Below are 72089 nucleotides of genomic sequence, written 5' to 3'. Positions count from 1 at the left end.
TGTAGGACTTGATATAATAAAATACCATAAATATAATAATAAAAAGAAATTGAGTAGTTGTACTCTAAATATAATGGTCCATATGTAATTAGCTAATGTGGAGCTTCTTGGTGAAGGTAGAAGGTGGATTTTTTGGAACCAAATTATTAACCAGAGACTAGTAGTAAGTTATCTTTAATAAAGAAAAATTGAAGTTATCATAACAAACATATTTGTTCCTATGTAAAAAACACTTGATCTGCTAAAAATTCTTTCAAGATTGTATTCATACCTTTTCAAAAGACATTCTCTGCTGTAAGTTAGGGGTTTTGTACTTTCAAACCTTTCAGACTGTGTCCATCTTCAACATTAGTTTACCCTGAAATAAGCATGATAATTTCAGTTATTACTAAATATATTCTGTGGGGAGATGACTAAGTAGAACCAGACAGTAAAACTGCTGGAGACTTTCTCCTTGCAAGAAGTTTGTCTCCTAGCAGTGGGATTTTTGGACCCATAAATTCTGGTCTGTGTTCTTGATCTCTGGTGCCAGCTTAGTTATAGAGGACCCATTAAAGAATAGGATGAGATGCCCCTGTCCAAACCAACTGTGTATTCTTCAGGTCAAAACAGGTGACTTCTCTGTATAAGATAAGCAGGGCTTCTGGATTCCTAGGGAGTAAGTAGGCAAACTCTTTAATTCCCAGGGAGTGTTCATAGTCAGATGCACATCCTACTAAGAAAGCTTGAGCGAATTAGACTATGTTTCCCCTGTGAAATATATCTGTATATACTGATGACTACCATATTTATTTCTCTTTCCCTGTCTTCTATTTAATGCTTCAGAGAGAAATATTTTTGCTTGTTGACTCTCAAGCACAAATTATCTGAAACTAAACTAATTATATCCTTATACCTCCAACTTGCTCCCCTCCAATGTTCCATACCTCAATAAGGAGCACCAACATTCAATCAACATATTGATTGATTCAGAAACCTGAATTGATTTCTTTTTTTCACCTTCAAACACCTACATTTAACTGTCCAGTCTTTATACTCTGAGTCCTAGATTTTTCTATTTCTCTTTACTTTCACTGTCAGCAGTTCTATTTCCAGCAATCAATTTATATATTTTACAATAATACTCCTGAGATAGCTAATTTTATATGTTAATTTGAGTGACCAGTTGTTTGGTCAAACACCAGTCCAGATGTTGCCATGAAGGTATTTGTATATATGGTTAATATTTATATCAGTAGACTTGAGTAAAGTAGATTATCATCCATTATATGGATGCCCTTTGTTTAATCAGTTGAAGGCCTTAAGAGGGAAAAAACTGAGCTCTCTCGGAAAAGAGGGATTCTGTTTTCAGTCTGCCTTTGGCTTCAAGACTATGCCTTCGACTCTTACCAGAATTTCCAGTCTGTTGGACTGACTGCCTGTTGATTTTGGAATTGACAGTTCCCACAATCATGTAAGCCAACTCCTTAAAATAAATTGTTTTTATCTATCTGTCTACCTATCTATCATCTATCTACTAAAGGCAAAAAAAAAAAAAATCTTGAATGTGGCCCATTTTATTTTTCTTTCTTATTACTCTTCTCTCATTCCTCAAACACTCAAACCCTGGAAATAAATAAATTGGTCTTTTAAGTCTTTAAGCAAGTCCATATTCTTTTCTGCCTCAGAACCCTCTCGCATGCAGTAACTCTACTTGAATGAATTTTTTCCCCTCATCAGAGTAATACCCACTTAAACCATAGGTACCAACCTAATTGTTTTTCTCATCCTTTTTGGAAATCTTGAGACTTCAGACCAAATAAGTACACCTATTATCTCCCCATAGAAACCTGCATATTTTCTTCAGAATGCTCAGTGCACTTGCAGTTATAGATTAAGTATATCTTTTCTCCCCAAATATTGGAAGTTGTACATAGACATTCCAATGCCTTTCTCCTTTCCCCATGCATCTAATTTCCGCACTATTCTTGGAACATAGCAAACATAAATGCACATTCCAAATGAAAAAATAAAAATGAACAGATGGTTGAATAAAGCTTTTGCAACCACTGACTATGTTGCCTTTTAATCTGTTGAATGTCAGCCCAATTCAAGTGACTGAATGCTTGTGTCTGATTCTGTTAAAACTCTGACAGGTTTTTACACAACCCCTTGCTCACCACAATCCTGTCACTGCCTTGACAATGTTTAACTCATTTTGGCAACTAGAATTCCAGGCTAGTTTGGTGAAATTTTTGTAGTCAACCTCTGCTGAATAATGTCTCCCTTATGTATCCTTATGGTAGTAGAGTTAGAAAATGTAGAAGTCAAATGTTAGCAATAGTATCAGTGGCAAGTGTGTTAGCAAAGGAACTAACAGTATGAGACTATTCACTAACTTCCAGTTACTGTTCCCAGTGATTTACAAGCTTTGACCCAATTAAACCTCAGAATAACAAACTTTTTTCCCCAATGTGTATTTTACAGAGGATGTTACTGATGCATATAAAGATTAAGCAAAAGCTCAAGGTCATGAATATCCTCTTGTTAATCTGATTTCTCTTAAGGTACATACTCTCTCTGGAGGGGCAGAATGAGGGGCTCTTTGAGAATATTTCACCATTAGAGGACTCTCATTTGACTCTGACACATTTCATTCTAGCCAACTCTCTGTTCAAAGTAAGTGTGCAAGCTTCTGTAGCTGGATATGTCAAGCTAACTTGTATTAGACCAAATTTCTGGCACAAATTAAGAAGGTATATATGGCTGCACCATGCAGCATGTGGGACCTTAGCCCCCCACTCAGGGATTGAATACATGCTCCCTGCATTGGAAGCATGGACTCTTAACCACTGGACTGTTAGGAAAGTCCCAGAAGGTGGATAAATATCGATAAATGTTTGAAGGCATAGGCTTCTGGTTCCGTTGAAGATGAAGCTCTATTCCCCTTAGGTCCTCCCTCTTATTGCTAAAAATAATCCTGGATGCAACTCAACAAACAAGCATAGAGAGACTCTAAAAAGGACAAAGAAGGAAGACTCTAGGACTTTGAGACTTGAGGAACAACACAGTTTGAGTTCCTGTGTTTCCCATATTTCTTCTGTATACCCTGAAGGGGGTGCTGCCTCCCCAAACTGCCAAGAGACACAGATGAAAGAAGCTCCAAGAAAATCCTATTCCTTTTAGTTAGAGAACAAGGAGAATAGTGGCCTTAAGAGAACAGAAAACCTTCTGGTATTACTGCCCACTCTAGATAAACACTGATGGAAAATTCATACCTGCCTCCCTACCCTCAGTGTTGGGGGGGCCAAGAAGGGAACTTGCCTTTATCCTACCCACTGTCTGATTCCCTTGCCAGGGCATGGTCAGTGGGGCACAGGGGAGAAATGAGCCTCCCCTGTCATTTGGCAGCAATGAGACTTAGGGAGGGAGTGTGAGGTGGAGCTAATGGTCCTCTGCTCACCTATATCCAATCCTACTTGTAAGTGGGAACCCAGTGAGGGGATGGGCTTCTATCCTGCTGCAACTACAAAGCAGTGTGAACCAGCTCTCCACTTCCCTGGGGACAATAGGGCTCAACAAGGTGCTGGCCTTACTTAGATAGTCAGCATCAGATCACTACTGGGGAAAAGACAGCAGGGCAGTGGGAGGAGCTGAGCCTTCACCTCACTCATATGCAAGGAGGCAGGGGAAGTCAGCACTCCATTTTTGCCAGAGCTGTGTCAGTAGTGCTTAGCAGGAAGCTGAACACACACACATACCCCTAGTAGTTGCAGTGACACCTCAACAGGGGGACTTCCTCCTAAAAAGGATTGAATATGATCCAGAGTCTAATAATACAATATCCTAAATGTTTATGATACAATAAAAAAAAAATCCTTGTTATGCCAGATGTTTAATTTCTGAATACAGGATATATTAAGTCACTGATTATGTCAAAAACGGTGAATAGCTACACACTACTTGTGGAGGAAGTTCAAGCACCCCAACAGGATATTTGATGCTCATCACAAACAGATCCCTAGACATTGCTCCTGGCTCTGTTTCCACCACAGACAATAACCCTCTCTTTCTCCAAACACATGGTGATCCTTCATGCAGCTGTGCCTTTGCAAGTGGTGTTTCCTCTGTAGCCCCTCCTCTTACTCTATTAGACTTTTATTCAGTTTTCAGGCCCTAGCTTGAATGACTTGATTCCTCATCCTCTCTTGTCACCCACATTTTCTAGATTTCAGAATTCTAACTAAATTGTCTCCTGCATTCTATTCTGTTATGTATTTGGATTTTTGCCACTACCTCTTACAGACCTGTCCTTCACATCCTACCACTTTTTGTATATCAAATTTATAATCAAGCTACATCTTTTCATTTTCAAGATGCTTTAGCTAGCCTTTGCTTATACACTAGATAATTCTAATAGCTTCTAAAACTCATTGCATGCCTCAGTTATACCATCTCTTATATCCTCATGGCTATCCTAAGAGATAAGTGCTATTTTTCAAAGAGCAAATTTAATCAGACAAGTAAGAAAATGCAGAAACAAAAGAGTCAAGGAGGACAAAATAATAATAGTTTAGCCATAAGGCAGAGTCAAGGACTTTTAGTTCCTCCTCAGGAGCTACAGATATTATTCTGAGCTTCATCCTCGAGTTGTTTTGCAAATACTAAAGCTTCCACCAGAGGGAAGAAGTTAACTGCATACTAAGAAGCAGCACATAGACACAGGTAGGTTGGAATCAGAAGGCTGATTAAACATCACCTTATTACCTCACCACCTCCAATCAGAAGGTTGTACACAAGCTGATCATACACTCTGTGATCCTCTCTCTTGCCTTGTCTTCAAAGAGCCTTCCCGGAAAAAAACTCAGAGAGTTCAGATCTTTTGAACATGAGCTGCCCATTCTTATTCCTTGACCCCACACTGGGCACTTTGCAATCAACACCATACTTTTCTTCACCTGGTGTCAGTAGGTTGGCTTTACTGCTGGCAGACTTGGAGACCCAAGTTCAGTAACACTAATCTCTCATATATTGGGAACATTCCCCATTTCCCAAACATCATGCATCCTTCATAGTTTCTACTTTCCACAAATTATTTTCTCTCATCTGCAATGCCCTTCCTTTTTTGTCAGCTAAAAGTCTACCATTTTAATGAATCATTAAATGGCACTTTCCTACTAACCCTAACCCTTCCTCACCCAAAAAAAGGAAAAACTTTGGAATACTTCCCACAGAAGTCTACCTAAATTCCCTAACTTGGTTAGTGATTTCTCCCAAAGTCACATTCCATTTTATTGAGACAAGGTTCTCCTAATTTTCTTCTTCTCCTTCTTCTGTTTCCTTTTTTAAAGTTTAACTCATATACTAGACAGGTGGAGACCAGTTTCAAAATTTTGCATCCCCCATTATGCAGCCTAAGTTTAGTGAATGTAGGCTTTTGAGTAAGGTTATTTCAGTCACTGTAGGAAAAAATGGAATTCCTTCTTCACCAGAAAGCCTCTCATGTTTATTATTTGGAGGCATTTACTAATTCCTCCATAATTTATTTTTGGTTTATTTAAAATTTATTGTATTTATACTAAAGTAATCGGCTGCTCTCTAAATAGGTTTTAAGAATCTTGTCACCTAGCAATATGAATGCTATATGAAAGTTTTTACATACTCTAATTGAAATAAGGATGGTGAAAAATTCAACAAATGTTTGAAAATGCCAGCAGATAAGAGTCTAAGAGGATGAGACTAGCATATTCTCATGTTAGACAATTTACTGTAGAATCAAATCACACTTGAACTACAAGAGTGATCACCTATTAAGAGGCATATTAGACTCTCTAGGGGAGCTGTGTCAAAAAAACAGTACATCTCTATCTATACCTACAACAAGTTCTTGGCAGATCTCTCCAAAAAGGGAAACCTCCAGCATATGAGGGTACATGTACTCTGCATAGTTTTTCTCATTAATTTTTGTTGAGAACTTTTGACTTGTATGATAATTTTCATGCATTTTGATGTGAAGTTCTGGTCTTTAAAAAAATACTATTCTAGTAGTACAGTAATGATGGAAGATGATGTCAAGATAACATTTTCTGAATTCTTCTTGATCACCCTTGCAGGCACTGGAGATAAGATGCCTATGCCATCTTTTCAGCCCTTTGTTTTTTGCAAGCATTACTCTCTTTACTGTGATGGCTTCTGCCTTGAGTTTGCCATCCTAGTCTCTGTTTGAAGTTCTCAAAGCTTCCCCAATACTGTTTTCCAGGTTCCAGCTCTACCAGGAATAGGAAACTTTTAATTCCTAGATTATCTGTGCTTGTATTTTCTTTAATATTTCCCAACATGTTATTTACATCTACAGGTATGTGATCATTAAAACACAGAATATTACTTTGTATAGAGGAATAAAACTAAAATTCCCACATTCTACAGAAGGAAAATCATTTTCTAGTCTCATAAATCATACCAATGTTTTCTTAGGTCAGTCTCCCAACGCAATAGCTATAAAAGCAAAAATAAACAAATGGGACCTAGTTAAATTCAAAAACTTTTGCACAGCAAAGGGAACCATAAGCAAAATGAAAAGACAACCCCTAGAATGGGAGAAAATATTTGGAAATGATGCAATCAACAAGGGCTTAATTTCCAAAATATACAAACAGCCAATACATTTCAATAACAAAAAATAAAAACCTAATTAAAAATGGATAGAAAACCTAAATAGATATTTCTCCAAAGAAGAAATACAGATGACCTATACATGAAAATATGCTCACCATTACTAATTACTCAAGAAATGAAAATCAAGACTATAATGAGGTACCACATCACACCAGTCGGAATGGCTATCATTAAAAAGTCTACAAATAACAAATGCTGGAGAGGTTGTGGAGAAAGGGGCACCCTCCTTCAGTGTTGGTGGGAATGTAAATTGGTGCTGCTACTATGGAAAATAGTGTGGAGGTTCCTCAAAAACTAAAAATAGAGTTGTCCTGTGATCCAGCAATCCCATTCCTGGGCATATACCCAGACAGAACTACAATATGAAAAGATACTTGCATGCTTATATTCATAGCAGAACTATTTACAATAGCCAAAACATGGAAATAATCTAAATGTCCGCTAACAGATGAATGGATAAAGAAGATGTGTATACACACACACACACAATGAAATATAACTGAGCCATAAAAAAGAATGAAATAATGCCATTTGCAGCAACATGGATGAATCTAGAGATTATCACACTAAGCAAAGTAAGTCAGAGAGAGAGAGAGACAAACACCATATGATATCACTCACTTGTGGAATCTAAAATATGATGCAAATGAATATATCTATGGAACAGAAACAAACTCACAGACATAGAGAACAAACTTGTAGTTGTCAAGGGGGAAGGATCTGGAGGAGGGAAGAACTGGTGGTTTGAGATTAGCAGATGCAAACTAGTATATACAGAATACATAAACAACAAGGTCCTACTGTACAGCACAGGGAATTATATCCAATATCCAAGGATAAACCATAATGGAAAAGAGTATGCATATGTAGAACTGAATCACTTTGCTATATAGCAGAAATTAGCACAATATTGCAAATCAACTACAATAAAATTTTAAAAAATCACTTTCTAGTCTCTTAAATTCATGAGGTATTAAGCTGGAGGAAGAATAGTCTGTATTAGTGTCTTACAACTCAGGTGTGGCTTTCTGCACTACTTCCTGTGATTTCATATATCTCATAATTCAGGAATAAATTTTAAAGCAGTTTTTCTGTTTGAATGCCTATGATGAGTCCCTCTGACATTAGTCTCCTTAAAGTAAACGGTTGTGTCTTCCCCACTCCTTAAGGATGGAGCTCAGTACCATAAAGATTTTAATGAGAGTCCTCTGGCCACAGGAGACCATTATCTTGAGACTACTGCATTAGATACCAGGAGTCTTTCTGTGAATCTAACACCCAATGCAGTGTTCTCAAAAATGGTTTTAAATCCTGACCTACCATAGGAAAGTTTTGGTGATGGTAGCACTTATAATTCTGAATAACAACTGAAGTAATGGGAAACAATTAATTAAAAATAAATCTTGCGACTGTGTTTCATATTATGGTAAAGATATGAAAATGTATGTCTTTCAGAGTCATCCACCACCTGTACTACCTTCCACCTAACATGCTACCATGTCTTTTCCCTAACATCTGCTTTCAGAACCTCAACACCTGATGTAAACCAGTCAAAACCCTACCTTCTGATTAATATCTACACCTTCTTCATTATATACATTATTCTATCGGTCTGAAAATTCCTTATCCTGACTTAACTCATCCAAACTCTTCCCCATTTTTTAAATGTTCAGCATAAATCCTATCTCATCCAAGAAGTCCTTAATTAAATAATGCATATGGACATAGAACCTCAAGGCTAGCAGATGTGGTGTATCAGTTTAGGTAATTGTACAGAAAATAAATTGGGGTTTCTTGGGTAGATAATTTGTGCCTTTCCTCAGTCTCCCTTATCAGACCAGTGAACATTTCATCAACTTGAGACCCAGCTGCTAATGTATTCTTTCAAGAACCACTCTTTAATAAAAGGAATGTAACTGACTGCAAATGTCTGGGAGTATATATTCCCAGGGCATCCCATAGCCAACAACTTAATGATACGGTACTAAAAAATAATGGACAAAAACACCCTATTGTCACATGGTAGGGGAACTCTGCAATGCTGTTCATGCTCCACTTCTCCTGGTGGTTTCAGACTAAAGCTACATTTCAGGAGAACCTACATGTTTGTCTGGCTTCTCCTCACGGCTGTCTTGCTTCTCTCTCTCCTTACAGTTTTTCCCTAAGATCACTCCTCACTAAATCACTCACATATGAATTACAGTTTAAGGTCCAGCTCTTGGAGAATTTGTGATAAGACAAGTCTCAAAGCATACACAGGAATGAGGACTATATATACTTAAATAAGCACACTTGAAGTAAAAAAAATTTTATAGGTAACAACATCAGTTTCTGATTGTTGACTCAGAGTCCTCCTCGCTGAGGAACTATTATAGTTATAACCCTTCAACATCATTGACAGTCATCTAGTCATACAGACTGAATTTCTGTCTCTAGATCTTATTGCACTTTCACCTTCTAGTGCTGGGACTTCTGCTTCCCCCTAAATAGCTCTGATTACTAGAGACTGATTTTTTTTTTCTTATGCATCTATTCAGAGGACAGTTAGTGAATTCTAAGTTCATCCTATTGATTTTCTATGGATGCCTACAATACAGTCTGCCAAAGACAGATGGGACTGCTTGATGCTGCTGCTCTGTGTCTCTCTACCCTGAATCATCAGTCTATCTTTCCTATTATCTCATCTACTATACTTTCAAATGCAGCATAAGTCAGCTACAGAAATGGTAATAGGAATCACAGTGTCATTTCCTGCTTGAAAGCAAAGTTACAGATACCACCACCACCCCCTACTCCTCAAATTTGAAAAAGCATTTGCATGTTACATTTTCTTTATACTATTAACAATCTTTCTAGGGATACTAATGTAGAGCATTAATTGTTTCATCCATTCTTTGATTCAAAATTTATATTGACTGCCTCATATTTCAGGCATTGTCCAAGACTAAAGGAAATACAAGTAACAATCAATCAAAGATGTCTGCCCTCATGGAATTTATTGTCCTTCATCTCCAAGGCAGAAAGAGAAAAAACTGTGGCCTAGCATTAAGCAAATATGCCAAAAAATTAAAATAGGAAAGAATAATTCTATAACCCTTTCAAGCAGAGTAGTCACCAATTAACCTCAAATCTTTTAAACATCCTATACTAGCTTCTAAAAAGGAGCAGAGCGAGAAAGATCAATAGTGAACATGTAGAAAGAGAAAGCAGAGATCTAGCATATGTAAATATGGTCAGAGTGAGAATTACTTCTTTGGCCATAAAACCCATATTCTTGGATGCAGAAATATTCTAAATGGATCATGAAATTGTCCCAGAATAGAAAAAAATTATTTGATAGTAATATTCTATGCTATTCATTTCAATAACTAGTTTTGAAAGCTAGAACACTTTCATGACCTTATAAAGATTTCTTATGTCTGTGTGCAGTCCTTGCTTCCCTTTGCCCTTGGCTCCAGGTATTTGTTGATCAGCTTTTAAAAATTTATTTACTTTTAATTGGAAGATAATTGCTATAAAAGTTTGTATTGGTTTCTTCTATACATCAACATAAATCAGCCATAGTTATACATATGTTCCCTCCTTCTTGAACCTCCTTCCCACTTCCCACCATATCCCAACCCTCTAGGTTGTCACAGAACCCTGGATTTGAGCTCCCTGTGTCACATAGCAAATTCCCACTGGCTATCCATTTTTATATATGTTAGTGTATATGTTTCCATGCTACTCTCTCAATTCATCCCACCCTCTTCTTCCCCTGCTGTGTCCACAGTCTGTTCTCTATGTTTGTGTCTCTATTCCTGCCCTGCAAATAGGTTCATCAGTACCATTTTTCTAGATTCCATATAAAGGTATTAATATACAATATTTGTTGTTCTCTTTCTGACTTCACTCTCGGTTCCTCCACTTCACCAGGACTCAAATTTGTTTTTTTTTTTTTTTTATGGCTGAGTAATATTTCATTGTATATATGTACCACAACTTCTTTATCTATTCATCTGTCAGTGGACATCTAGATTGCTTCCTTGTCTTGGCTATTGTAAATAGTGCTGCAATGAACACTGAGGTACATGTGTTTTTTTTCCATTGTGGTTTCCTCAGAGTATATGCCCAGCAGTGGGATTGTTGAGTGATATGGTAGTTTTATTTCTAGTTTTTTAAGGAATCTCCATATAGTCTTCTATAGTGGCTGTATCAATTTACCAACAGAACAACAAGGTTTCCTTTTCTCCACACCCTCTGTAGCATTTACTGTTTGTAGATTTCTTGATGATGGCCACTCTGACTGGTGTGTGATGACATTTCACTGTAGTTTTGATTTTTATTTCTCTAATAATGAGTGATGTTGAGCTTCTTTTCAAGTGTTTATTAGCCATCTGTATGTCTTCTTTGGAGAAATGTCTGTTTAGGTCTTCTGCCCACGTTTTGATTGCATGGTGTGTTTTCCTGGTATTGAGTTGCATGAACTGCTTGTATATTTTGGAAATTAATCCTTTGTCAGTTGTTTCATTTGCTATTATTTTCTCCCATTCTGAGGGCTGCATTTCACCTTGTTTGTAGTCTCCTTTGTTGTGCAAAAGCTTTTAAGTTAAATTAGGTCCCACCTAATTATTTTTGTTTTTTCTCTCCATTACTCTAGGAGGTGGGTCATAGAGAACCTTGTGTGATTTATGTCATATTGAGTTTTGCTATGTTTTTCTCTAAGAGTTTTCCAGTTTCTGGTCTTACATTTAGCTCTCTAACCCATTTTGAGTTTATCTTTGTATATGTTGTTAGGAAGAATTCTAATTTCATTCCTTTACAGTATCTGTCCAGGTTTCCCAGCACCACTTATTGAAGAGACTATCTTTTTTTCCATTGTATATTTTTGCCTCGTTTGTCAAAAATAAGGTGCACATAGGTGCTTATCTGAAATTTACCCATTTTTACTTTGTAGTTCTCTACATGATTTTCAGTTAAAAGCTGATCAACAAGTAAGATTGCAGGCTCTTACTTTCTTAGTCTTCATATGATTGTTGTTGTTCAGTCACTCAGTCGTGTCCAACTGTGCAACCTCATGGACTGCAGCATGCCAGGCTTCCCTGTCCTTCACCATCTCCCAGAGCTTGATCAAACTCATGTCCATTGAGTCAGTGATGCCACTCAACCATCTCATTCTCTGTCATCCCCTTCTACTCTTGCCTTCTATCTTTCCCAGCATCAGGGTCTTTTCAATTGAGTCAGCTATTCACATCAGGTGGCCAGAGCTTCAGCCTCAGCATCAGTCCCTCCAATGAATATTTCAGGATTGATTTCCTTTAGGATTGACTGGCTTGATCTCCTTGCAGTCCAAGGGACTCTCAAGAGTCTTTTCCAATGCCACAGTTCAAAAGCATCAATTCTTTGGTGCTCAGCTTTCTTTATGGATTGGAGGTCCAAGTCTCACATCCATACATGACCACTGGAAAAACCATAGCTTTGACTATATGGACCTTTGTCAGCAAAGTAATGTCTCTGCTTTTTAATGTGCTGTCTGTACTGTGCTTAGTCACTCAGTCATGTCCAACTCTTTATGACCCCATGGACTACATGTAGCCCGCCAGGCTCCGCTTTCCATGGGGATTCTCCAGGTAAGAATACTGGAGTGGATTGCCATGCCCTCCTTCAGGGCACCTTCCCAACCCAGGGATTTAACCCAGGTCTCCCACATTGCAGGCAGATTCTTTACTGACTGAGTCACCTGAGAAGCCCAAGAATACTGGAGTGGGTAGCCTGTCTCTTCTCCAGGGGATCTTCCCGATCCAGAAATCAAACTGGGTCTCCTGCATTACAGATGGATTTTTTACCAGCTCAGCTACAAGGGAAGCCCCTTGTAGCCGTCTAGGTTTGCCACAGTTTTTCTCCTAAGGAGTAAGCGTCTTTTAATTTCATGACTGCAGTCACCATCTGCAGTGATTTTGGAGCCCAAGAAAATAGAGCCTGTCACTGTTTCCTTTGCTTCCCCATCTATTTGCTGTGAAGCTATGGGACCAGATGGCATGACCTAAGTTTTTTGAATGTTGAGTTTTAAGCCAGTTTTTTCACTCTCTTCTTTCACTTTCATCAAGAGGCTCTTTAATTCCTCTTCGTATTCTGCCATAACAGTGGTGTCATCTGCACATCTGAGGTTATTGATATTTCTCCAGCAATCCTGATTCCAGCTTGTGATTCATCCAGCCCAGTATTTCACATGATGTACTCTCCATATAAGATAAATGAACAGGCTGACAATATATAGCCTTGACACACTCCTTTCCCAATTGGGAAACAGTCCATTATTCCATGTCTGGTTCTAACTGTTGCTTCTTGACCTGCATACAGGTTTTGCAGGAGGCAGGTAAGGTGGTCTGGTATTTCCACATCTTTAAGAATTTTCCACAGTTTGTTGTGATCCACACAGCCAAAGGCTTTGGCGTAGTCAGTGAAGCAGAAGGAGGTGTTTTTTTGGACTTCTCTTGCTTTTTCTATGATGCAACAGATGTTGGTAATTTGATCTCTGGTACCTCTGCCTTTTCTAAATCCAGCTTGAACATCTGGAAGTTCTCAGTTTATGTACTGTTGAAGCCTCAGTTGGAGAATTTTGAGCATTACTTTGCTAGCGTGTGAGACGAGTGCAATTGTGCGGTAATTTGAACATTCTTTGGCATCGCCCTTCTTTGCAGTTGGAGTGAAATCTGACCTTTTCCAGTCTTGTGGCCATTGCTGAGTTTTCCAAATTTGCTGACATATTGAGTGCAGCACTTTAACAACACCATCTTTAGGATTTGAAATAGCTCAGCTGGAATTCCATCATCACCACTAGCTTTGTTCATAGTGATGCTTCCCAAGGCCCACTTGACTATTTTAAATTCAACTTTATATCAACTTTCACCACATATTCCCCCAAAGTAGTTAATAGCATATCTTATAGATACACAAAATACTTACCAAAAACACATATTGAGGGCTTCCCTGGTGACTCAGTGCTGAAGAATCTGCCTGTCAATGCAGGAGACACACAGTTTTGATCCCTGATCCTGAAAGCTCCCACATGCAGCAGAACAACTAAGCCCATGTGCCACAACCACTGAGCCTGTGCACTAGAGCCTGGGAGCTGCAACTATTGAGCCTATATTCTGCAACTACTGAAGCCTGCCCACCCCAGAGCCCATGCTCTGCAATAAGAGAAGCCACTGCAATGAGGCCTGTACACCACAACTAGACAGTAGCTCCCACTAACCACAACTAGAGAAAAGCCTGCAACAGTGAGACCCAGCACAGCCAATAAATAAATAAATATTTTTTGGGGAAAAAGCACATATTGAATGGATAAATCTTTTTTTTTTTAAACCTCAAGTTTAGTATCAAGTATTTCTTAATCAGAAATGTCAAAGAAAACTTGAAACCAATATTATCTCTAGGAAAAGCTGTTATACTTTCTGATAGAAGGCTATAGAAAAGTGTATAATCACCTAAACAGAAGCAAAAGAATAAATTAATCACTTGAGAATTGACAACACTTAAAAGATTAGCTCTCTTTGTGTGTGAATTGAGATGTTCAATATCCGCTATAGAACATAATGATGTTCCACATGCTTTTAAATTCACATTTGAATCTCTAGAATCTCCAGAGATTTATCCCCAAAGGCAAGCAAAAATTAAAGACAGCTTTATAACCACAACTACGATTTGTTACAAATGAAAGAGCTCTTATTCTAAGAGGTAAGATTTTGGCTTTTGTTAATGAATCTGATATATTTATTTTCATTAATCATTTGAGAACATTCTGCTTGTATGCTAAGTCACTATGGTCATGTCTGACTCCGCGACCCTGTGGACTATTGCCAACCAGGCTTCTGTGTCCATGGGATTCTCCAGACAACAGTATTGGAGTGGGTTGCCATTTTCTTCTCCATGAGACTATTCTACTCCTTGGTTATTAATATTAATATACTCACAAGTTTGGTTGAGGAACAGGGCAGATATAATCAAGCAATTATTAATGGCAAGAAACTTTGGCTGAATTGCTGTTTCCACCATCAATTTTATGTGAATTAACAGGCATAGTCCAAGACAAGGATCCCTTGTTTATCAATCCGTAAGATGCAAAGTGATATGGTCTTTCAACATTCACCAAATTCAGCACTCCAACATAATGCTAATATATTTATTACCAGAGATGTTTCAGCATTTATTCATGTTTAAAGACTTAAATTTAAGGTTTAAATTTGGAAAGATACTATGAATATCTCTGATGCTTTAGTCTCAAGATTATCACATCGTGGGTAAGATGAAGGGTCTTTCATTCAAGATACAAGTCAGAAAATTTGGACATGAGGATCATTATCTGGGTGATAATTCTCAAGTTTTCAAACACTTTATTTATCTTCATATTATGTTGAAAATAATATTTCTTTCTACAAAAGTCCAAATACTGTTATAGAGGAAGTGATTTGATCTGTTTGAATAAATATATCTGAATAAATTATGTGCTAAATAGCAATCATGATTTTTGCATAGTGATTACATTGAAACTTCAAGCTAGTTGTTAAAACAATATTATTTTTAATTTAAAAATACCCAATAAATTTACAGTAGTAACTTTATTCAAATTTGAAGTTTGTTTCTGTTACAGTGTCAAGAACACTTCTATTTCTCCTTTCAAAAAAATTTAAGTGATATATATCATAAAATATATAACCAACTAGGTATGTCTTTTACAAATAACTGCCAAAAGGCTTAAAGGATAATCTGTTGCCCACTCATTGTCAGGTGTATTGGACTTTATGATCAGTAATTATTTACTGCATAGTTACTAAATGAATCACTGCAGATGGTGACTGCAGCCAGGAAATTAAAACTCTTATTCCTTGAAAGAAAAGCAATGATAAACCTAGACAGCATATTAAAAAGCAAAAACATCACTTTGCCAACAAAGGTCTGTATAGTCAGAGGTATGGTTTTTCCAATACTCATGTACAGATGTGAGAGCTGGACCATAAAGAAGACTGAGTGCCAAAAAAGTGATGCCTTTGAATTGTGGTGCTGGAGAAGACTCTTGAGAGTCCCTTGGACAGCAAAGAGATCAAACCAGTCAATCCTAAAAGAAATCAGCTCTGAATATTAATTAGAAGGACTGATACTGAAGCTGAAACTCCAATATCTTGGCCACCTGATGTGAAGAGCTGACTCATTGGAAAGGTTCCTGATGCTGGGAAAGATTGAGGGCAGGAGGAGATGCGGGCAACAGAGGATGAGATGGTTGGATAGCATTACCGACTCATTGAACAGGAGTTTGAGCAAACTCCAGGAGATAGTGAAGGGCAGGGAAGCCTGGCATGTTGCAATCCATGGGGTCACAAAGAGTTGGACATGACTTAGTGACTAAGCAACAACAACTAAAGGAATGGGTAGTCAGGCATTCCTGGGCTTCATAGTCTGACTTTACCTATTAAACAACATAGTGCAACTTATACAGCCTTCTCAGACTCAATTTTCTCATAAAATAATGAAAGTCATTAATAACATTTTGTGAAAACATAGACTATATATTGGGCTTCCCAGGTGGCTCAGAATCCATCTGCACGAGATACTAGAGATATGAGTTCTATCCCTAGGTCGGGAAGATCCTCTGGAGAAGGAAATGGTTACCCACTCCAGTATTCTTGTCCTGGAAATCCCATGGACAGAGGAGCCTGGCAGGCTATGGTCCATGGGCCTCAAAGAGTTGAACACTACATAGTGACTAAACAACAAACAATAACAGACTATATCACACACTAAATATGTATATACACTAATTACACTATAAATATAGACTAAAATAAAAGCATAGGCTATATATGATAAATGATAAACATATAAATATAAAAAATTTAACCCTATCTTACACTTTAGTAAGCATGTAACAATTGTTAGCTTTTAAATTACTCGTCTTTATTATAAACCTTACACATTTTTTTCCTATTTTATGTAACACTCACTGATCTGTTTTGCTATTTCCATCTATCATATATTATTTGTTCTTTGACTCAAAGTTTACTTTAAGTACATTTTTGGAAAAATATAATACAAAAGGTAAAAGCCATTATTTAAAGGAAGCTTTTGGGAACTTCTGCTGAAAACAATTTTAAAAATAAAGTAGACTCATGATTGCATGTAAATATGCTTTGATTCTTGAATATCTTTATTTGTAATCAATTTCCATATATGTATTATATTAATAGAAAATGAAATAATCAAATTTATAGCTTCTTTAATGTATTATTCCATCACAGGTTCATTTTTGTAGCAGCTACATTACCTGATGTATTCCCTGATGCATAGGAACCACACTGCAGAGACAGAGTTCATTTTATTGGGTTTAACAAATGATCCAGTCCTTCGATTCATCCTCTTCATAATCATCCTCTTTATCTACCTGGTGACCATATGTGGGAATCTCGGCACAAATCTTCTTATCAGAATCTCATCTCAGCTCCATCATCCTATGTATTTTTTCCTGAGCCACTTAGCCATTGTTGATGTGGGCTATTCATCTTCTGTTACACCCAATATGCTTGCAAACTTCCTAGTGGAAAGAAATACCATCTCCTATCCTGGATGTGCCATCCAGCTGGGTTCAGCTGTTTTCTTTGGGTCAACTGAGTGCTTCCTTCTGGCTGCCATGGCATATGATCGCTTCATAGCAATCTGCAACCCACTGCTTTATTCCACCAAAATGTCCACACGAGTCTGTATTCAGTTACTCATAATGTCTTACACTGGTGGTTTTCTCAATGCTTGCTCTTTTACTATTTGCTTCTATTCTTTACACTTCTGTGGACCAAATCAAGTCAATCATTTTTTCTGTGATTTTGCTCCTTTGGTTGAACTCTCCTGTTCTGACATCAGTATCCCTGCAGTTGTCCCCTCATTTACGGCTGGCTCCATCATTGTGGTTACAGTGTCTGTCATAGTTGTATCCTACACCTACATCCTCATCACCATTCTCAGGATGCACTCCACCAAGGGGCGCCACAAGGCCTTCTCCACCTGCACGTCCCACCTCACAGCAGTCACTCTGTTCTATGGGACCATCACATTCATTTACATGATGCCCAAGTCCAGCTACTCAACTGACCAGAACAAGGTGGTGTCTGTATTCTACATAGTGGTGATCCCCATGTTGAATCCCCTCATCTACAGCCTCAGGAACAATGAGATTAAGGGGGGTCTAAGAGAGCTTGGCAGAAAAATACTTTCTTAGTGAAGCCTGTTATTTTATAGGATTTGATATGATAATATGCCATGAAAATAATAAGAAGAGGAAATTGAGTGTCTGTGGTTTAAATATGTCCATTCCATGTCATTAGCCAGGGAGCAGTTTTTTAGTAAAGGTAGGGAATAAATTTTCAGATATCTAATTTTAAGTCAGAGACCTATAGTGAGTTACCTTTAGTGAAATAAAATTAAATTTTAATTACAAAAAACACATCATTGAATCTATAGATTGCTTTGGGTAGAATAGCCATTTTGACAATATTGATTCTTCCAATCCATGAACACGGTATGTTTCTCCATCTGTTTGTGTCCTCTTTGATTTCTTTCATCAGTGTTTTATAGTTTTCTATGTATAGGTCTTTTGTTTCTTTAGGTAGATATACTCCTAAGTATTTTATTCTTTTTGTTGCAATGGTGAATGGTATTGTTTCCTTAATTTCTCTTTCTGATTTTTCATTGTTAGTATATCGGAATGCAAGGGATTTCTGTGTGTTAATTTTATATCCTGCAACTTTACTATATTCATTGATTAGCTCTAGTAATTTTCTGGTAGAGTCTTTAGGGTTTTCTATGTAGAGGATCATGTCATCTGCAAACAGTGAGAGTTTCACTTCTTCTTTTCCTATCTGGATTCCTTTTACTTCTTTTTCTGCTCTGATTGCTGTGGCCAGAACTTCCAACACTATGTTGAATAGTAGTGGTGAGAGTGGGCACCCTTGTCTTGTTCCTGACTTCAGGGGAAATGCTTTCAACTTTTCACCATTGAGGGTGATGCTTGCTGTGGGTTTGTCATATATAGCTTTTATTATGTTGAGGTATGTTCCTTCTATTCCTGCTTTTTGGAGAGTTTCAATGCATCGCTATCAAGCTACCAACAGTATTTTTCACAGAACTATACCAAAGAATTTCACAATTTGTATGGAAATACAAAAAATCTCGAATAGCCAAAGTAATCTTGAGAAAGAAGAATGGAACTGGAGGAATCAACCTGCCTGACTTCAGACTCTACTACAAAGCCACAGTCATCAAGACAGTATGGTACTGGCACAAAGACAGAAATATAGATCAATGGAACAGAATAGAAAGCCCAGAGATAAATCCATGAACCTATGGACACCTTATCTTTGACAAAGGAGGCAAGGATATACAATGGAAAAAAGACAACCTCTTTAACAAGTGGTGCTGGGAAAACTGGTCAACCACTTGTAAAAGAATGAAACTAGAACACTTGCTAACACCATACACAAAAATAAACTCAAAATGGATTAAAGATCTAAATGTAAGACCAGAAACTATAAAACTCCTAGAGGAGAACATAGGCAAAACACTCTCCGACATAAATCACAGCAAATCCTCTATGACCCACCCCCCAGAATATTGGAAATAAAAGCAAAACTAAACAAATGGGACCTAATGAAACTTAAAAGCTTTTGCACTACAAAGGAAACTATAAGTAAGGTGAAAAGACAGCCCTCAGATTGGGAGAAAATAATAGCAAATGAAGAAACAGACAAAGGATTAATCTCAAAAATATACAAGCAACTCCTGAAGCTCAATTCCAGAAAAATAAATGACCCAATCAAAAACTGGGCCAAAGAACTAAACAGACATTTCTCCAAAGAAGACATATAGATGGCTAACAAACACATGAAAAGATGCTCAACATAACTCATTATTAGAGAAATGCAAATCAAAACCACAATGAGGTACCATTACACGCCAGTCAGGATGGCTGCTATCCAAAAGTCTACAAGCAATAAATGCTGGAGAGGGTGTGGAGAAAAGGGAACCCTCTTACACTGTTGGTGGGAATGCAAACTAATATAGCCACTATGGAAAACAGTGTGGAGATTTCTTTAAAAACTGGAAATAGAACTGCCATATGACCCAGCAATCCCACTTCTGGGCATATACACTGAGGAAACCAGATCTGAAAGAGACACGTGCACCCCAATGTTCATCGCAGCACTGTTTATAATAGCCAGGACATGGAAGCAACCTAGATGCCTATCAGCAGACGAATGGATAAGGAAGCTGTGGTACATATACACCATGGAATATTACTCAGCCGTTAAAAAGAATTCATTTGAATCAGTCCTAATGAGATGGATGAAACTGGAGCCCCTTATACAGAGTGAAGTAAGCCAGAAAGATAAAGACCATTACAGTATACTAACACATATATATGGAATTTAGAAAGATGGAAACGATAACCCTATATGCAAAACAGAAAAAGAGACACAGAAATACAGAACAGACTTTTGAACTCTGTGGGAGAAGGTGAGGGTGGGATGTTTTGAAAGAACAGCATGTATATTATCTATGGTGAAACAGATCATCAGCCCAGGCTGGATGCATGAGACAAGTGCTCGGGCCTGGTGCACTGGGAAGACCCAGAGGAATCGGGTGGAGAGGGAGGTGGGAGGGGGGATCGGGATGGGGAATACGTGTAAATCTATGGCTGATTCATATCAATGTATGACAAAACCCACTGAAATGTTGTGAAGTAATTAGCCTCCAACTAATAAAAATAAATAAATAAATAAAAAAGAAAGAAAGAAAACAGGAAAAAAAAAAACACATCAGTCCCATGAAAAAATACTTCATCTTCTGAAAATAGTTTTAAAATGTTATCCATATAATTTTTCCAAAGTTGTACCTCCAAACCTTTAAGCCTGTGTCCATTTGCAACTGCAGTTTATTCTGTAATGAGTGAGATCAGTATACTTTTGCCTGTGTACATTCTGAGAGGAAATGACAAAGTGGAGTCAGAAAGCTTTTGGAGATGTTCTCGTGGGAAGGTTATGTGATAAGGATGGACTTTATGGATGTATAAATTCTGGCCTATGTTCCTAGTCTCTGGCTCCAGTCACCATATAGAAGGTCCCCAAGGAAGGACATGAGAAGTCCCTGACTGACTTGTGAATTCAGTCAGGTTCAAAGATGACTTCTTTCTGGGAACAAGTAGGGTCTCTAAACTCTTCAAGGACTGAGTGGAACAAATTGTTGGAGTGACTTTTTCATTGCTAGGTTTACATCCTACTCAGTAAGCAGGAAGGAACTGGATTGTCTCTCCCTTGATTTTGTAACTGTCCCTTCAGTTCAGTTCAGTTCAGTTCAGTTCAATCAGTCGTGTCCGACTCTTTGTGACCCCATGAATCGCAGCACGCCAGGCCTCCCTGTCCATCGCCAACTCCCGGAGTTTACTCAAACTCATGCCCATCGAGTTGGTGATGCCATCCAGCCATCTCATCCTCTGTCGTCCCCTTCTCCTCCTGCCCCCAATCCCTCCCAGCATCAGGGTCTTTTCCAATGAGTCAACTCTTCGCATGAGGTGGCCAAAGTACTGGAGTTTCAGCTTCAGCATCAGTCCTTCCAATGGACACCCTCGGAAAGGTTTAATTGACCTCCATATGCTCTTGAATGAGCCTCTTGATGAAAGTGAAAGAGAGTGAAAAAGTTGGCTTAAAACTCAACATTCAAAAAACTAAGATCATGGCATCCGGTTCCATCACTTCATGGCAAATAGATGAGGAAACAATGCAAACAGTGAGAGACTTTATTTTGTTGGGCTCCAAAATCACTGCAGATGGTGACTGCACCACGAAATTAAAAGACGCTTGCTCCTTGGAAGAAAAGCTATGACAAACCTAGACAGGGTATTAAAAAGCAGAGACATTACTGACAAAGCTATGTTTGTTTGTTTTTCCCTAGTCAAAGCTATGGTTTTTCCAGTAGTCATGTATGGATGTGAGAGTTGGACCATAAAGAAACCTGAGCACCAAAGAACTGATGCTTTTGAATTGTGTTGGAGAAGACTCAAGAGTCCCTTGGACTGCAAGGAGACCAAACTAGTCAATTCTAAAGGAAATCAGTCCTTAATATTCATTGAAAGGACTCATGCTGAAGCTCCAATACTTTGGCCACCTGATGTGAAGAACTGACTCATTGGAAAAGACCCTGATGCTGGGAAAGATTGAAGGCAGGAGGAGAAGGGGATGGCAGAGGATGAGATGGTTGGATGGCATCACCGACCAATGGACATGAGTTTGAGCAAGCTCTAGGAGTTGGTGATGGATAGGGAAGCCTGGTGTGCTGCAGTCCATGGGGTCACAAAGAGTCAGACACAACTGAGCAACTGAACTGCACAGAACTGATATGCTGACAACAACTGCATTTGTTGATCTTTCCTGTCTCTTCTTTCATGTTTTAGACACAGATTCTATATATTTGCTAACAGACTCATGGGGCATTTGTCATCTCTTTCAGTTATTTATTCTTTCATACATTCAAAAATTATTCTGAATTATTCTTCTATTCTAGAGATAGTCATGGCCTATTGGAAATATAAGTGACAAGCATCTAATATATTTGCCCTAATAGAATGTATCTTATAGCATGAGAGACAATAAAACTAACAAGTTAGTGATTCAGACTATTTGAAGTCTGTGCTGTGAAGAAAGAAAAAGCAGACATAGTAAGGGAGCTTAACATGCCAGGGCACGAAGTGTCAGTGCAGATCTCATTGGGAAGATAACATCTGAGCAAGGTTGAGGACATTCACTGCCTGTTTTATAGTGTTACCTGTGTACATTTGTGCAAGTCTAATCATCCACTCACATGCATATAATTTACTTTGGGGGCTTCTGTTCCAATTATGGCAGGGTCAGTAATTTGAATCAATCCCATGATGAGCATAACCAAAACAAAGGATAGGGTGTTTAAGATATCTTAAATATCACAGTAGAAGTTACAGGATAAGAAGGAATTTCTTCCCCGGGAACTGTGAGAACCCAGAGAAGTAAACCTAACACTCACATATGCTTCAGTAGTTGAAGAGTTTGACAGGTCAGAAGGAAGTGCAAACCAATCCAGGTTTGCATTTAGTGATGTTTTGGGATGGGGGGAACATACATCAATGCCTAGGACAAAACCAGATGAGAATTATGATTACAACCTCCCATATATCCTCAGGATGAACAGAAATGCTCAGAGACCAGGTTTTACACAGATCTCTAAGATCTCTGGAGATCTAGAAAGCCTCAAGCCTTGAACTTGGATATAAGTGATCAAGGACAGGTGGTACCTCAGGGTGAATTGAATAAGCAAACAAACAATTTGAGCCTCAATTATTTCTACCAAACATTAAAATACAGTAACCAGTGCACATTGAAGCATAATGACCATCACAAAGGAAACAAGATACCAAACATATAGTAGGAGCCAGTGGAAACAGCCAACAATAGAAGCAGAACCATTAAGTGTTAAGACAAGAGAATTGATAGGCACATATTATATTATTATTTTATTTAAAAAGATAAAAGACTGTTTGAAAACATATAATCACAGAACTGAAAGTAATGACTTAGCATTATACAGAACAACCACATGGAACACTATAAGTGAAAAATTCACCATGCCAGCATATATGTACCTGGTGTTTCTCTCTGATGAGCATAATCCTCACAGGTGTTCACAGAAGATCCCAAGAGAGCCCTGGCAGAGGAGCCATCTTCCTTGAAAAGCCTCGTGATCATAATTAAGGCCATTATATCTCATAATGCTTCCAGATATAGTTTCAGGGTCCCTACATGCACTGGGTCAAGTTATCAGAATCACTCCACTCAGAGAAGCAAAAAAGCATAATGACTATGTTTCATTTATTGTCCTCCCAGTCCAGATGCATTTTACAATTAAAGAATCTTTTTAAAAAAAAAACATTGTTGCATGTATGGCATGCACAGATGGCACTGAATTTTTCTCTCAAGATTTATGTGGAAAACAGTATGGAGTTTCCTGAAAAACCTAAAAATAGAAATACAATATGATCTAGTAATTCCACTGCTAAGTATATATACAAGGAAAACAAAAATACTACTTTGAAAAGATACAGACACACCAATGTTCATAGAAGCATTATTTACAATAGCAAAGATATGGAAGCAACCTAAGTTCTCATGAAAAAATGAAAAAAGAAGATGTGGGATAGGTATACACATCAGAATATTACTCATCCATAAAAAGGAATGAAATTTTGCCACTTGCAGCAATGTAGATGGACAGAGAGAATATTATATTTAGTGAAATAAGTCAAACAGAGAAAGACCTATACTCTATGTTATCACTTATATGTGAAACAAATTAAGTGAAAGTATATAGCAAAACAGGAACACACAGATAGAGATAATGAACTGGTGGTTATCAGTGGGGAGAAGGGAGGGAGGAGTGGATAGAGAGGGGTATGGAAAAAGACACACACTATTATGTATAAAATGAATAAGCAATAATAATATAATGTACAGGCTTCCCTGGTGGCTCAGATGGTAAAGAATCTGCCTGCAATACAGAAGACCCAGGTTTGATCCCTGGCTCAGGAAGATCCCCTGGAAAGGGAATGGCTACCCACTCCAGTATTTTTGCCGGGAGAATTTCATGGACAGAGGAGCCTGGTGAGCTACCGTCCATGGGAGGGAGGAGTGGAGAGATAGGGGTATGGAATTAAGAGACACAAACTACTATGTATAAAATGAATAAGCATCAAGAATATATTGTACTGAACAGAGAAATATAGCCATTGTTTTGCAATAACTTTAACTGGAGTATGAGTTATAAAAATACTGAATGCCTCAAATGAATATAATACGCTAAATCAACTAAACTCTAATTAATAAATTAATTTTAAAAACTGAAAATCCCAAGTCCTCCCCATGACAAATGGAAAAGTGAAATGAGATCAAACCCACAAAGAGATATTATCTCACATCTGTTAGGGTGGCTGTCAAGAAGATAAGAGATAATAAGTGTTGTAGGAATATAGAGATAAGGAAATATTTGTACACTGTTGTGGCAATGTAAACCAGTTTAGCCACTATGGGCAAAAGTATGGCGATTTTTCAAAAAATCAATAATAGAACTACTATGTAATCCATTAATTCCACCTCTGGTTATACATATCTAAAGGAGAGAAAAACAGGACTTCAAAGAAATACCTACATTCCCATTCTTATTGCAATATTATTCTATAGTAGAAAAGATATGAAAACAAAGTGCCAGTCAACAGATGAATGGATAAAGAAGTTGTGATAAATCTATATACCACAATGGAGTATCATTCAGCCTTGAGAAAGAAAAAAATCCTGCCATTTGTAACAACATGAATACAACTTGAGGGCATTATGCTAAGTGAAATAAGTCAGACAGGAAAAGAACGAAACTATACAGACTATGGCACAGTGGTAAAGAATCCACTTGCCAATATAGTAGATGCAGAAAATGTGGGTCTGATCCCTGGGTGGGGAAGATCCTCTAGAGTAGGAAATGACAACCCTCTCTAATATCATACAGACTATGCTATCACTTATATGTGGAATCTAAAAAAGCCAAACTGATAAAAACAGACTAGAATGGTAATAACCAAAGACTAGGAAATAGGGTAACTGGAGATATGTTGTTCAAAGATACAGATTAAAACAGGTAGATAGTACTAAGTCCTGCAGAGCTAATGCACAGTACAATATTGATTGTTAACAATTCTGCACTACAAACTTCAAAGTTGCTAAGACTCTAGATCTTAGGTTTTCTCACCACAGAAAATAAATGATAATTATGTGAGGTGATAGAGGTTTTAGCTATGCTTGGGTAGAAATCACATTGCAATATGTAAATGCAGTAAATCAATGCATTGCACACCTAGAATATATGGCCTTATATGCCAATTATATTACAACAAAAATAAAGTAAATAATAAAATTGCAAAAAGACCTAAAAGATTTAAGGGAAGAAATAAGTCTTCATTTGCAAATGACCCTAGAAAAAATTTTAAATATTTAACAAAGCAGCAGTATTTAAAAGGTCAATATACAAAAATCAACAGTCTAGTAGGACTAAAAAAGTTAAAAATTAAGGTAAATTAAAATTTAAAATTAGTGTTGTTTACAATAACATCAAATATTAAGATGTCATTTCTCCCTTAAAATGATCTATAGATTCATTGCACAGGCAATAAAAATGTTAATTTCTTTGCAAAAATTGATAAACATTATAAAATTTAATTGGAAAAGAAATGGACTTGGAGTTGTCAAAGTATATTGGAAAAGGAAAACGAATTTGGATGCAAAGTAACAGCTTAGGCTTGATTACCTTGCTCAGGTCTTCTAGATCAGTAACAGTGCTCAAGTCTTTGGACTGATTGTGGCTTATAGTGTAGGTCAAGTGCATGGAGCACTCAAATCCATATGTCTCCAGAACAAACTATTGGATCTCTCTAACATTCAACATTCTCATCTGTAAACTGAAGTATTTATAATACCAGCATCATGAGATTGCTATGAAAATCAAATGCGAAGCATTGTGGGTTTGGACCCAGACTTTCTACAATCAAAGACTAGTCCCACAACTTCCTAGCTGCATGACTTGGGACATTCTACTCTGTACATGATTCATTTGTAAAATAAAAGTAGTAACTACTACTTCATATGATTTTTATGAGGAACAAACCAGCTAATATACATAATATGCTTAGAACAGGGTTGGCACATATAAAGTGCAAGTTATTATTGTTTGCTACAAAAATTAAAGGTGCAAAGACATCTACGGGTGTTAATAACAGTGATAAATATTGCTGTCATTGTTGTTGACTTCAAGGCATCTCCCATTTGGTGTACAAATATATAAAAGTGAGAGAAGAAGTATGACTTTAACTGAAACAATCAGTTAAGCTATATTTGGGAGGTCCTAAGTGTGATATTGGTAAACAAAAATTTTTATAGGTCACCTGAAATGTTAAGAATGGATCCTAAGAATATATTCTGGCCACTGCCTTTCTCAGGGCCTCCTTTACATCTCTGTTCCTCAGACTGTAGATGAGTGGGTTCAACATGGGGATCAACACTGTGTAGAACACAGACACCACTCTGTTCTGTTCAGTTGAGTAGCTGGATTTGGGCATCACATAAATGAAGGTAATCGTTCCATAGTAGAGAGTGACTGCGGTGAGGTGAGAGGTGCAGGTGGAGAAGGCCTTGTGTCTCCCTTCAGTGGAGCGCATCTTCAGGATGGTGTTGAGGATGCAGATGTAAGAGAGAGCTATGACAGACACTGTTAATGCAAGGATAGATCCAGAGGAGATGGAAGGGATAATTTCAATAGTGGAGACATCTGAGCAGGAAAGTTTCAACAGAGGGGAGAAATCACAGAAAAAGTGATCTATCTGATTTGGTCCACAGAAAGACAGAGTCAATAAACAACTACCAAATGTCCAAGCATTGACACACCCACCCACATAGGAAACTCCCACCAAGAGGACACAGACTCTGGGGGACATACGGGTGGAATAGAAAAGAGGCAAGCAGATGGCCACATAACGATCATAGGCCATGACAGCCAGCAGGAAGCAATCAGCTGACCCAAATATTACCATAGAACAGAGCTGGGCTTCACAGACAGCAACTGAGAGGGCTAGTCTATGTCTAAGAAATCCTATAATCATCACAGGTGTGACAGACGTAGAACAACCGATGTCAACAAAAGCCAAATGGCCAAGGAAAAGGTACATAGGGGAGTGAAGTTGGGAACAACTTGCTATTAAAATAATTATGGTGATATTGCCCACTAAAATGACAACAGATATGCCTAGAAATAGCACAAAGAAGATGACACAAAGTGTTAACCCCAAAAGGATGAACTTCGTCACGCTGGTGCGGTTTCCAACTTCCATGTCCTCTGGGAATTGTTCCTGTTGAGGGAAATGTGAATATTCATTTTTTTATGCACTCATTCTACACATTATCAGTTTTGTTTGCTTATTCCACAGACTCATTTACAGTGATTTCCTCTTCTGCACTGCCTGTAAATATAGTGCTTTACAGGATTTGTGTGTGTGTGTTTCCTCTTTGCATAAAAGGAGAAGGGTTCAACCTCACTTTCCAGGATCTCAATTATGTTCTCTTTTTTATTAATTATTTTAAAACACCTCTCCAACCTTGACTTCTACAAGGATCTCTCTCCCAAATTCCAGATCTATAGTTTCAGTTGTTCTTTAGAAGTCTCCAGTTGGAAATCCAATTAATACCTGAAACTCAGCCTCCTCCAAACCAAACTCATCCTTCCTTGGACCACTCTTCCTATGTTTTACGTCTGTAGAATGACACCATAATCTACCCAATCTTTCATTCTGTCTCTCTTTTTACCACATCTAATAAAATTCTATTGATTCTATCTACAATTTAGTCCCCAATTTTATTTACTCATCTTCACAATTTCACTGCTAGTCTCCCTACTTTAGTTGAGACCCTGAAATGTGAACAGTTGCCATTATTTATACTAGATTGTGACTTTTGTTGTTGTTTGCATGTTCAAATTTCACTATCCCCAGTATACACATTCTCCTCATCAACAGTGTGTGTTTTATCTCAGTATCACAAGTAACCAGTGCTTGGGAACAAAATGTCCTGAAGAAAGACTTGTTAAATAAATGGATGTATGATTAGTATAGTGAATGTGCTCTAGGACACCAGAGAAGAATAAAGTTTCCCTGTCCAGAGAAACCAGGTCTTGTGGATAAGGTCTTATAGAGATAACAGTGAAGATATTGCTTGTACACTGAAAGTCTGTAATAATGGTGTAAGCCAAGTAATGGCCTGTGTGTTTCTAAACAAAAATTATGTAACCATGTAGGTGAAAAAAACTTGAAAATTCAAAAGAAATGGAGCTTTCAAATATAGCTACTGTCACACAAGTCAATTATTATAAATTTGGTAATTTATTTCCAGGCATTTTCCCCTTTCAATGAATTTTAATTGAGCTTTTATAACATTGTAGATAAAAGTTTAATACTCCTATTTTTACTTGGCATTTCAATATAAAATCTGATCACATTATTATTCCTCAAACATAATTTTTGAGATGATAGTGCATTAAGTAACTAGACCTTAATTTAATTAATAATCCACTAAATTTGGACATTTAGCTGTTTGCAAATTTTTTACTATCAGAACTAGTAATCTTACAAATTAGATATAGAATTGGGAGGACAGCATTACAAACTATGATAAAATTTTAAAAATAATCCCATTCCTAGACATTTTTCTTAATCCATAATTCAAAGGAAATATACACTGTCTGTTAAGATAAGTGCATCCCCATGATTTGTAATAAACCAATGTCCTAAATTGTGTTCACTGTTTTGTTGAGTATTTGGCTGCATTTTCATTTAAGAGCTTAGTACCCTGTTCATGTTTTGCTGTTATATTGTGACAAAGGCTAAGTTCCTATGTCTTAAAGCAGTCCTGAGAAAGAGGAGTTAATGATAAATTAAAAGGGAAGATGGAGAAATACTGCAATCCAAGGCAATAGTTTCAGGGCATACTAAAGATTCAGTGAAAGTTGGAAAAGAAAGTTATATTTATCAGAATGGGAAATAGTATATATTTAAAGTATTACAAAATTTTAAAAGTTACTTGAAATTCACTTTAGTGATCTGAACATTTCATTTATGCACATCTTTTCTTCAGCAAAGTGTCAATCTCTTTTGGTAATTTCTAGTTTTATAAATTTTTTTGCTTTCATTTTCTTTTAATTTTTTAATACAATTAGCTAACTGTAGAAAGACTCACCTACAAATCCTTAATTCTAACTGTGCCTCACAATCCATTTTGATTTAATTTTGTAGCATTTGCCAGTAGTATTTACATATTTGTAATCATATTATATATTACATTTTATAGTTTACATTTTGGGGTTTCTCTGGTGGTTCAGTGGTCAAGAATCCACCTGCCAATGTAGGAGGCATGAGTTCAGTCCCTGAGTTGGGAAGATCCCTGGATAAGGAAATGGCAATCCACTTCAATAGTCTTGCCTGGGAAATCCCATGGTCAGAGGAGCCTGGTGGGTTTCAATCCATGGGGCTGAGAAAGAGTCAGACATGACCTACTGACTAAACAACAGCAATTTACATTTTTACTTAGCATTATCAATAATATATTTCTTGATTTCCCAACTACTATTCATAATTTAAATACTGGATATACTATATTTCAAACTGTTTAATATGGTATTCATGGAGCTTTATAACCTATTTCTAATCACTTTTCTAAATGTGTCTTTCTATGTATGTGTCTTGCTTTTAATAGTCATGCTAACATGACACTGAAATTTTCCACTATTTTTGGTTCTAATTTTCAAAGAAGGACAATTTTCTGTTAATGACATTATTTCAGATCTTAAGGTTTGGAATATTTGACACAAATAATAATATATGCACCAAAATATCTTTGAATGTCTTATCTTAAAAATTTTAAATATCTTACTTTAGAATGAGAAAGCATTTAGTCTTTACAATATTGGGACTTAGTTCTTTGACAGAATGAATTGTGAAATATAATGAATCAATGGTTGAGAACCTATAGCTCATTCAAGAATGTGTTTTGAATAGCCTTCATTAAGTGCATCTAAATTACTCTATGACAGGAAAGCTTATCACCACAAGTGTTAGCTCTATTGTGAAAAATATATTTATAATCTTATTATTTAATCCCCCATGACTTTAACATATAAACAATCTCCTTTCTATATCAAAGCATTGAAATATTTGAACACAGCCAGCATGCTCCTTTTCGAAAATGAAGCATCCATAGATCCTTCACTATTCCCTGTGGCGTGCTTTTCAGATCCCTCACAATTCTCCTTGTCACCCTCTGAACATACTCTGGTCTAAGGAATGAGGCAAAGCCCTAAGTAGGATTTGTGCTCCGCCTTCTGACTCAAGCAGAGTTCATGGGGCCAACCCTACATTTACTGTGCACAGTGCGAGCTTCAAAATGTGTGCTGACAGTAGTCATGAAGACTGGGAACAAAAAAACTTAGATCCCTAGCCTCCCAGTGGTCAGATGTTTTAACTTACACTTGACACTTAAATCTCTTGGACTCCCAGTTTTTTTTTGTTTGTTTTTTTAATGGAAATAATTGTCCCTGTAATGCAACTTTGTTGTGAAATTAAAAGAAATGATATCTGCAAAGTATTCAAAAGGGTTTGGTTATGCATCAGAGCTAAGGAACTATTTTTGATTAAGCAAATTTTTTGATAAGAGTCATAATATAATTTTTCTTTCAACACATGTCAGGAGATTTTCACAGATCCAAAAGAAGTCAGAAGTACATTATATGATGCCTTCTCTGTTTGGGGCTCTATCATTCACAGTCATATGCATAATATGAAGCTAATTCTCCCCCTTCCCTTCCATTCCATTGGCTACCTAGGGATGTTTCTAGAGGTCTTAATTTTGGCATTACATTGATGCTTGCTCACTTGAGTCAGAGATTCTGACTCTCCCCAATCCTTTCCCTCATTGCAAGCGTTGTTTTGATGATGAACAGAGGGCATAAGTCTTTAAGCCTCATACAATGTGAACATCAGGTGATTTCTTCTTGATTTCCTTGTCATAGTCTCAGTTACACAAGCTCAGCAGTGGCTATGGCTGTGCAGTCCACACTGCACTCTGGGGACTCCTGGGCAGCCTGGTATGGGTGCACAGACTGACCATTCTGCAGTTTAAATCTTTCTAAGGTCATCGTTTCTGCAGGAGTCAAGGGATAATGCTGGTGAAGGTTTATCTTTAATTTCCCATTTAACAAAAAAAAATTTATTTAAACAAAAGCCATGACTATTGTACTCACCTTTCAGAATCAGAATTGATGTTGCTGAATTCTGAAGAGAACTTTATAAAGTAAATGTTTTCTATTTACTTTTATAGTAGTTGTGCACTGAATATCTGACAATGAAAACCATTGACAGCTCCCCTTGTTTAAGGAGGATAGTTATGTTTCCTTGTTATGAAGATGCTATGAGGATGAAGCTGGGTGTCTTTACATGTGTGTGTGTTGGGAGGAAAAGAAGGGCTCCCATAGAATATGAAAAATCCCCTAGGACTGTTATTGTTTGCCCCTTTGAGGAAAAGGTTCTTTGATTTGTTCTCCAGAAATGACTTGTGGAACCACATGTGTCATTAAGGTAACATAAATAGTAGGTCCAGGTGTAACAAAAGGATCTGAGGACCCAGATGGAAGCCTTGTGCAGAGACTTGGACAAAAAACCCCTGCTGAATAGAAAGCTGGTGGGAGCTGCAATAAGAGTCAGTACCTCCAAGGTTCTAATTTTATCTCTGTAGACTGTTGAGTTGAGGGCATGAGGTGGTGAGGAAAGAGCCCTGGAGTACTATGAGTAAGTAAGCAGAAGCAAAGCACAGTCTATTGTTACTCAAAGTGTAGTCCCTGGGCTGGTTGGCAAGCTGTTTATTACCAGTCCAGGACCCAATAAAGACAGGAGTTGAAGGGTACTTTTTATACCAATTTGAGAAAGTAAATTTAAGTGTATTGACTCTGGTGGTGCTGTTGCTCAGTAACTAAGTCATGTCAGACCCTTTGTGACCCTATGTACTGCAGCACGCCAGGCTTCCCTGTCTTTCACTCTCTCCAAGAGTTTGGTCAAATTCATGTCCACTGAGTCCATGATGCTATGTCACCCTCTTCTCCTTTTGCCTTCAATCTTTCCCAGCATCAAGGTCTTTTCCAATGAATCAACTCTTCACAACAGTTGCCCAAAGTATTGAAGCTTCAGCTTCAGCATCAGTCCTTCCAGTGAACATTCAGGGTTGATTTCCTTTAGGACTGACAGTTTTCTCCAGCACCACAATTCAAAATCATCAATTCTTTGGCCCTCAGCCTTCTTTATGGCCAAGCTCTCACATCCATACATGACTACTAGAAAAACCATAGCTTTGACCAGACGGACCTTTGCTGGCAAAGAAATATCTCTGCTTTTTAGTATGCTGTCTAGGTTGGTCATAGCTTTTCTTCCAAGGAGCTAGCATCTTTTAATTTTATGGCTGCAATCACCATCTACAGTGATTTTGGAGCCCCCAAAATAAAGTCTCTCACTATTTCCATTGTTTCCCCATCCATTTGCCATGAAGTGATGGGACCAGATGCCACGATCTTAGTTTTCTGAATGTTGAGTTTTAAGCCAGGTTTTTCACTCTCCTCTTTCACTTTCATCAAGAGGCTCTTTAGTTCTTCTTCACTTTCTGCCATAAGGGTGGTGTCATCTACATATCTGAGGTTACTGATATTTCTCCCAGTAGTCTTGATTCCAGGTTGTGCTTCATCCAGACTGGCATTTCACATGATGTACTCTGCATATAAGTTAAATAAGCAGGGTGGCAATATACAGCTTTGACATACTCCTTTCCTGATTTGGAACCAGTCTGTTGTTCCATGTCTAGTTCTAACTGTTGCTTCTTGACATGCATATAGATTTCCCAGGAGGCAGATAGGGTGGTCTGGTATTCCCATCTCTTGAAGAATTTTCCACAGTTTGCTGTCATCCACACAGTCAAAATCTTTGGCATAGTCAATAAAGCAGAAATAGATGTTTTTCTGGAACTCTCTTGCTTTTTTGATGATCCAACAGATGTTGGCAATTTGATCTCTGGTTCCTCTGCCTTTTCTAAATCCAGCTTGAACATATGGAAGTTCATGGTTCACATACTGTTGAAGCCTGGCTTGGAGAATTTTGAGCATTACTTTGCTACTGTGAGATGAGTGCAATTGTGCAGTAGTTTGAACATTCTTTGGCATTGCCTTTCTTGGGGATTGGAATGAAATCTGATATTTTCCACTTCTGTGGCCTCTGCTGAATTTTCCAAATTTTCTGGCATATTGAGTGTAGCACTTTCACAGCATCAACCTTTAGGATTTGAATTAGTAACTGGAATTTCATCACATCCACTAGCTTTGTTCATAGTGATGCTTTCTAGGGCCCACTTGACTTTACATTCCAGGATGTCAGGCTCTAGGTAAGTGATCACACCATCATGGTTATCTCGGTCATGAAGATCTTTTTTGTATAGTTCTTCTGTGTATTCTTGCCACCTCTTAATATCATCTGCTTCTGTTAGGTCCATAGTATTTCTGTCCTTTATTGAGCCCATCTTTGCATGAAATGTTCCCTTGGTATCTCTAATTTTCTTGAAGAGATCTCTAGTCTTTCCCATTCTATTGTTTTCCTCTATTTCTTTGCATTGATCACTGAGAAAGGCTTTCTTACCTCTCTTTGCTATTCTTTGGAACTCTGCATTCAGATGGATATATCTTTCCTTTCCTCCTTTGCCTTTCACGTCGTTTCTTTTCTCAGCTATTTGTAAGGCCTCCTTAGACAACCATTTTGCCTGTTTGCATTTCTTTTTCTTGGGGATGGTCTTGATCCCTGTCTCCTGTACAATGTCATGAACCTCCATCCATAGTTCTTCAGGCACTCTATCAGATCTAATCCCTTGCATCTATTTGTCCCTTCCACTGTATAATCATAAGGGATTTGTATTAGGTCATAGATGAATGGTCTAGTGGTTTCCCCTACTTCCTTCAATTTAAGTCTGAATTTGGCAATAAGGAGTTCCTGGTCTTGTTTTTGTTGACTGTACAGAGCATCTCCATCTTTGTCTGCAAAGTATATAATCAATCTGATTTTGGTATTGACCATCTGGTGATGTCCATATGTAGAGTCTTGTGTTGTTGGGAGAGGGTGTTTGCTATGACCAGTGTGTTCTCTTGGCAAAACCCTGTTAGCCTTTTCCCTGGTTCATTTTTTACTCCAAGACCAAATTTGCCTGTTACTCCAGGTATCTCTTGATTGCCTACTTTTGGATTCCAGTCCCCTATGATGAAAAGGACATCTTTTTAGGTGTTAGTTTAGAAGGTCCTGTAAGTCTTCATAGAAGCGTTCAACTTCAGCATCTCCAGCATTACTGGTTGGGGCATTGTATTACTTTGTATTACTTGTATTACTTTGTATTACTTTGATATTGAATGGTTTGCCTTGGAAATGAACAGAGATCATTCTGTTGTTTTTGAGACTGGACCCAAGTACTGCATTTAGGGCTCTTTTGTTGACTATGAGGGGTACTCCATTTCTTCTAAGGGATTCTTCCCCATTGTAGTAGATATAATGGTCATCTGGGTTAAATTCGCCCATTCCAGTCCATGTTAGTTCACTGATTCCTAAAATGTTGATGTTCACTCTTGCCATCTCCTCTGTGACCACTTCCAATTTATCTTGGTTCATGCACCTAACATTCCTGGTGCTTATGCAATATTGCTCTTTACAGCATTGGACTTTACTTCCATTACCAGTTACATCCACAACTGGGAGTTGTTTTTTCTTTGGCTCCGTCTCTTAATTCTTTCTGGAGTTATTTCTCCACTCTTCTCCAGTAGCGTATTTAGCACCTACTGACCTGGGGAGTTCATCTTTCAGTGTCCTATCTTTTTGCCTTTCATACTGTTCATGGGGTTCTCAAGGCATGAATACTGAAGTGGTTTGCCATTCCCTTCTCCAGTATACCATGTTTTGTCAGAACTCTCTGCCATGACCTGTCCATCTTGGGTTGCCCTACATGGCATGGCTCATAGTTTCATTGAGTTAGACAAGGCGGTGGTCCATGTGATCAGTATAATTAGTTTTATGTGACTATGGTTTTCATTCTGTCTTCCCTCTGAGGGATACAGATAAGAGACTTATGGAGGCTTTCTGATTGGAGAGACTGACTGTGGAGGGAACTGGGTCCTGTTCTGATGGGCAGGGCCATGCTCAGTAAATGTTTAATCCAATTTTCTGTTGATGGATGGGGCTGTTTTCCCTCCCTGTTGTTTGACCTGAGACCAAACTATGGTGGAGGGAATGAAGATAATGGTGACCTCCTTCAAAAGGTCCCATGCTCACACTGCCACACTCAATGCCCCTGATCCTGCAGCAGACCACCACAGACTCACACCTCCTGGACACTCACAGGCAAATCTGGATCAGTCTCTTGTGGGGTCACTGCTCCTTTCTCCTAGGTCCTGGTGTGCACAAGGTTTTGTTTGTGCCCTCCAAGAGTCTGTTTCCCCAGTCCTGTGTAAGTTCTGGGGGCTCTATGGCGAGGTTAATGGCAACCTCCTCCAAGAGGGCTTCTGCCATACCCAAGTCTGTTGCACCCAGAGCCCCCTGCCCCTGCGGCTGATCCATACCTCCACAGGAGACACTAAAACACTCAAAGGCAGGTCTGACTCAGTCTCTGTGGGGTCTCCTGCTGTGCGCAGTTTTGTTTGAGCCCTCCAAGCATCTCTGGTGGGAATGGGATTTGATTCTAAGTGCAATTTTGCCCCTCCTACTATCTTGCTGGGGTTTTCTCCTTTGACCTTGGACATGGGGTATTTTATTTTGGTGGGATCCAACATTCTCCTGCCAATGATTGTTCAGCAGTGAGTTGTAATTTTAGAATTCTCATAGGAGAAGATAAGCACATGTCCTTCTACTCCACCGTCTTGATTTGATCATGAAAAATTGTTCACAATTTGATCACAAAAAATTGCTCATAACATCTATTTTAACTATTTAAATATCTGCAGAATGTGAGGTTATGCCTCCTTGCTTGTCTTTTATGGATAGTGTGTATTTTTGGCTTTTTCTTGATTAATATTCCTGTGGGTTTTTCAACTTTATTAATATTTTTGAAGAGTGAAATACTGATTTATTCTCTCTATGGGACATATATTCTATTTCTTTGATTTATATTCTTTCATTTTTTTGTATATATTTTTTGTATTTATTTGTTGTTCCTTTTGAAGCTTCCTGTGATGAAAGCTTTCCTTTTATTTTCAGCCTTTCCTTGAGGTTGTTTTCCAAAGCTTTATCTTAAATAAGGACCTCAATTCTCCTTTTTTTTTTTTTGCTAGTAATTTTGAATGATGTCATAGAAACTGTGAAGGCTAGGTTATAGAGTCTGTATTGCATTATGGTCCTCTCAAACACAGCCATTGCATGAATGTACCACCATTTTTTTTTTAACCTGTTCTTTTAACAATGGACATTTGAGAAATTTCTAGATTTTGACAATTAAGAATAAAGCTTCTAAAAGACCTCCATACAGGTCTTTGTGTGTTTTCATTTCTCTTGAATAAATACCCAGGATTGAAATTTCTGGGCGGTATGGTTGGTGTATGTTTAAATAGGTTCATCAGTACCATCTTTCTAGATTCCATATATATGTGTTAATATAGGATATTTGCTTTTCTGTTTCCGACTTACTTCACTCTGTATAATAGGCTGCGAACACATTTGAGCCAGTTCTAATGAGGTGGATGAACCTACAGCCTATTATTAAGAGTGAAGTAAGCTGGAAAGAGAAAAATAAAAATTGTTTATTAACACTTATATATGGAATCTAGAAAGATGATACTGATGAACCTATTTGTAGGGCTGCAGTGGAGACACAGACATAGAAAACAGACTTATGGACACAGGCAGGAGAAGATAGATGAATGGAGAGAGTAGCATGGGAGCATATACACTACCATATGTAAAATAGATAGCCAATGAATATTTGCTGTATGACTCATGGAACCCAAACTAAGACTCTGTAACAACCTAGAGGGGTAGTAAAGGGTGGGAGGTGGGAGGGAGGTTCAAGAGGGAGGGGACATACATATGCCTATAGCTAATTCATGTTAATAAATGGCAGAAACCAAAGCAACATTATAATTATCCTCCAATTAAAAAATTAATTTAAAAAGTCATTCTAATGTGCGTGTAGAATTAATTCTTCTAATTTGCTTTTCCCCAGTGACTTATTTTGTTCACCATCATTTTCAAGTGCTTACTTGCCATTCATATTTCTTTGATGAAATATCTCTTCAAATCTTTTACCTATTTTTAAAAAATTGGATTGCTTGTTTAATTGAGTTATGAGAACTCCATATATTTTAGATGTATGTGTGTGGGCACACTCAGTCATGCCTAACTCTTTGCAACCCCATGGACTATAACCTGCCAGACTCCTCTGTCCATGAAATTTTCCAGGCAAGAATACTGGAGTGGGTTGCCATTTACTTCTCCAATATTTTAGATACAAATTCTTCAGTGTTTTGTAAAGATTTTGTTATAATCTCTGCTTTGTCATTTCATTTTTTTTTAACAATGTCATTTGAAATTAAGGCTTTAACTTTTATGAAATCTAGTTTACTATTATTATTGTGGTTCGTGCAGTTATTGTCATAGTTAACAAAATTTTACCCTTTCCTGGTTTGATCCCTGGATCAGGAAGATCCGTTGGAGAAGGAATAGGCTACCCCCACCAGTATTCTTGTGCTTCCCTTGTGGCTCAGCTGGTAAAGAATCCACATGTAATGTGGGAGACCTGGGTTCAATCCCTGGGTTGGGAAGATCCCGTGGAGAAGGGAAAGGCTATCCCCTCCAGTATTCTGGCCTGGAGAATTCCATGGACTGTATAGTCCATGGGGTTGCAGAGTCAGACACAACTGAGCGACTTTCACGTAAATAAAATTTTGTCTTTTTTTTCTTTGAAATTTTATAATGTTGGTTTACATTTCACTCTAAGATCTCATTAAAATTTTGTTTTATGTGTGAAATAAGTATTGAGGTCTTCTGGGTATTTGCTTATTTAATGAATGTTCACTTATTCACACACACTTTGTTGAAAAGTTTATACTTTTCTCCATTAACCTCCATTATCTTTTAAGAAGCCAATTAACCAGGTAAAATGTATGAATCTATTTTAGGAACTCTATTCTATTCCATTTATCTATATGCTTATCCTTATAGTAACACTGCATGTCTTGATTACTGCAGCTTTATTATAAGGCTTGAAATTAGGTAATGTGAAATGTGCAAATCTGTTTTTCTTTTCCAAATTTTCTTAAACTTTTTCAGGCCCATTTTTTCCTTATGAATTTTATAATGCTTGTGAATTTCTAAAAAGCAAAACTAAACTTTTTATTGCTTTTGCATTCAATCTATGATAACTTTAGGGGAGAATTGACATCTTAACATTTAGCGTTGTTATAAATGGTGCTAATTTTTAAATTTTATTTTTTACTTTCAGCAGCTTGTTGTCCATGATACTGTTGATTTTCATATACTGACCTTGTATGCTGTGACTCTGTTAAGCTAAATTAATTTAGTCACTTATAAAAAATTGCTTTTTTTTATATTTCTACAATCACTTGCAAATGAAGGCTGGTGGGTTTTCTGCTCCTGAAAAATTTTAGGTCTTTGGTCCATTTTAATTTTTTATTGTTCTAGCCAGTATCTAAACTACAATGTTTAAAATGAAGGCATGAGGAATGGGAGTACGTGTCCTAATTTTGTTCCTGATCTTTGGAGCAAAGCATTCAACTTACATTGCACTTAATAGCAAAAGATTGTATGCTGAAAACTATAAAATGCTAATGAAAGAAATCAAAAAAGTTCTCAATGAATAGAGAGAAATACAGTACTTATGAATTTGATGACTCAAATTTGATAACTCAACATGACAAAGATGTCATTTCTTCCCTAATTGATCCATAGGTTTAATGCAATCACTATCAAAATATCCAGCATGATTCTTTATATTTAGACAATCTGATCTTAAAATTTAAATAAAGAGCAAAGGAACAGCCCAATATAATTATTTTTAGAAAGAATGACACAGCCTGAATTTACACTCGCTACTTATCAATAATAATCAAGACATTGTAGTACTAGTGTGGGGATAGGAGGTGGTGAATTCATGGATTAACAAAAGAGTAAAATTCAGAATTAGGTCCACACAAGTACAACCAACTGATTTTAAACAAATGTACAAAAGCAATCAAGGGAAAAAGGACAGTCTTTTCAATAAATGGTGTTGGAATAATTGGACTTTCATGGACGAAAACAGACAAACTAAGCAAACTTCAACCTAAACCTCACATCTTATACAAAAATACACTCAAAATGGAGCATAGATCAAAATGTAAAGTGTTAGAGTTTTAGAAAAAAGCACAGAAGCACTGTTCATGAATAGTGTTAGGCAAAATGTTCTTAGATAACATGAAATGCACAATGCATATATTAAAAGATTGAGAAATTGGATCTATATCAAAATTCAAATCAACAGCATAAGCAAATACCACTACACACCCATTAAATGGTACATTTAAAGAGGACTAATAATACTAAATGTTGGCAATACACTGAAGCAATTGGGGCTCTTAACATCACAAATGGGAGTGTAAAATAATACAGTCACTTCAGAAAATGGTTTGAAAAATTTTAAAGATAAACACCCTATCTCCAGCAATCTCACTCCTAAATATTTACCTAAGACAAACCAGAAAACATATTCACACAGAAATAACTCAAATGTTCATAGCAGTCTCATTTACAATAGCTGAGAACTGGAAACAATTCCCACCAACTGGTGATGGGATTAAAATAAGTGGTACATCTATACAGTGAAATACTACTTGCCAATAAAAAGAAATAAAATGGTGATACTCATCATAATGAATCTTAAAATAATTATGCTGAGAGAAGTCATTCACAACAATGTATATATAATATGATTTGTATTTTCTAAATTTACAGGAAAAGGAAACTAATCTGTATTGTCAAAAAGCATATCAGTAGTTGTCTGTGGCCAAAGGCACAGAGAAATATGGATTCCAAAGGAGCAGAAGAAATCATTGGGAGATAATTGAAATTGAAATACTTGATTGTGACTGTGGCTTCATGGTTTCAAGTTAATCACTGTGAACTTTCTATTTCCCCTAAATCCTGACAAAAATGAAATGTCAGCTGTGTTACATATAACACTGTAGAAAAAAATGATTCTTTAATTGTAAGATGAACATGGACTGAGAGGACAATATACGGAATATATTTTTTAGGCTTTTTAGAGTGCAGTGATTCTGATAACTTGAAATAATGCTTTCAGGGACCCTGAAACTGTATCTGGCAGCATTATAAATATATGATCCCAGTTATGATCATGAGGCTCGCCAGGTAGGATGGATCTTCTGCCAGTGATGTCTCTTGGGAGTCACAGTGAAGAACTGTGAAGATTACGCTCACCAAAGAGAAATGAATGCCTGGTACACACAGTGGCATGGCAAATTTTTCACTTTTGAAGTTCCATGTTGTTCTCTTGCATATTACAGTCATCATTTTTGGTTTTATGTGATTATATATGTTTTCAAATTGTATTTTATCTTTTTAAATAAAATAATACTAGTCTGTGTCTATTGATTCCCATATCTTAAATCTTCATGATTCTGTTACTGTTGTCTCCACTGACTCCCACCATATGTTTGGAATTTAGCTACTTCCTTGGTGCTGTTCATTATTTTTCAGTATGTACTTGTTATCATATTTATTGTTCGGTAGGAATAACAGGCTTGAGTTGTTTGTTTATTCAGTTCACCAAGAGGCACTACCTGTCCTTGACCACCTTATATTCAAGTTCAAGGCTTGAGACTCTAGATCTCCAGAGATATGAGAGATCTGTGCAAGACTTGGTCACTGAATATTTCTCTTATCCTAAAGGTATATGTCTGAGAAGGCAATGGCACCCCACTCCAGTCCTCTTGCCTGGAAAATCCCATGGATGGAGGAGCCTGGTAGGCTGTTGTCCATGTGGTCGCTAAGAGTCGGACACGACTGAGCAACTTCCCTTTCACTTTTCACTTTCATGCATTGGGGAAGGAAATGGCAACCCACTTCAGTGTTCTTGCCTGGAGAATCCCAGGGATGGGGGAGCCTGGTGGGCTTCCGTCTATGGGGTCACACAGAGTCGGACGCGACTGTAGCGACTTAGCAGCAGCAGAAGGGTATATGTAAAATTTATTCTTCAGAATTCTCATCCGGTTGTGTCATAGGCCTCGAAGTATATCCCTCCCCGCCCAAGACATCACTAAATGCAAACCTGGGTTGATAAGACTTCCTTCTGGCCTGTCAAATTCTCTAATTGCTGAAGCATATGTGAGTGTTAAGTTTACTTCTCTGGGTTCTCACAGTTCCTGAGGAAGCAGCTCCTTATTAGCCTGTAACCTCTACTTCAGAGATCTTAAACATCTTAACATTTGTTTTAGTTGTGCTTACTATATGATTGATTCAAATTACTAAACCTGCCATAATTGGAACAGAAAACTCAAAGGTAAAGGTAAATTATACGCCTGTGAGTGGAAGATTCAGTTCAGTTCAGTCGCTCAGTCGTGTCTGACTCTTTGCGACCCCATGAATCGCAGCACGCCAGGCTTCCCTGTCCATCACAAACTCCTGGAGTTTACTCAAACTCATGTCCATGGAGTCGGTGATGCCATCCAGCCATCTCATCCTCTGTCGCCCCCTTCTCCTCCTGCCCCCAATCCCTCCCAGAATCTGGGTCTTTTCCAATGAGTCAACTCTTTGCATCAGGTGGCCAAAGTACTGGAATTTCAGCTTCAGCATCAGTCCTTCCAATGAACACCCAGGACTGATCTCCTTTAGGATGGACTGGTGGGATCCCTTGCAGTCCAAGGAACTCTCAAGAGTCTTCTCCAACACCACAGTTCAAAAGCATCAGTTTTTAGGCGCTCAGCTTTCTTCACAGTCCAATTCTCACATCCACACATGACCACTGGAAAAACCATAGCCTTGACCAGACGGATCTTTGTTGGCAAAGTAATATCTCTGCTTTTTAATATGCTATCTAGGTTGGTCATAACTTTCCTTCCAAGGAGTAAGTGTCTTTTAATTTCATGGCTGCAATCACCATCTGCAGTGATTTTGGAGCCCAAGAAAATAAAGTCTGACACTGTTTCCACTGTCTCCCCATCTATTTCCCATAAGGTGACAGGACCAGATGCCATAATCTTAGTTTTCTGAATGTTAAGCTTTAAGCCAACTTTTTCACTCTCCTCTTTCACTTTCAGCAAGAGGCTTTTTAGTTCATCTTCACTTTCTGCCATAAGGGTGGTGTCACCTGCGTATCTGAGGTTATTGATATTTCTCCCAGCAATCTTGATTCCAGCTTGTGCTTCCTCCAGCCCAGTGTTTCTCATGATGTACTCTGCACATAAGTCAAATAAGCAGGGTGACAATATACAGCCTTGACATACTCCTTTTCCTATTTGGAACCAGTCTGTTGTTCCATGTCCAGTTCTAACTGTTGCTTCCTGACCTGCATACAGGTTTCTCAAGAGGCAGGTCAGGTGGTCTGGTATTCCCATCTCCTTCAGAATTTTCCACAGTTTATTATGATCCACACAGTCAAAGGCTTTGGTATAGTCAATAAAGCAGAAATAGATGTTTTTCTGGAACTTTCTTGCTTTTTCAATGATCCAGCAGATATTGGCAATTTGATCTCTGGTTCCTCTGTGTTTTCTAAAACCAGCTAGAACATCTGGAAGTTCTCAGTTCACATATTGCTGAAGCCTGGCTTGGAGAATTTTGAGCATTACTTTACTAGTGTGTGAGATGAGTGCAATTGTGCAGTAGTTTGTGCATTCTTTGGGATTGCCTTTCTTAGGGATTGGAATGAAACCTGACCTTTTCCAGTCCTGTGGCCAATGCTGAGTTTTCCAAATTTGCTGGCATATTGAGTGCAGCACTTTCATAACATCATCTTTCAGGATTTGAAATAGCTCAACTGGAATTCCATCACCTCCACTAGCTTTGTTCGTAGTGATGCTTTCTAAGGCCCACTTGACTTCACATTCCAGGATGTCTGGCTCTAGGTGAGTGATCACACCATTGTGATTATCTGGGTTGTGAAGATCTTTTTTGTACAGTTCTTCTGTGTATTCTTGCCTCTTCTTAATATCTTCTGCTTCTGTTAGGTCCATATCATTTCTTTCCTTTATTGAGCCCATTTTTGCATGAAATGTTCCCTTGATATCTCTAATTTTCTTGAAGAGATCTCTAGTCTTTCCCATTCTATTGTTTTCCTCTATTTCTTTGCATTGATTGCTGAGGAAGACTTTCTTATCTCTCCTTGCTATTCTTTGGAACTCTGCATTCAAATGGGAATATCTTTCCTTTTCTCCTTTGCTTTTCACTCTCTTTGTTTCACAGCTATTTGTAAGGCCTCCTCAGACAACCATTTTGCCTTCTTGCATTTCTTTTCCATGGGGATGGTCTTGATCCCTGTCTCCTGTACAATGTCACGAACCTCCATTCATAGTTCATCAGATTAGATTTGCACAAATATACACATTAACACTATACACAACAGGTGATATCCTCACCTCCTCCATCCTTGCTCAGATGTTATCTTCCCAATGAGGCCTGCACTGACACTTCCTGCCCTGGCATGTTAAGCTTCATTGCTCTGTCTTTTTTTTCTTTCTTCATGACACTATCCCCTTCAAATAGTCTGAATCACTAACTTGTTGATTTTATTATCGCTTGTCTGCTATCAGATAAATTCTATGAGGGCAGATACATTGGATGCTTGTCATTTACATTTCTAATGGCTTATGATGTTCTGTGTAATACAATAACTCAATATAATTTTTGACTGAAATAACTACAAGTTGGTGTCACAGTTTCACTGGGAAGGAGACAGCAGTGCAGTGGGGAAAGCTGAACTTGCATCTCACTCATCTACAAGTAGGCAGTGGGAGTCAGCACACCATTTTTGCCAGAGCTGTGTCAGGAGTGCCCAGCAGGAAACTGAAGAAACACATACACACCCACCTGGTGTTGTAGCAACAACACAACAGGAGACTTCCTCCAAAAAAAACCTACAGCATAATCAAAAATCACTTATCATACCAAGAACCAGAAAAGTAAAAACTTCAGTGAGATTAAACAGTGTATGCCCACATCAAGATGAAAAGAATCTAGAAATCATCTGTTAAGGATTTAAAACAGCCTTCAAACAAATGTTTCAACAAGCAGCCATTAATTTCCTTGACACAAATTTAAAAAATAGAAAATTTCAGCAAAGAAGCAAAAGTAAAAAAATAATAATGTGAAAATGACATAACTAAAAATACAAACACTGAAGTTAAAAAATAAAACTTGCTGGATGATCTCAATAGTCTAGTGGAGATGACAGATGATAGAATCCATAAACTTTAACAAAGATAAATATAAATAACTGATCTAAACAAAAGGAAAATAGATTGGGGAAAAAGTTCAGATCTACATGGATTTGTGGGAAAATAACAAGCTATTTTGGGAGTTCTACAGGAAAGGAGAAAGGGGTACTGAGTAAATACTGAAAGAAATGAAGTCTGAAAACTTTCCAAATTTGATGAAAGATATAGAGCTACAGGTGTAGAAAGTTGACCAAACTCCAACAGGATAAACCCAGAGAAATCCATACCACAACACACATAAGTAAAGTTCTGAAAATTAAAAGAAAGAAAAATCTTAAAAGCACTGATGGAGGAAGTATCATTACTTATTATTTTAAAAATCCATAATATTTTTCAAGTACTAAAACCAAAGAATAGGCAAATGTAAATTCTACATCTGGCAGAAACAGCCTTTGGAAATGAAGGTGAAACAAAGACACTTCAGATGAAGGAAAACTAAAAGAAATTTTTCCCAACAAATCTACCTTTAAATGATGGCAAAAGCAAGTTCCCTAAATAGGAAGCAAATAATAAAAAGAAGACATGGAACTCTAACAATTAAAAATAAATAGAATGAAAATTAAAAGGGAGCATATCAAAACATGTGAGATTAAGTTAAAGTAGTGCTGAGGGGGAAATTTACTGCACTGAATGCTTACATGACTAAAGAAGAAAGGTCTTAGAATATATGTAGGATTTTTGAAAGAAAAGAAAAAAGCAGAAGATGGCTCTACTTGCTATTAAGACTTATTACACAGTTGGTCATCAGAATGCTGTGGTACTGGTGGACGAAAAGATACATTGATCAAATGAAGCTAAACAAAAAATCTAGAAAAAGACCTACATAAGTATGCCAAACATTTTTTTTTTTTAAGGTACAGAAGCAGTCCAATGAAAGAAGGAAATCTTTTCAACAAAGGTTCTGGAGTAACGGGACAACCATAGATGGGGGAGCCACCTCAAGCCTAAATGCCACACCTTACACAAGCATTTACTCAAAGTAGATCTTGGACTTTAATGTATAACAGAGAACTATAAATTGTAAACCTTTTTAAAAAAGGAGAAAATGTTCAAAATATGGGACTTGTCAAAATTTTCTGGGAATTGACACTAAAACTACAATCCATAAACAGAAAGATTCATCCAACTATTATTTTGAAAATACTATGTTCCAAACATGTTTTGAATCATTTACTACATATATATACACACACAGACACATACATACATAGATGCACATACACATGTATTTTAAAACATTTTTAAAATGTGTGGAATTTAAAAAAAAAAAGGAGATACAAATGAATTTATTTACAAGGCAGAAGCAGACTCACAGACTTGGAGAACAAACTTGCGGTTGCCAGAGGGGGAAGGTGGAGGATAGGGATGGATTGGGAATTTGGGATTGACAGGTATCTAGTGCTATATTTGGAATAGATAATCAACAAGGACCTCCTGTAAAATGAAATAAAATGATAAAATAAACATTAAAAAATATTTTAAAACGGTATCCCCTTTATATTAGAATAATAGTGATACCAGGGCATATAAGTTAATTCTATAATATATTAAATGCTTTGTACACAAAGTGATTATTTTGTTGGAAGCACTCTGATTTGGAAACCAAGCAGGACCCTGTGGGGCCCCCAGGCACAGAAACCTTTCTGTGTCCCCTGTTTCTTGTTTGTTGGGAATAGGTTTCAGCCTCTAGGAGCTTCCCTGAGTTCCAAATGGCAGGTTCAAACAGTTGCTAATCAGGAAAAGGAGGAGAAAGGTGCAGCCTTGGAAGAATCCTGGTACCAGCTCAAGGGATACACATAACAATATTTTTGAGCTCTTCTGCAGAACTAAAATCTCCAACAAATGGAAAATGTCAACTACTTGATGACATATTATTTTTTCCAGAAAGAAGGTCACAGTTTGATAACCTTGAGAACCACAGAAGCTCAATGGGAGACCAAATGAGGCCAGATTAAAGGAATGCAAGCCCTGCACACAGTTTAATTCCGATCTCACCTTTAATTCCAATTTAATTCTTTAAATCTCACACTTTAATTCCAACCTCACCCTTGAAACATTGCCATAAAACTCCTTATAAAATCACCCTTGGTTGGGACACACAGTTTTGAGGCCATGAGTCCACTATGTCCCCTTTTACCCAGCAAAGTAATAAAGCTATTCTTTTCTACTTCACCCAAAACTCTTCTCCAAGATTTGTTTTGGAACCAGTGCACAGAGACTGAGTTTTTGGCATCAATTTTTCCATTTTTATTTTCCATCAGTCTGTAATTTTTAAATGTTCAGGGTTCTTTTATTTACCATCTGAAGGATGAACCTATTTGCACTATTTACTGTCATTCTTAAGGCAATCTGCATTTCTTTGTTTCTTAGACTGTAAACAATGGGATTAAGCAGAGGTGTCAGCACTGTATATGTCACAGCCATCAGCATATCTTCACGGAATGAGTCACTGTTCTTGGGCCTCAAATAGACAAAGCCAGCAAATCCATAGTGTATGCACACCACAGTGAGGTGGGAGGAGCAAGTTGAGAAGGCCTTATACCTTCCCTTGGCAGAAGGCATCTTCATAACTATGGACCCAATGAAGACATAGGAAATCATTATTAAAATAAAGCTGCCCACCAATACAAAGGCAGAGAGCACAAAAATAGCTATTTCATAAGACAGAGTATAGTCACAAGCAAGGTGGACAACAGGTGAGATGTCGCAAAAGAAGTGCTGGATGGTGCTGGAGTCACAAAAAGACAAGTTGAACACAATGGTGATGATGCACACAGAAACCAGGAACCCTACCAACCAAGCAGCCATCATTAACTGAAAACAGATCTTAGGGGTCATGAGGATGGAGTAGTGCAGTGGGTTGTGAATAGCAGTGTAACGGTCATAGGACATGGCAGCCATGATGAAGCAGTTATTGCCTGACAAGCCAAAGAAGAAAAACATCTGTGTGGTACACTCAGGAATCGAAATGGACTTACTGTCTGATAGCAAGTCCACCAACATGCGGGGGATGATTACCACAGTGGTACAGGTTTCTGAAAAGGAGAGGCCACAGAGGAAAAAGTACATGGGGATGTGAAGGCTGTGATTGAGCTTGACGGCCACCATTATGGACACATTTGCAGCTAGAATGGTCACGTGGGAGAAGAAAACCATCACAAAGAGGAGATCTTGCAGGTCCAGGAAACTGGAAAATCCCAAAAGAAGGAATGTGCTCACTGTGGTGTGATTGTCCATCCTCCTGGTGCACATAGCAACTCTCTTTCAAAGGTGGAGGGTTATTGAAATGAAGACTCTGAGATGAGTATAAACTGTCCTTATGGACTGACGTCACCTAGATTGTAATCAAGGGAACCTGAACTTCAAGGCACCTCTTCATGAGAGAGCCTGAGAAAGTGCTTTAAAGGCAGTTGACTGAAGTCAAGTTCAGAAAGTAGTGAGAATGATTCTAGTATGGGGCTCTGTATTAATGACATAGAGTGAGCCCAAATATCTTCTTGGATTATAATCACAAAGCCATTCTAATCTCTCTTTTCCAAACTATATCTGCATGTAAGAGGAAAATATGAATAAAATTTCTTTGTTCTCATCCACAGGATTTATTGATTGTATTCAATGCTTCTTGAGATATAATGTTAACCTGGTACTCACAGGTGCTTCATAAACTATTGGCTGAATGAATAAAATAATCCAATCATTGAAATCACTTAATATAATTATTAAACTTTTAAAGAATTAGGAAGATGAGTGAAATTATCCAAAAGAACTCTGACTTTCCCTTCAAATAATCTTTTCATCAGTGCACTAAAAGTGATAATGTGACAATAATCTGACCACATAAATGTATTCAGCTTGTTGTAACTTCTGCTGAATTTCTAACCACAGTAACATTTGGAGCTTGAGATATATAATATCATTAATTCTTAATACACAATAATTTTCAAACTTAATTCTCATTGAAGTTCTTTTCCTGATGCCAACATAATATTAATGGACTATCTTGGAGTCAAAATTATTTTGGAGGCACTGTCTCATTTAGAGTGGCATATTCTGGTAATAATGTTCTAATAAATTTTGACTCTTTTAGCAAAACCTCCAGGACATTTTCTAGCAGATGTACTTGTTATGTGGTCTGCTTGGAAGTGCAGACCTGAATGGAATAAATTCAAATTCTTCAGATCAATTTGGCAAATCATATTTCTATATAAATTTTTCATTAAACATTTGATCTCATAAGAGGTAAGGGCAGAAATGTGACATGAAAACTCTCTATAGAATTTTGATTTTAACTTCAGTCATTGTTAAAGGGAATGGGGAAGAAAAATAGTATGGAAACAGTGATGGAAAAAGGAGGGTACAAGAGAAATAGAGAAACACTCGCTAGAAATTTTTCTGTAGGACAAACACATATATTGCCATTTGAAGAGTTACCATTTTCTTTTTGCACTGTAGTTATGGGGATAGAATACAAGAGGGGTCAGGCTAGGTGACCAGCACCCACCTATTACCCATAATGTGTCAGACATGAGACAGAGAGAAAGCTACTTCATGTAGTCCTCACAAATCTCTGTGTTTGGAATTTTTCATTCTGATTTTATAAAAGATAAAGTGAATTATAGAGTGGTTAAGTGATTATGGAAGTCATGCATTTGCTCAATAGATATTGACTAAATGAATACAATGGGCTAGACAATGTTATACATGGGAAACACAAAATGTAACACAGACACATAGGATATCTGTGAAGTAAGAGTGAATGGCTATTTTGATATGTGGAACCTGGGACACCCTCTCTGAGGAGGTACCATGCTTAAATGGAGAACAGAATGGCAATAAGCAACCAGCAGGTAAAGATTAGGGGAGAGGGCATTAACCGCATGATTCACAACCACTTCAAGGACTCTAAGGTGGGAAACTCATCTACCCAAGCAATCTTCCTAGACCCAAATGGCTTGTCTTTGTGACTACTCCACTCTCCTCTGAAGGTTTTTGTCTATTCACCTCTAAAGGAAACTTTTTCAATTCTTATTGCTTTAGCTATCACTTACCTTGTATGACTCTCCAATTCTGACTTCTATCATATAGAAAGCTCCAATTTCCTTTGGCACATTTCCAGGCCAAAATGTCCTCAAAGTATTGAATGTAAGATTTTCAGACCAGAATTGGCCACATTTCCCACACATGTCAGAGTTCCCTCCCGTACTTCCTATTTGTGTTAGTTACTGACATCAGAGAGCTACCATCAGATTCCATTTTTTAATCCTTCTCCATTTTCATAATTCCAAATGATTTGTTTGCCAACATCTTTATCATCTTTTTTTAAAATTACCCCTGCTATTTTCCTGGACCTATCACACAGAGTGTATATGGTGCTCCCTTATTTGGCTATTTGTCACAAGTTCCCTGTGTTTTCATTTTATTTACCACATTGTGACTTGTTGTTAGATTTCCAAATACAGAATATATCATTAATGGTGTCAAAAGCAGTGAATAGATGCACATTCCTTATAGAAGGAAATCCAAATACCCCAACATGCTATTTGAGGAGCATCATAAATGGATCCCTAGGCACTGCTACTGGCCCAGTTTCTGCTGCATCCCTCTGCCTACCCTACACTCAAACCAGACCATGGTGCCCTCTATTTTCCAAGCACATCATGATCCATATTGCTGCTGCACTTTTGCACATGGTGTCCCCTTTGCCTCAGTTTCTCCTCCCCTATTTTACTTCTATCAGACTTTTACTCAGTTTTCAGGCCCTAACTTGAATTACTTTGTTTCCTCATCTTCTCTTTTTATCCACATTTTCCAGATTCCAGGATCCTAACTGAAAAATGTCTTGTTTCTATTCCATCATGCATGTGTTTCTTTTTTTTTTTTTTTTGCCACAGTCTCTACTTTTTCCATCTTCTAGATCTATCCTTCAGCACCTACCACCTTTTCTCTATCAAATATATGATAATGCTATATATCTCATTTTCAACATGTTTCATATATCCTTTTCTTACAAACTAGATAATTCTAATAACTTCTAAACTTCACCGCATGCTTCAGTTATTGCTGTTGTTCATTCGCTAAGTCATGTCTGACTCTTTGCGACCCAATGGACTGCAGCACACCAGCCTCCTCTGGCCTCCACTATCTCCCAGAGTTTATTTAAATTCATGTCCATTGAGTTGGTGACGCTGTCTCATACATCCTCTTGGCTGTCCTAAGAGATAAATGCTATTAATATGACCGTATTTCTGGTGAAGAAAGGATAGCTTAGAGAGTTAGTTTGCCAAAAGCAATACAGCTGGTAAGTGTACATGTATAATATTTACACAGCAAGGCAGTGACTATCTGGAGACCCATTTACGTGGCTACTTGATTATAAGCCCTACCCTCATTGCAAGTGCCCTAGCACGGCATTCAAGGTATTACCTGTCCAGCCGCATCTCCCGTTGCCCTAGATGGGGAACATTCCCATTTCCCAAACATCATTTGTCCTTCAAAGCCTCTAATTTGCACACATTATTTTCTCTAATCTGCAATATCCTTCCTGAACTTTCCTGCCTGATAGAGGGCTAACACTCTTGAAAATACAGTTCCGATGGCACTTTCCCACAGAAAGCCTACCTAAAACTCCTGGCTGTGTAAGTCATTTCTACTAGATTCACATGTCATTTTAATAAGATGAAATTTTGTTTTATTTTCCTCCTTCCTCCTACACTAAGACAGGCAGAGACCAGTTTAAAATCTAGTGAATGTAGGTTTTTGAGTAAAGTAATTTCAGTGACTATTGGAAAAAATGAAATTTCATCCTCTCCAGAAAGCCATTCATTATTATTATATTGCTCATTTACTAATTCCTCTATAATCTGTTTTTAAATGTCTAAATAAAATGTATTTTGTGAGCACACACACTAAAGTTATTGGCTGCTCCCAGAAGAGTTTTAAGAATCTTGTCACCTAGCAATGTGAATGCATGTGTAGAAGTTTTCTACACACTCTCTTAATTGAAATAAAGATGGTGAAAAAAAAAAAACCAACAAACTTCTGAAAATGCCAACAGTGGTTGCTTAGAGTCTAAGAGAATGAGACTAGCATTTTCTCATATTAGGTACTACCCCAATTTCTGTAAAACCAAATCTCACTTGAACTACAACAGTGGTCATCTACTAAGGGGCATATTGACCTCTCCAGGGTAGCTTTGTCAAAATCGTACATCTCCACGCATACCTACCACAAGATCTTAGCGGGCCTCTCTAAGAAGAGAAATCTCTGGCATATGAGGGTACATGTCCTCTATATAGTTTTTCTCACTAGTTATTGTTGAGAACTTTTGACTTGTATGTTTCTTTTCAAATTATTGGCTTTTTCCCATACAATTCTAGTACAGTAATGATAGAAGATTATGTCAGTATGATACTATGTTCATTTTTCCCAATTGCCCTGGCAGGAACTGGAGAGAAGGAAATCTGTAACATATTTTCATCCCTTCTGTTTGTTTTTCCCAAGCACTACTCTCTTTATTAATCTGGATTTGCTTTGAATTCAGTGTCCTAATCAGAACTATGAAGTTCTTCAAAGCTCCCCCAGTACTGTTTCCTGGGTTCCAGCTCTACCAGGCATAGGGAACTTTCAACATTCCTACTTCCTAGATTGTCTATGCTCATATTTTAATATTTTCCAACAGGCTATTAATATCTACTGGTACTTGATTATTAGAAGATATAGAATAATCACTGTAAAGAGAAAAAAATCCTATAATGTCCGTGTTCTGCAGAAGGAAAAACACTTTCTAGTCTCTTAAATTCATGAAGTAGTAAGCTAGAGGAAGAACTTACAGTCTCATATCTCAGATGTGGCTTTCTGCAATAGCTTCTGTGATTTCAAATATTCCATATTTCAGGGATAATTTTTAAAGCAATTTTTCCTTTTGAATGCCTGTGATGAGTCCCTCTGAAATTAGTCTCCTTAACATAAAAGGTAGTGTCTTCTCCATTCCTTAAGGATGGAACTCAGTACCATAAAGATTTTAATGAGAGTCCTCTGGCCACAGGAGACCATTATCTTAGACTACTGTTTTAGACACCAGGAGTCTTATGCTCTGTGGATCCCAATGTGATGTCCTCAAAAATGTTTTAAAATCCTGATCTACATAAGTGTAATGATGTTTATACTTACAATTCTGAAGAACAAAGTGATGGAAACAAGTTACTAAAAATAAACCTAGGGATTTAGATGATCCCCTCAGGCATATTTTACTTACTGCACAATATAATTTCTTTTATAATTCTGAAAATTTGCCAAGTCCCTAAAAACTCCACTATCCTATACACAGGTCAACTGGAATGGCATGCCATGAGAAGCTATTACCTAGAGAATGATTCAGAAGAAGATTAGTAAGAAGATTTTTACATGGATCACATTAAACTGTAGAAAATGCTTAAAGAGACAGGAACATCAGATCACCTTACCTACCTCCTGAGAAACTCATATGCAGGTCAAGAAGCAATAGTTAGAACCGGACCTGGAAAAACAGACTCATTCAAAATTGGGAAAGGAATATGTGAAGTCTGTATACTGTCACCCTGCTAATTTAACTTGTATGCAGAGTACACTGAGTGAAATGCTGGGCTGGATGAAGCACAAGCTGGAATCAAGATTGCTGGGAGAAATACCAATAACTTCAGATATGCAGATGACACCACCCTTATGGTAGAAAATGAAGAAGAACTAAAGAGCCTCTTGATGAAAGTGAAAGAGGAGAGTAAAAACGCTGGTTTGAACCTCAACATTCAAAAAGCAAAGGTCATGGCATCTGGTTCCATCGCTTCATGGCAAAGAGATGGGGAAAAAAGTGGGAGCAGTGACAGACTATTTTCTTGGTCTCCAAAACCACTGCAGAAGGTGATTGCAGCCATGAAATTAAAAGACGCTTGCTCCTTGGAAGAAAAGCTGTGACAAAACTAGATAGCATATTAAAAAGCAGAGACATCACTTTGCTGACAAAGTTCTGTATAGTCAAAACTGTTTTTCCAGTTGTCATGTACGATGAGATTTGGACTCAGAAGGCTGAGTGCCGAAGAAATGATGCTTTTGAATTGTGCTGGAGAAGACTCTAGAGAGTCCCTTGGACAGTAAGGAGATCAAACCAATCAATCCTAAAGGAAATCAACCTTGACTATTCATTGGAAGGACTGATGCTGAAGCTGAAGCTCCAATACTTTGGCCACCTGATGTGAAGAGCAGACTTGTTGGAAAAGACCCATATGCTGAGAAATATTGAGGGCAGGCAGGAAGAGAAGGGGGCAACAGAAGATGAAATGGTTGGATGGCATCACCAACTCAATGGATATGAGTTTGAGCAAGCTCTAAGAGATAGTGAGTAACAGGTAAGCCAGGTGTGCTACAGTCCATAGGGTCACAAAGAGTCAGGCATGATTTAGAGACTGAACAACAACAAAATATAAGATTAACACACAGCATAAACACTATGATTTCTCTCTCAGAGGCAACTATTCTATAAAAGACCTGGTTGTGAAGGAAAATTCCACTTCATATAAAGCCCCAGTTACTGTACTGGCATTCATAAAATCTATAAATGGCTCCTAATTGCCTCTCCCATCAGCTTGGCCTTTAAGGTCTTCATCATCTGTACTACCTTCTACCTAATGGGCTACTAAGTCTTATCTCCAACAACAATACAACACTTGATTGTTAACCAGTGAACATGCTATCTTCTGCTTAATATCTGCTCTTTCCTTATTTTGTACTCTGTTCTGTCAAAGAAAAAAATTCCTTCTCCTGATTTGAATCCAAACTTGCCCACTCCTTTTAAGGTTCAGCATAAATGCTACCTCATCTATGAAGCCCCTTGCTTGAATGATGCATAAAAACAAAGAGAGAAACTGCAGTCCTTAAGTATGAGTTCTATGCAGAGAGACACTTTGTATAACCTCCACTGGACACAGAACCTCAAAGCTAGCAGATGTAGTGTTGCAACCCGGGTAGCTCTACATAGCAATAAATTGGGACTTTTCTGAAGCTAGGCAGAGAGTTTTGTGTCTTTTCCCAATCTCCCTTACCAGGCCAGTGAACATTTCAACTTCTTTGAGACTCAGCTGCTAATATATTCTTTTGAGATTTACTGGTTGCTGAAAAGAATATAAATGATTAGAAATATCTGAAAGTGCATGCCCTCATTCCCACAGTGCCCCATAGCCAACAACTTAATGATACAGTATTTAAAAGCAACAATGACCAAAACACCCTGTTGTCACATGGTAGGGCAACTGTTGTATCATTCATGGTTCAGTGCTCCCTAGGGTTTCAAACTGAAGCTACATTTCAGTAGAACCCACATCTTTATCCAGCTTATCCCCATGCCTGTCCTGCCTCTCCCTCTCCTTACAGTTTTCTTCTGAGGTCATTCCTCAGTAAATCACTCACATATGAATTACAGTTTAAGGTCCTATTTTAGAGAAACTGCCTTCATTAAAAATAATAATAATACTTTCACTAATCTGTTTAGTTCACACACCTACATAGAATCAGCTTGTCTATTTATACAAGCTGTCCTTCTAGAATTTTGACCCATATTCATTGAATCCAAGCATCAAGTTTTGGAAAACTGGCACCTTACTAATATTGTGTCTTCCAGTCCATGAACATGGTATATCTCACTCCATTGTTTATTTTTTCTCTCAGCTGTTCTATAACTTTTAGTGAAGATGTGTTGCATAACTTTCCATAAAACTATTCCTAAATACAACGGTTTTTAACATGTTTTATGAAATACATTATTTTAATCTTTCCATTGTTTGTTGGAGTATACAAAAATAAAATTTCTTTTATATATTATGAATGTTATTCTGTGATCTTACTAAATGAGTTATAGTACATGTTTTATAGATTTCTTAGAATGTTCTGCATGAAGACATCTACAAATGGAAGCAGATTCACTTATTTCTGTCTCAACTATATACTTTTTAAATTTTTTGTTGCTTTTTATAAATAGCTGGGACCTCCAGTATAATGCTGAATAAAAGTAGTGATGGTGAACTTTATTTCTTTTCCCAAGTGTAGGTGAAAGTCATTTAATCTTTTACCATTAAGAATGATGTTAGCTGAAAGTTTTTCATAGATGCTCATTATCAGTATTATTGTTGGTATTGATATTTCTCTCTTCTCCTTTCCTGTTTTCTTTTGGGTTGTTTGAATTATAAAAATCTCACTTAAATCTTTCCATTGGCATTTTGGCATACCTCTTGCATTATGCTGCTTAGGGGTTATTCTCAGGATAAGAATATATGTTGCCAAATTCAGTTGTCAAATATATGTAAACCAAATTCAGTTTACTTAGGACCTGAGTCTCCTGCATTGCAGGCAGATTCTTTACCTTCTGAGCCACCAGGGATGTCCCAATAATGTAGTATGGAGACCCTGCAATCCTATATGCCGATTTTCCTCCTTCCACCTTTATGCTATACTTGTCAGACATATGTCTTACGTCTCTAATCATAAAGACCCCACTTGACAATATTACTTGTTTTGCTTTGGTAAGTTTTATGTATTTTAAAGAAATTAAGAGGAATACAATATTTTTTATATTAAACAAGTGTTTCTCACTTTAGATTCTCTTCATTCATTTTTGAAAATCAGGCACTTCCATTCTCTCCTTGAGATCTTGCTCCTTCTGCTTATATTACAAAGGTCACTGCTATGGCAACAGTGGCTTGATTTCCTATGGATGTGTGCAAAGCTCAGAGATTCTCTTTTAGAAATGACCATCTAAGGAACAGGAGAAGAAGGTCTATGTACTGAATCCTAGCCTCCACTGGTTGGAGTTGCCCCAGGGGCCATATCTTCTTCCATATCTGGGATGCACTTGCTTTTGGACTGAGCAGACTGCTAATGCCTTTCTAGAAGGTCTTGGGTTTCAGAGAAGGAATGAGCGAGCATAAAAGTGAAGCTGTTAGTCAGTAGCACTGAAAGTGGGAAACTATCAATATGAGTCAGAATCATCCAGTACAAGTTGCTTGCATTCATCAGTTTCAGTTCTCTCATCTGATGAGGATAATAAAAGTACCTACATCATAAAATTCTCATGAGAATTAAATCTGTGAAAATTGTTAAGCACAGTTCTTAGCAAAAGTGAGCCCTGAATGTTTGATTGTTCTTACATTTCATTGATGGCAAATCCCAGTTCCTCAAAAACGAAGCCTCAGAGGCTTATACAGGAGATAACAGATTTAGGATTAGCAAGAGAATTGATTTGGGATTGAATATTAGGGTTGAAAATACCTGTATTCTACTACTATCTATCTACTCAAAAGGTACTACTCAGAAAGGGAATGCTTTAAGGTTACTGACAGTGAGAGACTATTTCTTATCTGGAAGTCATCCCTTTACTTTGTAGTTCTCTAGAGGACTTTTAAAGATTTTGCTTTTTTACTTCTGATATGATAATTAATATACATGTTCAATTTTTTTAATTTAAAATTCAACTTTCCATCATATTCTATCACATATTATCCCAAAGTAGTTAATATCATGTCTTATAAATATCAATATAGATTACTTATCAAAAAACATATATTGGATGGATAAATCTAAAATTATCTTTTTATACCTGAAATTTAGTACTATTTCTTAATTGGAAATATCAAAGAAAATCTGGAACCAGTATTTAATCTCTAAGACAATTTATTGTATTGTACTTTCTAGTAAATTATTAAATGAAGGTTATAGAAGTATGTATAAACATCTCAATAGAAGCAAAAGAATAAATTGACCACTTGAGAATTGAAAGACTCTTGAAATATTAGTTGCTTTGGTGTGTGAATTGAACTGTTCAGTATTCACTATGGAACATAATGACATTCCAACGTTGCTTTTGAATTCACATTTGAATCTCTAGATTCTTCAGAGATTTATCCCCAAAGGCAAACAAAAATTAAAGATAGCTTTATAATCACAATAACCATAATTTGTTACAGAAAGATGAATTCTTATTCCGGGAGGTAAGATTTTAGCTTTTGTTAATGAATCTGGTGTACTGATTTTCTTTTTTTTCTTTTTTTTAATAGGTGTACTGATTTTCATTTACCATTTGAGAACGTTCTACTCCCTAAAGTTGTCTCTGAATTCACAAGTTAGAGTTGGGGAACAGGGCAGTTTTAATCAAGCAACTAGTAGGTAATGTTAACTGCGGAGCTGTTTCCACCATCAATTTCATGTGTAGTCAATTTCAAGCATAGTCCATAACAAGGATCCTTTGTTCACTGATCTATAAGAAGAAAACTCATATGCTCTTTCAACAGTCTTCAAACTCAGCACTCCAACATAATGCTAATAAACTTACTACTAGAAATGTTTGGGCATTTACTGGTGTTTAAAGATTTCAATTGAAGATTTTAAAATTGAAAGATATTATATCTATTTTTATAAAAAGAATTATTTTGTTTGTGGAACTGTTGCTTTAGCTTCAAGAGAATAACACATCACGTAAAGCTCAGGATTTAAGTCAGCAGTTTCAGAAATGAGGACCACTAACTAGGTAATCATTCTTTATTTTGAACCACACCTTATTCATTTATAGATTATGTTGAAAATATTTCATTCTATAAAAGTCCAATAGAAAACATTGTTAAAGTAGGAAGTAATCTGGTTTGTTTGAATAAATGTATTTTAATTATGTACTTATATCAATCATGCTTTTTGCATAGTGGTTACATCAATATTTCAAACTCCTAATAATCTTTTTAATTTAAAAAATCCACAATCCTAATTTGAAATTGGTTTCTGTTATACTATCAAGAACATTTTTATTTCTCCTTTAAAAAATTTTTAAGGGATAAATATTGTGAAATACATAACTAGAAATACATAACTAACTATGTATAAAAGAGATATACATAACTGCCAGAAGGCTTAAAGGATAATCTGTTATGTATTCACTGCCAGGTGTACTGGACTTTTTAGTCAGTATTATTTATTGCATGGTTACTATAGGAAATGGGTAATCAGATTTTTTTGGACTTCATATTTTAATTCTATCAATTGCTATATGATCTTGTACAACTTATATAACCTCCTCAGATTCAGTTTACTCACCTATAAAATAATAAAAATTAATATTATTTTATGAAAAATAAACTATAAATGCACACACTACATATATACTAAATACCAGACTAAATTATAAGCATAGACTATATATACACACATGCAGTAAATTATAAGCATATAAATATAAAATGCTTAAACTGATGCTTATAATTTAGTAAAAGTATAATAAAATTTAGCTATTAATCAGATCTCTATTACAAAACCCTACACATTTCTAATTTTTTAATTATACTTATTGATTTTTTTATCTCATTTGTGACATTTGTTCTATGAGTTTAAATCTACTTTAAGTGCATTTTGGACACAATATGATATAAAAGGTAAAAGCCATTATTTCAAGAAAGTTTTCTGGTAATTCTGCTGAAAATAATTTTAAAAATACAGATAGTCTCACAATTGCATGTAACTATGCACTGATTCTTGAATATATTTATTTATAATCACACCCTATATCTGTACTAAAGAAAATGAAATGATCAAATTTACAACTTCTATAATAAATTGTTTCATCTAGGTTCATTTTGGTAGCAGCTACCTTATCTCATGGATTCCCTGGGGTATGGGAACGACACTACAATGACAGGGTTCATTTTACTGGGCTTAACAAATGATCCAGTCCTTCGAATCATCCTCTTCATGATCATCCTCTTTATCTACCTGGTGACCATATGTGGGAATCTCAGCACCATTATTCTTATCAGAATCTCGTCTCAGCTCCATCATCCTATGTATTTTTTCCTGAGCCACTTGGCCGTTGCTGATGTGGGCTATTCATCTTCTGTTACACCCAATATGCTTGTAAACTTCCTGGTGGAGAAAAATACTATCTCCTACCCTGGCTGTGCCATCCAGCTTGGTTCAGCTGTTTTCTTCGGGTCAACTGAATGCATCCTTCTGGCTGCCATGGCATATGATCGCTTCATAGCAATCTGCAACCCACTGCTTTATTCCACCAAAATGTCCACACAAGTCTGTGTCCAGTTACTCATAGTGGCTTACATAGGTGGTTTTTTCAATGCCTCCTCCTTTACTATTTCCTTCTATTTTTTACACTTCTGTGGACCAAATCAAGTCAATCATTTTTTCTGTGATTTTGCTCCTTTGGTTGAACTCTCCTGTTCTGACATCAGTATCCCTGCAGTTGTCCCCTCATTTACAGCTGGCTCCATCATCGTGGTTACAGTGACTGTCATAGCTGTATCCTACATCTACATCCTCATCACCATCCTCAGGATGCACTCCACTGAGGGGCGCCACAAGGCCTTCTCCACCTGCACGTCCCACCTCACAGCAGTCACTCTGTTCTATGGGACCATCACGTTCATTTACGTGATGCCCAAGTCCAGCTACTCAACTGACCAGAACAAGGTGGTGTCTGTGTTCTACATGGTGGTGATCCCCATGTTGAACCCCCTCATCTACAGCCTCAGGAACAATGAGATTAAGGGGGCTCTAAAGAGAGCTTGCCAGAAAAATACTTTCTCAGTGAAGTCTGTTATTTCATAGGATTTGATACAATAATATGCCATATATATAATAATAAGAGGAAATTAAGTGTTTGTGGCTTAAATATACCCATCACACATCATTATCCTGGTTGCAATCTTTTAGTAAAGGTAGGGAGAAGATTTTCAGATACCTAATTGTAAGTCAGAGACCCATAGTAAGTTTCCTTTAATAAAATTAAACTTACAATTAAGAAAAAAATTGGTTCACATAAAAGTATTTCATCTCCTGAAAATCATTCTAAAATGTTATTCGTATATTTTTTCCAAAATTGTAGTCTACCATAGGATTATTGTGTCTCCAAACATTTAAGCTTGTGTTCATTTTCAAATGCAGTCTATTTTGTTATAAGGGAGATAACTATACTTTTTGCTTGTGCACATTCTGAGAGGAAATGACAAAGTGGAATCTGAAAGTTTCTGGAGATGTTCTTCAAGGAAGCAGAACAGAGCATATACCTGTTCTCTCAGGTATATGCTCAGCATGGACTTTAAGGATCCATAAATTCTGGCCTATGTTCCTAGTCTCTGGCTCCAGTCACCACACAGAGGGTCCCCAGGGAAGAACAGAAGTCCCTGATTGACTTGTGAATTCTGTCAGGTTCAACAGTGATTTCTCTCCAGGAATTAGTAGGGTCCTGCTTGGTGTGCTGTGGTCCATGGAGTTGCAAAGAGTTAGACACAAATTGGTGACTGAACAACAGAAAAATTGCTCAGGAACTGTGTGGAAAAATTTCTTGGAGTGACTTGTTCATGGTCAGGCTTACATCCTTCTAAGGAAGCTGGAAGGAACTGGATTGTTCCCCCTGAATTTGTGACTATTTCCTGGAGATGCTCGATCAACCTCTATGTGCTGATGACAACTGCATTTGTTGACCTTTCCTGTCCCCTCTTTAATGTTTCAGGCACAAATTCTATATTTTTGCTCACAGAGTCATGGGGCATTAATCATCTCCTTCATTCACTTATTCTTTCATACATTCAAAAAGCATATTGAGTTACTCTTGTATTCCAGAGACAGTCACAGGCCACTGGAAATATAAGTTACAAGCACCTAATTTATTTTTCTCTCATAGTATTTATTTCATAGCAAAAGCGTAATAATAAAACCAACAAGTTAGTGATTCAGACTATTTGAAGGGGGTAGTGGTATGGAGAAAGAAAAAGCAGACAGAATAATGGAGCTTAACCTGCCAAGGCAGGAAGTATCAGTGTTGACCTCATTGGGAAGATAACATCTGAGGTGAAGACACTCACTGCCTATTGTATATGATGTTACCTGTGTACATTTGTGTGAGTCTAATATTCCACTCACATTCACCTTTAGGGTTATGACAGATTTGGTAATTTGAATCAACCCCATGGTAAGCACAACAAAAACAAATGATAGGATGCTTAAGATATCTTAAATATCACAGAAGAGATTACAGTATAAGGAATTGCTTTACCAGGGACTGTGAGAATCCGGAGAAGTACACCTAACACTCACGTATGCTTCAGCAATGAGAGAATTTGACAGGCAAGAAGGAAGTGTTACCATCCTGGGTTTGCATTCAGTGATGTTTGGGGATGGGTGGAACAAATATCAAAGCCTAGGGCACAACTAGATAAGAATTATAGGGATAAGTTTAACATAAATCCTCAAGATAAGCAGAAACCCAGTGACCAAGTCTTGCACTTATGTGCAGCCCTGGAGATCTAGAGAGTCTCATGCCTTCAACTTGTGTATAAGGTGTTTTCAACCACAGGTGGTACTTCTGAGTGAACTGAACAATCAAATGAACAACTCAAGCCTCAATTACTCCTACTAAATATTAAACAGGATAACCAACACACACTGAAAAAGTGTGACCAGCACCAAGGAAATAAGGTATCACACATATCACGGGAGTCAGTGGAAACAGCAGACAACAGAATCAGAATCATTAAGATTTATGGGCATCAGTCTTAGGAGGTTGAACTTTTCTAAGAATATGTCCATTTCCTCTAGGTTGTCCATTTTATTAGCATATAGTTGCTCATAATGTTATCTTATGATTTTTTGTATTTCTTGTTGTATGTTGTAACCTCTCCGTTTTCATTTCTAATTTTGTTGATTTGATTTTTCTCCCTTTTTTTTCTTGCTGAAATAGAAATTATGAACAACCTAATTACAAACACTGAAATCAAAACAGTGATCAAAAATCTCCCAAAAAACAAAAGCCCAGGGCCAGATAGCTTCACAGGGCAATTCTAGCAAACATTTAGAGAAGAGCTAATGCCTATTTTTCTGAAACTCTCTCAAAAAACTGCAGAGGGGAGAAGGAAATGGCAACCCACTTCAGTGTTCTTGCCTGGAGAATCCCAGGGATGGGGGAGCCTGGTGGGCTGCCGTCCATGGGGTCGCACAGAGTCGGACATGACTGAAGCGACTTAGCAGCAGCAGAGAGGTATATGGGCCTCCCTGGCGATTCAGATGGTAAAGAATCTGACTGCAATGAAGGAGACCTAGGTTCAGTCCCTGGGTTGGGAAGATCCCCTGGAAAAGGGAATGGCAACCCATTCCAGGATTCTTGCCTGGAGAATTCCATGGACAGAGGAGCCTGGTGGGCTACGGTTGGGGTTGAAAAGAGTCGGGGAAAAAAAAAAAAAAAAAAAACTGCAGAGGAAGGAATACTCACAAACTCATTCTACAAGGCCAGAATCACCCTGATATAAAAACCAGGCAAAGACAACATGAAAAAAAAAAATTATAGGTCACTATCACTCACAAACTCGTTCTAGAATGCCAGAAACACCCTGATACAAAAACGAGGCAAAGACAACATGAAAAAAAAAATTACAGGTCAATATTAACACAGATGCAGAAATCCTCGACAAAATTCTAGCAAACAGAATTCAACAACACATTAGAAAGCTCATACACCATGATCAAGTTTGGTTTATTCCAGTGATGCAAGGATTCTTCATTATACACAAGTCAATCAACATGATACACCATATTAACAAATTGAAAAATAAAAACCATATGATCATCTCAATAGATGCAGAAAAAAGCTTCAACAAAATTCAGCACCCATTTATGATAAAAACGTTTCAAAAATGGGTATAGAAGGAACTTACCTCAACATTGTAAAGACCATGTATGAAAAGCCAACTGCAAAATTATTCTCCATGGTGAAAAGCTAAAAACATTCCCTCTAAGATCAGGAACAAGAAAAGGGTGTCCACTCTCACCGCTATTATTCAACAGTTTTGAAAGTCCTAGTTATGGCAATTAGAGAAGAAAAAGAAATAAAAGAAATGCAGATCAGAAAAGAAGAATTAAAAGTCTCACTGTGTGCAGATGGCATGATACCATACATAGAAAATCCAAAAGAAACTATCAGAAAATTACTAGAGCTGATCAGTGAATTCAGCTAAGTCACAGGATGCAGGGTCAATACACAGAAATCATTTGCATTCCTATATACTAACAATGAAAAATCAGAAAGAGAAATTAAGAAATCAATCTCATTTACCATTGTAACAAAAAGATAAAATATCTAGGAATAAACCTACCTAAGGAGACAAAAGACCTGTATATGGAAAATTATGACACTGATGAAAGAAATCAAAGATGACATAAACAGATGAGAGATATTTCGTGTTCCTGGGTAGGAAGAATCAATATTGTGAAAATGACTATACTACCAAATGCAATCTACAGATTCAATGTGATCACTATCAAATTACCAATGACATTTTTCACAGAACGAGAACAAAATATTTCACAATTCATATGTAAACACAAAAGACCCTGAATAGCCAAAGTGGTCTTGAGAAAGAAGAATGGAGCTGGAGGAATCAAACTTCCTGACTTCAGACTATACTCCAAAGCTACAGTCATCAAGATAGTATGGTACTGGCACAAAAACTGAAATATAGACCAATGGAACAAGACAGAGAGCCCAGAAATAAACCCATGCACCTATAGATACCTTATTTTTGACAAAGGAGGCAAGAATATACAATGGAGCCAAGATAGCCTCTTGTATAAGTGGGGTTGGGAAAATTGGACAGCTACGAGCAAAAGAATGAAATTAGAATACTTCTTAATGCCATACACAAAGATAAACACAAAATTGATTAAAGATCTAAATGTAAGACCAGAAACTATAAAACTCTTAGAGCAAAACATAGGCAGAACATTTGATGACATAAATCAAAGCAAGATCTTCTGTGACCCACCTCCTGGAGAAATGGAAACAAAAACAAAAATAAACAAGTGGGACCTAATTAAACTTAAAAGCATTTGCACAACAAAGGAAACTACAAACAAGGTGAAAAGACAACCCACAGAATGAGAGAAAATAACAGTAAAGGAAACAACTGCCAAAATTAATTTCAAAAATATACAACCAGCTCACAGAACTCAATACCAGAAAAACAAACAACTCAATCAAAAAGTGGGAAAAAGATCTAAGAAGACATTTCTCCAAAGAAAACATACAGATGGCTAACAAGCACATGAAAAGATGCTCAACATCACTCACTATTAGAGAAATGTAAATCAAAACTGCAATGAGATATCACCTCACACTGGTCAGAAGAGCCATTATCAGAAAATCTACAAAAAAAAAATGTTAGAAAGAATGTGGAAAAAAGGGAACCCTCCTACATTGTTGATGGAAATGTAAATTGATAAAACCACTATGAAGAAAAGTATAGGGGGGGTCCTTAAAAAACTATGAACAAACAAACAAACAAAAACTATAAACAGAACTATCATATGGCCCAGCAATCCTACTCCGGGGAATATACCTAGAGAAAACCATAATTAGAGAAGATACATGCATCCTCAATATTCATTCCAGCACCATTTACAATAGTTGGGACATGGAAGCAATCTAAATGTCCATCAACAGAGATGTGGATAAAGAAGATGTGACACATATATGCAACGAAATATTACTCAGCCATAAAAAAAAATGAAATTGTGCCATTTACAGAGATGTGCATGGACTCAGAGACTGTCATACAGAGTGAAGTATGTCAGAAAGAGAAAAAAAATATTGTATATTAATGCATATATGTACAATCTAGAAAAATGGATTTGCAAAAATCTATTTGCAAAACAGAAATGAAGATAGACATAGAGAGCAAATGTATAGACACCAAGGGAGGAAAGAGGGGTTGGGATGAACTGGGAAATTGGGATTGACATATATACACTACTGTGTATAAAATAGACAACTAGTGGGAATCTACTATATAGCACAAGGAATTCTACTCAATGTTCTGTGGTGACAAAGGGAAGATATGTCTACATAAAGCTGACTCACTTTGCTGTACAGCAGAAACTAATACAACACTGTGAGGCAACTGAACTCCAATAACAAGATTTTTAAAAAGAATTTTTAAATCAATAAGTTAACTTCTGAACACTAGCTGGCTGAAAGACAAAAACATAATAGCAAACAGATTCAAAATTAAGGTTGGTAATTTTTAACATCCAGTTATGATTTTAAAAGTCTAGCAAAAGTGGAATAGGATAAAAAATACTTGAGCTAGAGAAAACCGACTTATGTTTGAAACTTCTAATGCTTTTCCACTGTGTCTGGGGACATGAAGAAGATTCCTATTATCAACATTTCTATTCTTCCTGGTGCACTATGGCAAGAAAAAGAAATGAAAGGCATAATGATTGAAAATAAAGAAATGAAGTATAATTAAGACAATTGCTCATGTGGAAAATAAGAAAGTGCAGATAGATTATCAGGATTAGAGATCTTTAGCAAGATGGAGATAAGATAGTATTTCTCTAAATACCAGTAACAAGCAATTAGAAATGAAAATTTAAAAAAGTTTACAGTAACGTAAAATAATCAAGTATCTAAGGACAAAAAAAAATATTCAGAGAAGAGGAAAGGAAAAAAGGCTATAGAATAATTTAAGAATAAGGTTTGAAATGTCTCAAATCTGGTTAGAAAAAAAAACTAGCCTAAAAATCCCAAAACACTGTGAATCCCATGTAAGATACATACATATACATACTCAAACACTCACTTAGTCTCATAGTTGTGAACATAATAGCAAAGTACTGAAAACCAAAGTGAATCTTGAAAGCAGCAAGAGGAAACATCACATTATTTGTAGGGAACTCTGATATAATTGGGCTTCCCTGGTGGCTCAGATGGTAAAGAATCTGCCTACAATTCAGGGTTGGACCCCTGGGTTGGGAAGATGCCCTGGAAAAGGGAATGGCAACCCACTCCCGTATTCTTGCCTGGAGAATTCCATGGACTTAGAAATCTGGCAGGCTATAGCCCAAGGGGTTGCAAAAAATCAGACCTGACTGAGCAACTAACATTTTCACTTTCTTTCTTTCTGATATAATTAATGCCTGATTTCTAATCAGGAAAAAAAAAAAAGCCATGGAGGTCAGAATCTATTGGAAAGAAATATTCAAAGCTGTAAAAGGGAAAATAAACTTTCAACAAAAAATTTTATAATTATAAAACGACCTTTTAAAAATAAAGACACAATTAAGATATCTTCAGACAAACCACCCTGGAAAGATTTGTTGTCTACAGACCTAAGCTTCAATAAAAATCTAAAGGAAAAATTCTAAGCTGCAGAAAAAAATTCTAAGCTGTAGTTTTGATGTATATGAAGTAATAAAGTACATTAAAAAATGAAAGATATGTGTGTATAGTATGTATGTGTGGTTTAAGATGCTAATTGATCATTTTCTATACTTCAATAGAAGCACAATGCCAGAATCAAAAAGACAGCACAGCAACCCCACTTCTGGGCATACACACTGAGGAAACCAGATCTGAAAGAGACACGTGCACCCAATGTTCATCGCAGCACTGTTTATAATAGCCAGGACATGGAAGCAACCTAGATGCCCATCAGCAGATGAATGGATAAGGAAGCTGTGGTATATATACACCATGGAATATTACTCAGCCATTAAAAAGAATTCATTTGAATCAGTTCTAATGAGATGGATGAAACTGGAGCCCATTATATAGAGTGAAGTAAGCCAGAAAGATAAAGAACATTACAGCATACTAACACATATATATATGGAATTTAGAAAGATGGTAACGATAACCCTATATGCAAAACAGAAAAAGAGACACAGAAATACAGAACAGACTTTTGAACTCTGTGGGAGAAGGTGAGGGTGGGATGTTTTGAAAGAACAGCATGTATATTATCTATGGTGAAACAGATCACCAGCCCAGGCTGGATGCATGAGACAAGTGCTCCGGCCTGGTGCACTGGGAAGACCCAGAGGAATCGGGTGGAGAGGGAGGTGGGAGGGGGGATCGGGATGGGGAATGCGTGTAACTCTATGGCTGATTCATATCAATGTATGACAAAACCCACTGAAATGTTGTGAAGTAATTAGCCTCCAACTAATAAAAAAAAAAAAAAAAGACAGCACAAAAAAATAAGACATATTAATGATCTGGGTTAAGAAACTTAACAAAGATGTCAATGCTATTTATATCAATCTCTAACACTCATGCAATCCTAAATAAAATTCCAAATGGATTTTTTTTTGAGAACATAAAAATTAATTCTAAAACTCATATGGGATCAGGGACTTCTGGGTAAAGATGAAATAAATACAAGCATCCATTTTATAACCCTCCTAAACCCCATTAAAATGACAAAAGGGGAATTTTTAATTTTTTGTTACTTCATTCATTGAAGGATACCTACCTATAGTAAAATGCATAAACCTAGGTATACAGTTTGGGGAGTTCTGACAAATGTGTACACCCATGTAACCAACACATTAATCAATATGAAGAACAACATCATCACATAATAAAGATTCTATATACCCAAACTGTAGGCTTTGGTTGTTTTTTTTAAAATCTTTTCTAAAGTATAATAACCTTCAGTAAAATAATTGAATCCATTTAAAATGGATGATTTAATAATAGTTACCCATTTAACCATTAAATCACAACCACAATCAAGCAAAAAAGTATTTATGTTATCTCTCAATGTCCTTCTGCCCCATGGCAATGCATTTTTTTCTGTACTCCTGATTAGAAATAACCAGCAATTTGTTTTCTGACAATATAAATCAGTTTCTTTTTCTGTAAATTTGTAAGATGAGGAGTATACAGTATATACACTATGGCACATGATTTCTTTCTCTAATCATAATTATTTTGATACATACAAATACATTAATAATTTACATATTCATAGTTTTGCTTTATATTATAAAGTAGCATTTCATTGTATAGATACACCACTTTTCTAAATCTACTCTCCAGTTGCTGGGAATTGTTTCTAGTTGGAACTATTGTGAATGATGTTGATATGAACATTTGAATTATTTCTGTGTGGATATATTTTTTCCATTTGTTTTAGGTAAACACTTAAGAATGGGATTTCTAGGAGACACGCTTTTTTTTTTAAGAATTTTCAAACTATTGTCAAAGTAATTGTACTGCTTTATACTACCATTTGCAATGTTGAGAGTCCAATTGGTTCAAAATCTTGCCAACATCTGGTATTATTAGTTTTCTCTAAATTTAACCATTTAATGGGTGTGTGGTGATATCTATTTATGCTTTTAACTTGCATTTTGATATTTCCAATTTATCAATTTTTGGATATACATTGGACTTTTGGTGTCAAGAACTGGTCATGAGTAACTCTCTGTTTTCTTCTGAAAATCTTACATTTCATATTTTGGTCCATGGTCCATCTTGAGTGTATTTTTGTATAAGATGTGAAATTTAGATTGAGGTTTGTTTGGTTTTGCCTATGAAATTCTAATTATTCCATTTATTGAGACACTATTTATTGAAAAAACTATCTTTTCTCCATTGAATTGTCTTTGTAGTTTTGTTTAAAGTTAGTTGGCTATACTTGTGTGAACCGGTTTCTGAATTTTCTGTTCTATTCCATTGCTTTTTTTTTTTTTTTTTTAACACCAAAAACATTTTGTATTGGGGTATAGCTGATTACCACAATGTTGCAATAGTTTCAGGGGAACAGTGAAGGGGCTCAGTAATACATATACATGTATCCATTCTTCCCCATATCCTCCTCCTATCCAGTCTGACACATAACATTGAGCAGAGTTCCATGTTCTGTACAATAGGCTTTTGTTGGTTATCCATTTTAAATAAAGTAGTGTATACATGAAAAGAAGAAAAGGAAAGATATTCCCATTTGAATACAGAGTTCCAAAGCATAGCCAGGAGAGATAAGAAAGCCTTCCTCAGTGATCAATGCAAAGAAAGAGAGGAAAACAATAGAATGGGAAAGACCAAAGATCTCTTCAAGAAAATTAGAGATATCAAGGGAATATTTCATGCAAAGATGGGTTCGATAAAGGACAGAAATGGGATGGACCTAACAGAAGCAGAAGATATTAAGAAGAGGTGGCAAGAGTACACAGAAGAACTGTACAAAAAAGATCTTCATGACCCAGGTAATCACAAAGGTGTGATCACTCACCTAGAGCCAGATATCCTGAAACGTGAAGTCAAGTGGGCCTTAGGAAGTATCACTACGAACAAAGCTAGTGGATGTGATGGAATTCCAGTTGAGCTATTTCAAATCCTGAAAGATGATGCTGTGAAAGTGCTGCACTCAATATTCCAGCAAATTTGGACAACTCAGCAGTGGTCACAGGACTGGAAAAGTTCAGTTTTCATTTCAATCCCAAAGAAAGGCAATGCCAAAGAATGCTCAATCTACCGCACAATTGCACTCATCTCACACACTAGTAAAGTAATGCTCAAAATTCTCCAAGCCAGGCTTCAGCAATACGTGAACCGTGAACTTCCAGATGTTCAAGCTGGTTTTAGAAAAGGCAGAGGAGCCAGAGATCAAATAGCCAACAACTGCTGGACAATCAAAAAAGCAAAAGAGTTCCAGAAAAACATCTATTTCTGCTTTATTGACTATGCCAAAGCCTTCGACTGTGTGGATCACAATAAACTGTGGAAAATTCTGAAAGAGATGGGAATACCAGACCACCTGACCTGCCTCTTGAGAAACCTATATGCAGGTCAGGAAGCAACAGTTAGAACTGGACATGGAACAACAGACTGGTTCCAAATAGGAAAAGGAGTACGTCAAGGCTGTATGTTGTCTCCCTGCTTATTTAACTTATATGCAGAGTACATCATGAGAAACACTGGGCTGGAAGAAGCACAAGCTGGAATAAAATTGCTGGGAGAAATAACAATAACCTCAAATATGCAGATGATACCATCCTTATGGCAGAAAGTGAAGAGGAACTAAAAAGCCTCTTGATGAAAGTGAAAGAGGAGAGTGAAAAAGTTGGCTTAAAGCTCAACACTCAGAAAACTAAGATCATGGCATCTGGTCCCATCACTTCATGGCAAATAGGTGGGGAGATAGTGTCAGACTTTATTTTTGGGGGTTCCAAAATCACTGCAGATGGTGATTGCAGCCATGAAATTAAAAGACGCTTACTCCTTGAAAGGAAAGTTATGACCAACCTAGATAGCATATTAAAAAGCAGAGACATTACTTTGCCAACAAAGGTCCGTCTAGTCAAGGCTATGGTTTTTCCAGTGGTCATGTATGGATGTGAGAGTTGGACTGTGAAGAAAGCTGAGCACCAAAAAATTGATGCTTTTGAACTGTGGTGTTGGAGAAGACTCTTGAGAGTCCCTTGGACTGCAAGGAGATCAAACCAGTCCATCCTAAAGGAGATCAGTCCTGGGTGTTCATCGGAAGGACTGATGCTGAAGCTGAAACTCCAGTACTTTGGCCACCTCATGCAAAGAGTTGACTCATTGGAAAAAACCCTGATTCTGGGAGGGTTTGGGGGCAGGAAGAGAAGGGGACAACAGAGGAATGAGATGGTTGGATGGCATCACCGACTCAATGGACAAGGGTTTGAGTAAGCTCCGGGAGTTGGTGATGGACAGGGAGGCCTGACATGCTGCGATTCATGAGGTCACAAAGAGTCGGACACGACTGAGTGACTGAACTGAACTGAACTGATACATGACCTTCTCAAAATCCTTAACTACCCCTCCCCACCCCCAACCCTACCCCCTACCCCCTGGCAACAATGGGGTTCCTTTTCTCAGTCTGTGAATCTCTTTCTGTTGTGTAAGTTCATTTGTATCATTTCTTTTTAGATTCCACATATAAGGGATATCATATGACATTTCTCCTCTGTCTGACTTACTTCACTCAGTATGACACTGTATAGGTCCATCCATGTTGCTGCAAATGGTCTTATTTTTTTTTAATGGTTGAGTAATATTCTGTATATATATACCACATCTTCTATACATTGATGTTTGTTTTTAATCCCCCTCCCCACTGAAAACATTTTATCTTGATTACTATTAATATGTAGTGAGTATTAAAATCAGGGATGTCATTCTATTTTTAAAAACTTACATTGAACTTTTCCTTTGCTTTTTATTTAATTTATAGAATCAGATTATAACTAATATACCAGATTCAAGCTGATATATTAATAGGAATTGCATCAAACCTATAGATTAATTTGGGGAGAACTGATAAACCTTTATTATGTTGAGTCACCAAATTCATGATTATATTCCTCTCCACTTACTGAGAGCTTTGATTTCTTTTAATGCATTTGATAGTCATTGCCTA

The 72089-nt window shown here is 37.1% G+C and overlaps 4 protein-coding genes across 4 annotated transcripts; 2 read left to right on the top strand and 2 right to left on the bottom strand.

Annotated features, from left to right (window-relative positions):
• The first annotated feature begins 16957 nt into the window (after window positions 1–16957).
• LOC133050087 (olfactory receptor 5P6-like) lies at window positions 16958–17899 on the top strand. The gene has a single exon (XM_061134239.1). It carries the CDS (start codon window positions 16958–16960, stop codon window positions 17897–17899), a length of 942 nt encoding a protein of 313 aa, XP_060990222.1.
• An 8808-nt stretch (window positions 17900–26707) lies between these two features.
• Window positions 26708–27628, bottom strand: LOC133050013 (olfactory receptor 5P1-like). Its single transcript, XM_061134146.1, has one exon. The coding sequence runs from the start codon at window positions 27626–27628 to the stop codon at window positions 26708–26710; it is 921 nt and encodes a 306-aa protein (XP_060990129.1).
• Window positions 27629–31359: 3731 nt separating this feature from the next.
• On the bottom strand, window positions 31360–48084 carry LOC133059773 (olfactory receptor 10Z1-like). The gene is made up of 2 exons (XM_061147760.1): window positions 47179–48084; window positions 31360–31521 (listed from the first exon to the last, which is right to left on the bottom strand). Exons 1-2 carry the CDS (start codon window positions 48082–48084, stop codon window positions 31360–31362), a joined length of 1068 nt encoding a protein of 355 aa, XP_061003743.1.
• An 11424-nt stretch (window positions 48085–59508) lies between these two features.
• Window positions 59509–60471, top strand: LOC133059146 (olfactory receptor 5P76). The gene has a single exon (XM_061146490.1). It carries the CDS (start codon window positions 59509–59511, stop codon window positions 60469–60471), a length of 963 nt encoding a protein of 320 aa, XP_061002473.1.
• Window positions 60472–72089: the final 11618 nt, after the last annotated feature.

The sequence above is a fragment of the Dama dama genome, chromosome 1, assembly GCF_033118175.1.
Source record: "Dama dama isolate Ldn47 chromosome 1, ASM3311817v1, whole genome shotgun sequence".
Classification (NCBI taxonomy): domain Eukaryota; kingdom Metazoa; phylum Chordata; class Mammalia; order Artiodactyla; family Cervidae; genus Dama; species Dama dama.
This window is presented reverse-complemented; position numbering and strand designations above follow the sequence as displayed.

Excerpts from the sequence above, each read along its gene's own strand:
- LOC133050087 (XM_061134239.1), top strand. The coding sequence starts at position 16,958 with ATGTATTCCCTGATGCATAGGAACCACACTGCAGAGACAGAGTTCATT.
- LOC133050013 (XM_061134146.1), bottom strand. The coding sequence starts at position 27,628 with ATGGAAGTTGGAAACCGCACCAGCGTGACGAAGTTCATCCTTTTGGGG.
- LOC133059773 (XM_061147760.1), bottom strand. The coding sequence starts at position 48,084 with ATGGACAATCACACCACAGTGAGCACATTCCTTCTTTTGGGATTTTCC. Across the intron at positions 31,522-47,178 it reads AGATTGCCTTAAGAATGACA|ATAAACCTTCACCAGCATTA; the intron begins GTAAATAGTGCA and ends GGGAAATTAAAG.
- LOC133059146 (XM_061146490.1), top strand. The coding sequence starts at position 59,509 with ATGGATTCCCTGGGGTATGGGAACGACACTACAATGACAGGGTTCATT.